The sequence below is a fragment of the Chlorocebus sabaeus genome, chromosome 14 (genome assembly GCF_047675955.1).
Source record: "Chlorocebus sabaeus isolate Y175 chromosome 14, mChlSab1.0.hap1, whole genome shotgun sequence".
Taxonomy (NCBI): Eukaryota; Metazoa; Chordata; class Mammalia; order Primates; family Cercopithecidae; genus Chlorocebus; species Chlorocebus sabaeus.
This window is the reverse complement of record NC_132917.1, coordinates 54,208,615-54,280,703: the sequence shown is the minus strand read 5'-3', so window position 1 is coordinate 54,280,703 and position 72,089 is coordinate 54,208,615. Positions and strand designations below refer to the sequence as shown.

Genomic DNA, 72,089 nt, shown 5'->3' with positions numbered 1-72,089 from the left:
AGGTGTGGGAACTAGGTGTGGAGGACACATAGCCCTGGCTTATGTGGCGCTACAGTTAGAGGAAAGCATATAAGCACAAGGTCTCCCTGTAATGTCCACAGGTAGATAAGGAATTCCCAAGAGCTTTTTGAGTGTTTTAACTCTTGTGCCAAATGAACTGTGCAGTAGCATCTCAGATCACTTTGGGTCGATATAGAAAGTTATCAGCTGGAACCTGGAACCTTGAATACATGCAAATGAGAAGACACTCCAGGTGGGAGTGGGCAGTGTGATGTCATGGGAAGAACTGAGGCAGTGCAGGAGGGTTGGGGGTGGGCTTCTGCATGGGGAGGCGGTCAGATGCATTTGCTTTGGAATCTAGGCTTGTGCTAATTCACTGAAGAGCCTTTGGCAATTTGTCTGATCAATACAATAGTGTCTAAGACTCATTACTGAAAGTATAATAAAGTCTACATTTAGTGGTATTATAAACATCAAAGGAGTTATCATAAATACAAGTACTGAGTATATAGGAGGCATATAACACATTTATTTTCCTTCATTCTTTTTTTATTTATTTGGTTTTTTTGAGATGGGGTCTTGCTGTGCTGCCCAAGCTGGAGGGCAGTGGCGTGATCTTGGCTCCACTGCAGCCTCAACCTCCCAGGCTCAAGCGATCCTCCCACCTCAGCCTCCTGAGTAGCTGGTACTGGAGGTGCACACCACCACACCAAGTTAAATTTTTTTTTTTTTGAGAAGGAGTTTTGCTCTTGTCACCCAGGCTAGGGTGCAATGGCACAATCTCGGCTCACTGCAACTTCCGCCTCCTGGGTTGAAGCGCATCTCCTGCCTCAGCCTCCGGAGTAGCTGGGATTACAGGCACATGCCACCATGCTCAGCTTTTTAAAGTACAGATGGGGTTTCAGCATGTTGGTCAGGCTGGTTTCAGACTCTTGACCTCAGGTGACCCACCCACCTTAGCCTCCAAAGTGCTGGGATTATAGGCGTGAATCACCGCACCTGGCTAACTTAATTTTTTGAATTTTTGTAGAGACAGGGTCTCCCTATGTTGCCCAGGCTGGTCTCAAACTCCTGGGCTCAAGGAATCCTGCCTTGGCCTCCCAAAGTGCTGGGATTACAGGCATGAGCCACTACGCCCGGCCTTTCCTTGTCCTCCTAAATAAGGGATTCTCGAACCTTAGACTACATAAGAATTACCTAGGAGATGCAGATCTCACCTCATCCACAAGAATCTGATTCAAAAGTCTGCAAGTGTGGCCTAGGAATCTGCATATGAAATAGGGACACAGGTTATCTGATGAGGGGCTCTAATAACCACACATTATGAAACACTAGAAGAGTGAGGAACTGGAGAAAAAATAGAAGCCAAAGGATAAAACCTGAAATGCATCCCAAATGAGGAGGCATTGTTAGGGGCAGCCAGGTCACTTTCCAGAGATGTCAGTCACAGTCGATCAGGCCAATAAACTACATTTATAGTAAAAGCCTTGTTTTTAAGTTGAATCAATGTAATTTCCTTGTGTGAAGCCAGGCTAGGAAACTGGGAGCCTAGAAGCTATGTTTTGCTGATATCTATATCATTCATTTATTGCTTCGTTCATTTGTTTCTTCGTTGGTTTATTATTCATTCACAGGTTTGGGTGCCTGCTGCATGTGAAGCTTAAGTAGAGGCTTGCGTGCCTGTCTCATGAGGCTTACATAGGTACATGCTCTCTGCCCTCAAAAACCAAAGATGTGAAAATACGACATTTTAAATCTCTGCAAAGGACAGTAGCACAGTACTTTTATCACGAAAGCATAAACTTAGGAGTAGAGATAACAAGTTCTACGGCTATAAGAATTCAGGACATGTGGGTCCCAAAAAGCTTATTTGAGCTTTTGGGAACTGAGTTGGGACTTGAAAAGGGAGTTTGATTTAAACGGAGTAGAGGGGACAACGTTCCAGTTTTCTCCTTTGGTTGAATACTTCTTTTTCTATATTTTGTGAATTGTTATACATGCTTTAGTTATTTTTGTTAGAACCGGTACCTCTGCATTTTATTGTTAATGATAATATGTTCTGTTTCCTGAGAAAGCGGGGCATTTGTGTTTCTTCTTTTCTAGAAAATTTTTTGGTAGTTTCACACGCGTATTTTCCCAAATGCATTTCAAAACAAAATTTTGATGTTCTAAAAAAAAATCTATTGACATGTATAAAACATATAATTTGGTCAATTAATTGGGGAAGAATTTAAGTTGCTACAATAGATTTCCTGTTTAAAAATGTTGTTTTAAACTCCTGTTGGTTGAGCTTAGGTGCAGGCCTGCACCTGGATAAGCTCTGGAGCCGTAAAGCCGTGTGAGGCTGGGATTTTTCCCAAGAAAGACTAGCACTGGTTATCCTGCCTTGGTAACCCAGGGGAATATTATCACCACAAACCCAGGTCAGTTTTGTTCACCTTCTCCCCCACAGTGGCAACACTAATTAAGAAGGTTAAACTACTGACTGTTCCCAGGTAACAGTATGATAAAGTCAATGTTTTTCCCAGCTGGATTCCCAAATCTGGTAAAAAGGAAAGGAGAAGCAGGTTCAGCCTGCTGTGTCCTGATGCTCCCTGCTCTGCAGGGCTCTCCAAATAGCTCCCACCAATTGAGGGAGGAATCTATGGGCACATGTTAAAGAGAAGCACTAACATGTACTAAGCTCCTGTTCTGGGCTGGGTGTTTCACGTGTGTCAATCCTTATACTTCACACGTGCTCTACTTTTTAAGTGTATTCGCTACGTGCTTTATCTTTTTCTTTTTAGAACAATCCCACAGGTAATAAATATTAAGTGAAGGCTTAAAGGTTAATGAAATTACACGTTGACACAGAACAGTCACTGGTCTATTTGACTCCAACATCTGTGCCTTTTCTCATCTACCACACACTTTCCAGCCCCAACACCAAGTCCAAGGAGTTGTGAATACAGACACCTACTGTTGCCACACAAACATACCTATGGACTGCTGAAAACACAGGGAGAACTGGGTTTTCATTAAGGAAATAATGACTGATTTTCCCGGGAAAAATAGTATCTGTAGTATCTTGCAGTGTAGCAATCTCAGAGGCGTGCTGGAGCTAGTTTGTATTGGCTTGCAAGAGCCAATTGTTAGGTTTCACAACCAGCTGAGAATTCCTGAAAATCTATTATTAGAAGTTAAATTATATAAATTTATGTAAATTATATAAACTCTACAAATTATATAAATAAAATTATGTTAAAAATAAATGTCATAAATATTCACAAGTTATCATTTCCTAATCATTTTACTGTCCTTGATTATTGCCTCTGCTCTTGAGGTAGAAATACTATATATATAATGGTGCTATATACTGTATATATCTCTTCCCAATTGATAATCAGTAAAGTTTTGTTGGTAGCTTGAAATCAGCCATGGGAGTTAGAGCTACACGATGGAAATTGGTCCATATTATGAATCAGGCTGTTGTTTCCCAGGGAGCCAGTTGTTAAACATTTACCAGCAAACCATGGACAGTATGCAGACAGGTGTTGTCATAAATTCCCTTTGTAAGGAAATAAACAGTCCACAAGGGCTGATGAATAGCTTCTGTAAGCCCAAGAGTGCTATCCTCTCCTTTGAGGCTTGGCCGAGAGAACCGAAGTCAGGAAAATGGACTGCTAAGGTGAGAAGTAAAGATTCTGTTCTTCAGAAGGACACTAGCTCATTCACAAAATCCTGGCACGCAAACTCTTGTGTGAACTTGACAGTGATCCTGGAAGGTAGTGCCTCTGCCCTCGAGGAAAACCAAGACTAATTTCTTGTGCTAACAGTGCCCAGCTGGGTGAAGCCCTGGTGTGTAGCTAATACTTTTTCCAAATCCTTCAGCTTCCTGGGCCTCAGTGCAAATGGCCAAGCAGTGGTGGCCCTGGCTGCTGAGGCGTGTGCACACCATTCATAGCGGTTGGTGGCGTGTGGTGTCTGGCAGGCTTTCTTTAACTCACTCCATGTTACTCCCAATCCTGGGCACGGCCAGCCCATTGCCTCAGTGAGTGTATAGTGCATTATCCTCGGTGACTGTCATCAAAGGTCAGATTTATGTCCATGGGAATAACTGCCTGGAAATGAGTAAGATGGAGTAATTGGGATGAGGGTCAGAAATGAAATTAATGGCCTCAAATGTAAAATCATGTCTATTCCAGTGAAGGAATTTCTATCCCAAGAGAGCAGCCATAAAGCGAACTTGAGATTTTTAAGGTAACTATGATATTTTAGGGATCCTTAAGACTTAGTGAGTTGGTACTTACGACAGGAATATAGTTAAGCGTGTCTTTGGATTTTATTTTTCTTCAACTGTTTTCATGAAAAAATTGAAAAACAGGCTGAGCACTGTGGCTCATGCCTATAATCTCAGCACTTTGGGAGGGTGAGGCAGGAGGATCACTTGAGCCCAGGAGTTGCAGACCAGCTCGGGCAACATGGTGAGAGCCTATCTCTACCAAAAAAAAAAAAAAAAAAAAAAAGGTAGAAATCATCCAGGTGTGGTGGCATGCACATGTGGTCCCAGCTACTCAGGAGGCTGAGGCAGGAGGATTGCTTGAGTCAGGGAGGTTGAGGTTATAGTAAGCTGTGTTCATGCTAATGCATTCCAGCCTTGGCAACAGAGTGAGACGCTGTCTCAAGAACAAAACAAAAAAATTTAAACAATTTTTGTCACTATAAAAATTTTAAACAATATTGAAGAGTATAAAGCTAAAAAAGGGAGTTGCTTCTTTATCTCTACTTTCCAGGGATAGTCACATTATGGTGAGTAACCTTCCATAACGTCACACACACACACACACACCCTATATGATTTGAAAATTTTAAAACAAAAAATTGGAACATAACTATATCAATAGCTTTGTGACTTGCTGTTAGTTCACATATATCTTGGAGAATATCTAGCCCATGCTTCAAATGTACAATAGAGAATTCCATTGTGCAGATGTATCATAATGTATTTTAAAATTTCCCTGGTGAACACTGAAGTTTTCTTCAATTGTTTGCACTAAATATAGCAAATAAATGTCCTTGTAAATATGTTGTTGTTTTCTTGTATAGTTATTTCTGTAGCATAGACACCAAGGAGTAAAATCGTAAAGTAAAAAACGTATACACGTGTACAATTTTGATAACTTTTGTCAAATTGCCCTTATGAAAGGTTATACCTATTTATACTCTAACATTAAAGTGCTTGCTTCCCCCCTCACCCTTACCAATATCGTATATAAACAATTTTTTTAACTTTTGCCCAACTAAAGGGGAAAACTTGTATTTTGTTCCTCCTTTGCAATAATTTGACAGTATTTACTCTGAATTCTGTGAATTGCCTGTTTAGCCCCTTTGCTATTTTCCTTATTAATTTGATGACTTTGTTACTGATTTTTATGAGCTCTTTATATAAAACTTTTAATATCTTTATTAGGAATATTAATACTTTGTTATCTTACAAATATTTTCTCCCATTCTTCCCTTTATCTTTTAACTTTATTAAAGTTATATTTTTTGCCATGTCAACACTGTACATTCTTTTGTAGATAAGTCTGCTGTTCTGTTCCTTCACAGCTTCCGGGTTTGGGGTCTTGTTTGGGATATTTTTAAATGCTGGTAAGGTAGCTGGAAACCCTCGAGAAAAAGAAGCCTTAAAAGTTTGAAGAATTAATGTCATAAAAAGGTACCCAGCATATATTAATACTTTACTAGATATTCTATTATGTGTGAAGCAAAACAAAAAAATATTTCTCCAATAAGATTAATAAGTGCTTTTTGCAGATCAGGGAAGAAAATGTAGTGGGGAAGGCTGCGCGGAGCCTTCTGTGCACTGCAAACATGTAGGGGAGTGGGGCGAGGGGCCAGCGGGAAACTGAAAGGGGATCTTAACATGTGCATTTCATAATTTGCTCTAAAGGCAAAATTTAGCAATGGCTGATTCTGCCTTTATTTTTCCAAGAAAAAACACGCGAAAGAGAATTAGAAATCTGTTAAGTCCTCTGTATTGGAAACGTGACCACTACATCCAAGTTCAGGCTTATCCCAGCCTTTTCTTTCCAACACCCGTTCTGGATAATGTGCATAACATTCCTCTGAAGGGAACAAAATGTGAACAACTGGTTGATATTTAAGTTCTTTAAATGGAGTCAAACTGTCCTGTTAATTTGGAAAGACTCATTTTTGATTCTCTAAGCATTATTTTACCTTTACTTAAAATTTTTAAATCCTAATTCTCCTTTGCCCTGAGACAGTTTTTACTTTATACTTTAAAATGCCATCCATGACTAAAGGAAAGTCCAAACAAGTTTTATCATCTCATCTCTCAATTAGACCACTCAAATTTAATTACTCAAAATACCTTGTTTTGAAAAGGACTTCCAGCACTTTTCCAGTACTTAAAATGCCTCATAAAAGAACAAAAGGAAAAAAGACTTCCATTTTCAGCATGTTAGGATTCCATCTGTAAGAATTACAGAGTAGGGCAAGAAATGCTCAGATAAAATGGGAAAATCAGTTACTGTAGACAGTATGGAGTAGAAGAGAGAAAGGAACATTGCAGGCAGGCATGCTGCACAGCACGGTACAGGCTGAGGAGGTAAGAAACAGCACTGCTGACCTCAGGGTTCTGGGTGCCATTGGCTAGGCAGTACGTAATAACGACAGTGAACTTGACATTTTAATAGCCAGGAATAAATATGACCTCATGGGCATTCACGGGATAGTATGTTCTATTCTGCATTCAATGGCAGAATAGAAGAATGGAAGAATAGACTCTGTCTAGTAGAAACAGACTATTAGGAAGGTAAATATGTGAGCAGAAATTCATAAACCAAGGATGGTGCCATACTGGAGAATAAACACGTGCAGAGAAGAGGAGGGAGGGCTCGAAGCAGCACAGAAGCAGGGAAGGCACTAACTCACCTGACTTTTTGGGAGACTTCCACTGTTTGACCATTACTGAAGGCTCCTGCAGCCCAAGGACATAGGTGGAGGTCACTGATGCCATGCCAAGGAGTTGCGTCTTTTTTGAATCGGCAGTCATCCACAGTTTTTGAGGAGGAGACAAAGTGTTGGGTCTAAGAAGACTAATGATACTAGGGTGAAGATTACTCTCTGAGGGCAGCAGCAGAGGAACTCCTAGAAACATTTATAGAGCACATATTATATCCCAGGAAGGCTACATGGCAAGCCCTGGACATACCAAGTGTAGAGACAAGAAGTGCTGCAAAAGCGACACACAAACTAGGGAAGGATAGGATGGCCGTGAAGGAGCATTTATTTGTGCTGTGGAGTTGGTGGAGGGGGAGCTTCTGAGAGGGTGATATCGGCATTAGACCTTGGAGAAAGAATAAAAAGTTATAGCCATGGGAGGTGTGAAGGCCTGGGCAGCCCAGGCAGCAGCATGGAGGAAGGACAGAAGCACAAGCATGCACGGCAGGTTCCGGGAAGACTGAGTAGCCAGCGCTGGGCTGGGAGTGTGGCTGGCTGGAGGGGGGCCGCCCCACTGTGAAAGTTGTGTCACTCCTTCAGGCAGCCATGGGGAGCCCTTAAGACAATTTTAAGGAAGGCTGAGATGGATATGACTCAGGTGCATCTGGAAAGACCAGTTCCAGCTGCAGTACAGAGAAGGGACAGGGTGTGAGAAGGTGAAGTCAGGTCAGTAGGGGACCACTACCTGTGGATGAGGGGAGTGGTAAGGTCCTGAACTATGGAAGGCAGGGGCAGTGGGAATGGAAAAGAGGACTCAGAGGGACCCATTGGTAACCTAAGACACCATTAACTGGAAAGCAGAACTATAGGAGGGGAAACATAGGAGGCAGAGATGACCCTGGTTATCACAGTACAATAAAGGACCCCAAACAGAGCAGCAAACAACATCACTTTGTTATGCAGTAGGTATGACTTGTCCCTCCTCCTCAATCTCGGGCCTTAGCTAAAAAGACTGGGCTCAAGTGACTGGGGCTGAAGAGCTGGAGCTGCAGGAGCCACTTCCAAGATGACTTTTCCACTTGTGTGCCTGGCACCCTGGGGAAGAGTGCAGGCTGAGCTCTGCCAGGACTGCTGGTTGGCATGACCACAGCACAGCAGCCCCAGAGTAGTCAACCTTCTTACATGGTGGCCTTGTGTACCAGCCAACAGTGGCCTTTTATGACGTCTCCTTAGAAGTGTCCTGTCATCACTCCTGCCTTGCTCTGTTGGTCTAAGCAGTCACAAGCTTGCCCAGATTCGCAGAGAGGGGACACAGACTCCACCTCTCAATAGGAGCCTCAAAAAGCCTGAGGCCATGTTTTACAACCACCACGATGAGTGACATAATAAAAACAAGTGTACGAATACAGCTACAGGTACACTCTGCAGATGCCAACAACCGACTGAAGATGAGGCTAAGGAGGAAGGAAGCCTTATGATAAATGTGAACACTGACATTTCCCGCATCATAACATCATTGTTAGTGATGAAGAGAGTGGCCGTGGAATCTGACCACCCGGTTTGAAGATAGGCTCCACTGCATAGTCACAGTTTGACCACAGGCAACTTTCTTACTCTTTCTGTTCCCCCCCTCTCCACATTCTTTATCTGCTAGCCCATTTTAATGGGTATAATAATAGTGACCTACTTTAAAAGGTTGCTGAGAATGCTAGCTAAAACATACACAGTTCATAGAACAGTTCCACGAACGTTAGTAGGTATTGTTGACAGAGCACCACCACATGCACTATTTCATGTATTCTTTCCTAGGATGTCTGATGTAGCTGTTCGCATTATCATTTAACAGATAAAGGAACCGGACCCTGAGAGGTTAGGTAGCATTCTCGAGGTCACACAGCCGGCAAGTGACACAGCCATGACTTCAGAAACCTGCTTTCCTGCTTCCATAGACTCAGTTCTTCCCACGGCTGCGCAGCTGCTCCCCAAACAGGAGCATGCCTGGGACCACTCCTATGCCCACCCACATTGTGGGATTAGCTTCCTGGCCAACCCGCTGTGTTTCTGGCACTGAAGCTGTCTTCCCAGGAGACGCCGCCTGGGCTGCCCCTGCCCTCGCCCACCACTGGCATGTCTGAAATTTACTAGAAGCAAGACGTGGACAACTGTGATAGCAGGTGTGATGCCTGCAGGCACCCAGCCTCCCTGCTGGAAATCTCCAGACGGCTGCCTTTGGTGTGGAGTGGGGGTGGGGTATAGCCCTTTCCACAGGGCCACTCGGAACCGACGACCAAGCTCATCAATGCATTCCCTTGGGACCACACCAGAATAGAAGCCAGGCCCAGATGTGCCTGCTCAAGATGACTCTGGGCAAATGTGGAATAAGGACAGGCCTGCCTTCCCCGTAAAGACCCAATAGGAGCCAGCACCCTGGTGAAGAGTGTCAGCCCTGGTAGTGGCACCTGCAGGGTACACCGTCTTGCTTCCTGGGCTCTCCTCTGTGGCTGAGCTCGGCACCTCACCTCCCTCTCTCAATCCTCCCCATCTTCAGAAATCAAACAAGGAAATAGTGAGAGCAGTGACATGTTTCTTCTTTCTTCTGAAAGAGCCTAAAAACATGGACACATCTGTGAGAAAATGAACCTGTCAACCCATCGGGCCCTGCAGTGCCTGGAAAGGAGTAACAGTGTCTGCTGCTCTCTGTTAAAGGTCACCCTCTAGGCCCTGAGGAATTTTCCTGAATTACAAAGAAGGAACAGAGCAAATGCCTGTCATAACACACTTCAGAAAACAAGGAGCAACCAGAAGTTCCCATTCATCTAAGGAATCTTTGAAAATCCTGCCCTGGGTGGAGTGACATTTGCTAACAATAAAAGCAGTTCACTTGGCAGGCGACCCTGGGTACGTCAAAGTTGACCGGGGCAGACTACCCCTCCAGGGACTGTCTCACCTCTCAAGACTTCCAGGAAGTTCAGGAGAACGTCAGGAACTCTGCTATCCTGGCCTTGGTGGGTCACAGCCCACCCCTCCATTCAGGCTTCCTCTCCACGCATGTCACAAGGGAAGCAGGCCCCCGCAACAGAACTTTCTCCTAAAGACCAATGGACTGCTTCACCTTTTCCCACAGTTCAAACTGACCAGGGCCAGCTTAGGAGTCACTAGGCAGAACTACTCAGATTTGCGTGTTTCAAGTTATTTCTGTTCTTGCCCAATTCAGATTCTGAGAGAACTCTGGATGGCAAACCAAAAAACATGTCAACTGTACAGCAACAGTTCTGTATTTCTAAGTTTACTAGTTGTCTTTACATGTTTTTTTTAGTACTAAAATAATTATGATACACCTTTGAATGGATTTGCGAGGTACTTTTTATGAGTAACATTTTATAATTTCCACAACACTCTCGTAAAGGTGGCAGGGAGCTTTAACTTCCTCCCTGCTTCCTTCTCTGAAAATGTGATTTTGACTTTCTTTCTCTTTTCTCTTTTTTGAGACAGAGTCTTACTCTGTTGCCCAGGCTGGAGTGCAGTGGCACAATCTTGACTCACTGCAACCTCCACCTCCTGAGTTCAAGTGATTCTCCTGCCATAGCCTCCTGAGTAGCTGAGATTACAAGCACAAGCCACCACAACTGGCTAATTTTATATTTTTAGTAGAGAATGGGGTTTCACCATGTTGGTCAGGCTGGTCTTGAACTCCTGACCTCAGGTGATCCACCTGCCTCACTCTCCCAAAGTGCTGGAATTACAGGTGTGAGCCACCACACCTGGCTGACTTCTTTTTCTTAATAGTTGGCCAGACCAAAATATAGGACTAAAGTAGTATAGAATTACTCCATATTTTTGTACAGTGTGAATTCACCAGCAATAACGTTAGAAGCAAGGTGAAGGAAGGAACATCTCACTTGGCTATTCTGCAGTGGGGATGCCTTTCATTCCCCTCACTGAATTATTTTAATAACTCCAGCAACTTTGGTGTGATTCGCGTGGTGAGAAATGTCAGCATAGCATTGATTGACAAACTACCTTGTGACCTGTGAAATTGTATATTATAAAACAAATGCACTTAGTAGTATTCTTTTTCCTCCTTTCAAAACAGTGCTTTGCTGTAACCAAGGAATTGTCCTGGTTATTTAAGCAACCATTTCAATTTGCCAGTGAAAATTTTCATAGGCTTGTGAAGAGATAATGAAACTGTACATCTGTCTGGTTGCTTTACAAATTCTAAAGCACTTTCAAATCAATTTTCTTTCTTAATTTGATCCTTAAGATGACCCACAACCTAAGTAGAGTTGCTCTAATTGTTCTTGCTTCATGGACTAGAAAATGTTCATGTAGATGAGAAAAACTGCTCCAAGACCTGCCTTAGGGTTAGAAACCAGATTTTTCAGCATTTGGTCTAAGCTGTCTTCCCCAGTGATTTAAAGGACTTTTTTTTAGCCTCCTAAGATTATTGTTAGATGGTATGAGTCAAAATGTCTGTAAGTCCAGGTTCATTTCACATTAGACGGACACACCAAACACACACACACCCCACACACAAATTCCTGACACATTTTGCTTATCCCAGTGTTTTGGTAACTGAGGATTTAAGTACTTGTCATGAGAGGAAAATTGTTCTGTGACCCAGTGTGATGGTTGCAGGCTCCTGTGGCCTGGTACGCTTCGTGTATATGATGTATGCAGTACCAATTCAAGGATGAGGTCCCCAAGACCACCCTCATGTTAGATAATTTGCTAGAATGACCCCAGAACTCACTCACTCACACCAGAGTTCTTGTATACATTATTATGGTTTATCACAGTAAAAGAATCAGATTAAAATCAGCGAATAAAAGAGGCATATAGGGCAGGGTCCGAGAGAATCCCAAGCATGAGCTTCCAGTTGTACTCTCCCAGTGGAGTTGTGGAGTCAGCAACAATGTGTGATGATACTTGGCATGGAGTAATGCCAGTGAGGGAAATTACCTGAGCCTTGGTGTCCAGAGTTTTTTTTGGACTTTGTCATATAAGACATGGTTGACAGCTGTGTGGCTGACCTCAGTCTCCAGTCCCTCCAGAGGTCAAGCTGATGCCATGTGCCTCAAGACCCCTCACCATAAATGACATTGTTATTATAGACTATCTGACATGACTCAATGCCCCCAAGTAAACATTAGACACTCCTACACAGGACATTCCAAGGTCTTAGAAGTTACCTCACAGGATCCAAGGGCAAAGGCCAGAACTCTCTTTGGGACAGATTAATCCTTTATTGCATAGGCATGCGCTAGGGTTATTGAAATCTCATATCGAAACTCAATGGAGGAGACTACAAGCAGACAGACATCTGACAGGGCTTTTCCTTTTGTCCTTCTAGCTCAGTGTTATTTTCTAGTGCATATAAGAATTACTGTACACAAAGCCATGTATACCAGACATTAGAAACTATGTAAGGGCTTTCAAGGAAATTTCAACTTTATTGCCTGATGTTTAAAAGTACCTTCCCACTATCCCCAGCTCCCACCACAACAAAATACACATAAGCTGCTGATGGAACTACTGTAAAGAAACAAAAACAAAAGCAAGCAAACAAATGAAATTGTTTTTACAGAAGAACCAAATGTGGAAATTCAATATGTGTGAGTGCTACAATTACTATTCTAGCCATGACAATTGTGTTAGGTCATAAGTTTCTTCAACTCTTTTTGCTTATGATTGTGAAACAGAGCTAGAACTCTGGGGACCATTTTTGGAGATGTCTCCTAGTGTAAAGTTGACTAGATAATGAGGAAATTATGTGACCTAGAAGGTTACTTAAGAATAAAACTAATACTTTCTCAATCTACAGTCTTTAAAAAGAGTTTACAGAGTAATTTGAAGAACTTTTTATAATAAAGAAAATATTGCAAGTAAGTAAAACGTAACATGTTTTCTCTATCTCTTGAAATCCATCTTTGGCTTTTATGGCCACAGATAGCACTGGACTCTGCCTTCTTGGCTGAAATATTATAGAGCATCTTGATATATTTTACTGACCAAAAGCATTTTCTCCATAAATCTTATTAAGTTGGCAATGAATTTCTGTGGTGGAAAGGGTTTTTCTTCTCCTTTTTTACATTTGATTTATAGCATACCCTTTCCTAGGGCCATGTTCCTTAGAGAACAGCAATTCTAACTAATGGTGTCATGCAGTCTGCCCTCCCTACATCATGAGTACAAATACCCAATTACCAATAAATATGTATATATATTTTTGTATGATACAGTAATAAACCTTGCAAATTTGCTTTTTCAAAAAAATCCTGTTTCACAATAGATCAAACCAATAATTTCCAGATTTTGGAATTTCACAGACTGGGAAAATTACCAATTTTTTTGGGGGGTGGGGGAAACTGACATAGGGTTGTCAAATATATATGTTTTGCCAAATGAAGAAACTATAAGGGAAAATGTCCCTTAGAATCTATTATCAGAATGATTTCATGAAAGAACATCCTTATAGTTAATATATAGGTTAATCAGTATGATTTACTGATTTATTTGCCTTGCTTTTCTGCTTACATCCTAACTTTTTCTGTCTAGATTTAATATAAATCTTTTAAATGACATCTTTTAATGTTTCAGTGAAGATCTGTGAGCAGCTAACTCTCTTAGTCATGGAGATGGTGAAGCACAGTGATTAATCAAACCATGGAGTCTAGATTAGAATGCCTGGGCTTAAATCCCGATTTGGCTATTTACTAGCTGTGTGACCTTGGGCAAGTTACCTTAACCTCCCTGTATCTTAGTTTTATCATCTCTAAGATGGTTATATTAACAGTATCTACCTCAGAGGGTTGTGGAGATTACTGAGTTAAAATATTTATATAGCACTAAGAGTAGTACCTTGTACAGTTATATAAGTATTATATAAGTGCTTGCAATAATTATTCTGTGTATGTCAGACAATGTCCATATTTTACCCTCATTCTTGACTTAGTTTATTTTATCATGGAGTTTTGTGTTGACCATTATTGCTTTCAGTATTTTTGTGATATTACTCCATTGCTGCCTTGCATCCATTGCTGTGAATGAAAAGTCTGCTGACATTGTGGTTGTCTTTCCTTTATGGGTAAGAGCTCTTTTATCTCTGATTTGTTTTTAAGGTTTTTCTATTTACATTTGATATTCTGTGATTTCACTATTATGTATCTATGTGTGGATTTCATTTTTCTAGTTCAAAATTTATTTTTCTTCTTCAGATTGAAAACTCACATCTTTCTTTAATCCTAGAAAATGCTCAGTCATTGTATAAGTTAGGAGTAGAATTTGCTACAAGTGATTAAAGAAAACAACAATCCTAAATCCGAGTAGTTTATACAAGATAGAAGTTTATTTCTTTCTCAGACAGATTAGGCCATCCAGGAGTGTTTGATGATGTCAGGGGCTGAAGGATCCTTGTATTTTATTGCTCCTCCATTTTCAGCAAGATGGCTAAAACCTTAAACTATCACAGCTGCATTCCAGCTACTAGGAAGAAAATAGTGCCTACATCCTCCCTTCAAGGACATTTTTAGAAGTTGCACATGCTGCTCAGGTTATATCCCAGAACATAGTCATATAGTCAACCCAGCTACAAGGGAAGCTGAGAAATACTGTCTTTTTTCTGGTCAGCCAAATTTCCAGCTAAAAATGGGTGATTTTATTAGTAAAAAAGAGGGGATGACTGGCTATTGGGAAACAAGTAGTAGTCTCTATCATAGCCATTTTCGTTTCTCATTTTTTCTCATGTTCCTTGTATTATATCCTTCTGGAATGCTTAATAAAATTCTATTCTCTGTCTTCCTTTTAATATTTTAAACATCTTTTTGTATTGTATTTTGTGAGATTTCTTAAGTCCTATCTTCGAATTTACTGATTTTCTCTTAAGCTATGTTTAATCTACTGAATTAAGTTTTTTAAAAATTAGACATTTTAAACTATATAATCTCTATAGCTTCACTTTCAAATGTGCCTATTTTTATGGTGTTCTGATCTTCCTGTATACTTTTTATTTACTTTAAAAAGAAATGAGGTTTAATTGGCTCATGGTTCTGCAGGCTGTTCAGGAAGTATAGCACTGGCATCTGCTTGGCTTTGGTGAGGCCTCAGGAAGTTTACAATTATGGCAGAAGGCAAAGGCAGAGCCAGTGTATCACATGGTAAGAGCAGAAGCAAGAGGTTTCTGTATACTTTTTATTCTCTTATGTCCTGAGTCATTTTAAGTATACTTACTTTATATAGTCTGTTTGTTCTATTGGCTGTAATTCTTGGCATATGAATTCTGCTAACTCCTTTCCTGGGAAGTTTTTGTTCTTGTCTCTTGTGTTTTTGTTTTTAACCATCTCATCTTGGGATTTTCCACATTGTCTCATGTGTGGAAGCTTATTAATTGTCACTATGGGGCAATTTCTTATTTGTTTTTAACAGGGTTCTTCGAGTTCCCCTGGTTCAAACCAGTATTTCTGTTGCTTTTCTTGGTTTGGATTTCCTCTTCATGAATGCACATTGGACCCCACTCCTATGCATAGCTTGGTTTGGTAGGTGTGTCATCTAGGTGGTAATGAATCTACTACTTCCCCTAATTCCCAGGCTAATGGGAGGAGATAGCCCAGAATTATTTTCACAGCAGCAAAGCTCTTCTAGGATCCTGGCTCTTTGCACAGCTCCCAACTCCACTGCACCTGGGGCTTCCACTCCCATTCCAGCTCAGGCATTGAAATCTCAGCCCCCAAGCTCATCCTCTGATTCCAATTCTGCAGTTGCTTATTTAGTGTCACCTCTAGCTCATTGCTTTTTTGTGTTCTCTCCATTTCTGGCACCTGAGGATTTTAATTTCTTGTTTTAGTGCTTAGTTGTATATTTCAAACGTTTCTGTTATATTTTATCCAACATTTATCTGTGTTCGGAATGATCGGTGCTTCCAACATCAACGTAGTCCATTACAGTGGTAAGGAATCTAACAAAGAGTATTTTAAATCCCAAAAAGCAGTAAAGTTGCAGTCTCTTCAATAAAATAATTGAAGTTATTTGTCTTGGTGCTTCCTTATACTATCCTTGTTTTTTCATTTGTTATGGGCCAGCATTGCCCTGATGGTTAACATCTGGGAATTAATGGACCAGTTACTGAGAAACTTTGGATCTGGTCCTAGTTGCTTGCTAACTGCAGATTTGGGGAAATCATTTACATTCTCTGTAAGTAGCTGTGAAATGCAATTATTATTTGCCCTGCTTCATAGGATTATTATAAGAGTCACATAAGATAATAGATTTTAAAATGCTCCAATACTTAACATATATAAATTTATGCTATTAATAGTGATGTTAGAAACCATTAGCACCTTCATTAAAGTATTTTTGACTTTAATAATAAATGATGGTTTTTGTTTTTGTTTGGTTTTATTTTTTCTTTTCTTTTTTATTTTTTATAATTTGAAAAATGATTTTGTATCCTGGTAAAGGCTATCATTATTTGGAAGTACTTAATGAGGGAACTAGTTGGAAACATTCAAATATTCTTGTGAAATTTAAGAGCACTATTTGTACTGACAGGCAGTTATGACTTTAATAGACTATGGAATTCATTTTGGAGAGAGACACCCTTTGCAGTTAAAAAAGCATAGAGAATTAAACCTGGAAATCATCATTGCATTTTATTATACATTTCCCACACAATGGATACTGAAAGTTCAATGACTTTCAGTCATTGTGAGGAACCATAAACTTTTTACTTTAATGAAGAAAAGACGCCTTTATATTTGAAAAGATTGAGAACCAACCTAGCCTGTGGTAGGAACCACTAACTGGGCTGTATGACCCCAGACCATTCTCCTCTAACTAAATTATGTGGGGGACACAAGGACTGTGTCAGTCTTCAGTGACATTTGTCAGTCAACTATGAAGTCTGTTGCAGAGAATGTGTTACTTCCTAATGGTTAAAGTACTGAGTTTGCAAATGATTTAGAAAGAAAATTAGAGATTGACTCAAGCTGGTGGACTGATCATACACAGCTGCTCCCTGTTGCCCTCTAAAGTCCATAAAATGAATGTAGATCAATATAGATAATGAAATCCATTTTAATAGAATTAGAAAACAGGGAAACTTATCAGAAAAAAACATATTTTTAAATAAATTTTGAAAGATATTACCAAAGAACTCATGTTTGGAAGAACAAAACTAAAGGAAACAAAAGCCTAACATGTAGAGATGACCTGATGGTAGGTCTGATAGAACTACAAGCCTAGAGTCAATGAATATGAAGAGGTAGAAGAGGCCCTGGGCCATTTATCAACTTGAAAAATTAGGGAACTGCATGTGGAGCAGCAAACCAGTTATCCCCTTTCTCTTCTCCTGCTGTGTTAAGCCAGGGTAACTGTGGCATGAATCAAATCATAGACTGGGGCTGGAGAAGGAGGGTAATGCCCAAGTAGTTACCGACTGCCAGGAAGACCAAAGAGCTCATCAGACAAATCATCTTCAGATCCTGTTTACATCCCAAACTTGTCCCAAAGTCAGGCTATAGTCAACAGAAACATTTTATACTGATAATAACCTGGAAACCTTACAATAAAAGGAGAGTAGACAATTAAGAGACCCAAAGCATTTGGGAAAAAGTACAATACCCAGAGTGTGAGGTTCACACTCAACAGACAAAAGTTAATAGAATTGAGAGAGCAAACAAAACATTTTAGGCATAACTACAATATCCTAAGAGAGATGATCATATCCATTATAGAGGAAGAGTCAGGTATTGAGGAAACATGTATAGACATTAAATATATACCAAGTTTAATAGATGGTCAAATACTAAGTTTCATCAAATGGTCTGGCATACCAATGGACAAGGCTGAAAAGCAAATTAGTAGAAAGTGGAAGGGAATTCTTGCATTACTTAGTGGTGAAGTACCATGAGAAAGATAATGACAGCCAGGCACGGTGGCTCATGCCTGTAATCCCAGCACTGTGGGAGGCTGAGGTAGGTGGATCAATTGAGCTCAGGAGTTTGAGAACAGCCTGGCCAACATGGCAAAACCCTGCCTATACTAAAAATACAAAAATCAGCCCAGTGTGGTGGTGTACACCTGTAATCCCAGCACTCTGGAGGCTGAGGCTGGAGGATTGCTCGAACCTGGGAGGTAGAGACTGCAGTGAGCCGAGATCAAGCCACTGCACTCCAGCTTGGCTCTGGAGAGACTGTCTCAAAACCAAACACCACACATACACACACAGACAGATAATGAGAGACATAGACGACAGATCCAAGTGTTCTAACATTTAGCTAACAGCTGTTCCAGAAAGAGGGAAGAGAAAGAATGGAAGGGATGGAAATAACAGAAAAAGCAACATAATAAAATTTTCTAAGGTAGAAAAAAACCAAGGATTTTCAAACTGAAAGTGTTTTAATGCTTTTATCTCCAGTTTTGAAATTATATGTTTTAAGTCTTTTATCTCCAGTTTTGAAATTACAGTTATTCTTTTGCACTGCAGACTCTTGCTCAGTTTGGTTTTCTTCTTGGTGTGATTTGTAATTTTTGTTTGTGGCTATCTTTAGCAGGGATTCCTTTTTTTGTGCTGATTGTGAAACTGTCTCTCCAGGGGGGTTTTGCATTTGCTTTTGTCAGGTACTTCAGTGGTATCACCAGCAGGATTTTTTTGGTTTTGTGTCCTAAAAGAAGTCTTACATGTAAATTTATATTCCTAACTGGAGTGTGCTACAAGCTTGGGGTTTTACTTTTTCACAAAGAGTTTATTCACTATCCATAGCTCCAGGCAGAGGCAAAATTTCTTGCTATCTTCCTGGTTATATGAGTAGAGTGGAGTCTGCCTTGTACTGACAGGCCAGTCATTCGAGAGTTCTAGCTTTATGCAGATTTCAATTCTATCTTTCTACTTTGGAAGACATAAGGTTCCATCCCTGTTCCAATGAGGATAAAAATTCAAGTCCCTAGGTTTTAAGATCTTTTTCCAAACATGCTAACAACCTCTCCCTTCCCTGCCCTCATGCCAAAACTTGCATTCTTATTTTTCTAATTTTATAGTAGTATACCTATGCTATTGAAGAGTATGGAGCTATTAAAATAACAAGGTAGCCTACATGTGTTGACAAGGAAAGATCTCCAAAATATATATTGGAGATATATATGTGGCAAGAACTAGAAGTCCCCAACACAAAAAAATACATAACAATGATATTCATTATTTTGCAATGTATTACAATTTCTTTAATGGAGAATAAAGGGATAAAGATATAGCTGTAGTCTTATCAATACTGCAGATAATAGTGAGCAGCTGATATTCCTCCATGGAAATTTGTAAACACTCTTTATAGCAGAGGAATACTACACCTGCTTCCACTTGTATGCGATATAACATATCTTATAATACATCGCGGCACACAAAACACACCAAATTGGAAGAAGAATTAATCCGTACCAAACTCATCCAAAAAGCAAGGTGGAATTAATCCTTACCAAACTCATCCAAAAAGCAAAGGCTGAGTTGGTGTTAGAAATGATCTGAGTAAAAAGAAAACAATTTAGAAAATACTTCAATATTCTAAGTACCCACACGTCTTTGAATTAAGTGTGTATGTGTCTGCGTGTGCATCTTGTACTGGCAGGAGTATTTTTAGATTTTCACACTCTTAATTATATATGGAGGAGTTCTAAGTTTTAGAATAAGGAGGAAAATTTAAATATATAAGAGAATATTATCCTTAAATTGAAAATTGAATTATAGTAGCAGTGATGATATGATTACATTGACCACTTATTGATCAATGTGCATAATCACATCCTCAATCATCTTATGAAGTTGCTATTTTGCTAATTTTACAGTTGAAAAAACTGAAGTCTAGAGAGGTTAAGTTACTTACGCAAGGTCACACAGCTCAAGGAATGAAGTAAAGCCAACATTACAACTCTGTTTGATTCCAAAGCTCTGTTTGATTCCAAGAGAGGCCCTGTTACACTTACATCTACCAGGGCCTCTCTTCTAAAAGTCTTATTATATTTGTTAATTATGTTCATTTGTTGTGCAAAACAAAGTTGTGTTTATAAAGAACGTGACGTAGAAATAATGTCTCACTCCACTTATTGGAGACCACACTTATTAATAACATTTGGTTGTATTTTAATTGTCTTTTTTCTCTTTTTCCATTTACATAAATTGTATGTTCTGAAGTTACTGATAGCAGAAAAGTAAATGTGAGGGCCAAGATGATGATTGTGAAATTTCCTCATATTCTAGGGATTATAGTTTTATCTGAAGAAGGTAATTTATTCTGATTTTTTAATGGGTGGATTTACAGGCTTGTGCCTAGTGAAAAAGAGCATCTCCTACAGTTGTTCGAGTGGCGCCTGCGATCTTTTCTCTGCTCTCAGGACTGCTGGGACATGCCTTGGCTGCCTGTCTGACGTCTCTTTCTGATAAGTGAGTTTTAGTCTCTAACAGCTCTTGGGAATTTTGTTGGCAGAGACCTGGTGAGATCATTCTGCTTTCCGCTGAGCTTCCTTTCTCTGTTTTTTCGGACTGTTCTGATGAACGTGACCCTGGAGCGTTCAGTACTACCTCTGTTCCTTTAGGAACTATTGGCCTACTCCCTGGTTTTATCTCTCTGTGTACAAAAGCTCCATGTCTCTGGAAAAGAAAACAAAGTAGACATTAACCAGGAGAACACAGATTGCTGGAAGATGCAGCTGTGAACTGAGTTTGTGGGTTAGCTCAAGTCCTAGTCAGTGACGCAGGCACTTCTCTGCCTCTTCACTGGTGTCACCTTAGTCCCAAACGAGACACCACCATATATGGGTGAACCTTTTAAATTATAAAATAGGGTACATCAGAAAATGAACAGGAAGGAAAAAAGCAGAAAATCAAAGAAGCAGCAGCTCATCTCCCATTCTCAACTTTTTTATCATTTGGACTGTATAAGACTATTTACATCAAATTTCATTTCTTGCTCTAAAGATTGCTATGGATACAACAAAAACTACAGTTCATAGACCTAAGAATTTATGATTGCATCCCAAATGCCTATTAATGCTAATGAACAGATAAGTAATAATGAAATATGAAAGCAAACATCTATAGTTGGAAAACAATCCAATAATTGACAATGACATTTCTATTTGGCTTTATAAACTTTATATGCATCTCCCTGCCACACACATGTATTAAGCATATCAAAACATTTGTCAAACTGCTTTAATATTATTATTATTATTATTAGAAATGGGCCTTGCTCTGTTGCCCAGGCTGGCCTCAAACTCAAGTGATCCTCCTACCTCAGCTTCCAGAGTAGCTGGGACTACAGGCATCAAGTTACTGTACCCAGCATGCCTTGATTTTTTTTTAATGCAAATTATTTCAATAATTTAAGTAGACCAAATTCCAAAGACTGATTCAAATGTTTAGATTGATTGATTGAGATGAGGTTTCATTGTGTCACCCAGGCTGGAATGCCGTGGTACAATTATGGCTCAGTGCAGCCTTGAACTCCTGGACTCAAGCAATCCTCCCACCTCACCCACCTGAGTAGCTGGGACTACAGGTGGCACCACCATACCAGGATAGTATTATTCCTCACATTTTACTATGGCATGTGGCTAAGATTCTAGCCTATTAATAACTACAGTAGTTTGTTTAAATAGACATTTAGAAAGATAATTATGACTTGAAAAGGCTTAAAGTTCTATAAATCTACTCTGTCTTAAAGTATTAAATAATTCTAAATACTGTCTCACCTTTCCCCGGAGAGGCTCGTTCGGAGTTTTTCTGGCGTCATATTGATGTATAAAAGAGATATATTCTATAAAATTGTTTTGAAGTTCTGCTGATGCACCAGGAAAGGCAAGTGGAACTGAAAAAAAGATTTTGTGAAGTCAGGACAAAAAATTAGATTTGTTTATGGAAATATAATCAGTGTTAATAATATTCATACTTTATAAAATATGGTAACAAAACTAAATTCTTTAAGTATGCAAGATTATTTATACACATCTAAATAATAAATAGAATGGATTCACCATTCTTTCTTCATGAAAGGAACCAAATCAAAATAATCAAATTAGCCCCACATGTGGAATTATTAGTAATTTTTAAAACTAAAATTAATATTAATATAATAATATGGTCAGGCATGGTGGCTCATTCCTGTAATCCCAGTATGCCTTGGGAGGCCAAGACAGGAGGATTGCTTGAGCCAAGGAGTTTGAGGACTAGCCTGGGGAACATGGTGAAACTTCATCTCTACAAAAAATTATCCAGGCATGGTGGCATGTGCCTATAATCCCAGCTATTTGGAAGGCCAAGGTGGGAGGATCACTTGAGCCCAAAAGTTCAAGGCTGCAGTGAGCTATGACTGCACCACTGTTCTTCAGCCTGGGTGAAAGAGAGATCTCGTCTCATTAAGAAAAAAAGACTTTTAGATATGCTTTTTACACAGATACCAATACGTTTTAGGGAAAGCACAACTATATTTTGTTAACTTTTCACTACTAGAAAGAGTATGAAAAATTCTCTGTTGAATCTATAGTTTGGCCAGTGGCTATGGCCATGGACTAGAAATTGTATGCTGAAGCTAGCACTAATGGAATCCATTGGAAGACTCTAGGGCTGCTGCAGTTGTAGTTGAACACATAATTCTTTTCGTTTCACCCAATAACAGGGGTTCTGAAAAATTTGCAAGAGTATGAAATCCTTTAAAAATCACTTTTAAATAATCTTTCAATCTGGTTGATGAGTATATTAGTTCATTATATTGGTCTCTGTTCCATGTATGTTTAACATGTTAAATAATTTTTAAAACTCAGTTTTACTTTCAGCAGAGAAGGTTATTTAAAGAATCGGAGCAACTTTCAGTACTGTTGCTGGCAATAAAAAGAGTTTAGTGAAGTAAAATTCTATCAAGGACAAAAATTTCTCCCTTAAAAAACATGTATGTGGCCGGGTACAGTGGCCCACGCCTGTAATCCCAGCACTTTGGCAGGCCGAGGTGGGCAGATCACAAGGTCAAGAGATTGAGACCATCCTGGCCAACATGGTGAAAACCCGTCTCTACTAAAAATACAAAAAAAAAAAAAAAAAATTAGCCAGGCGTGGTAGCGAACACCTGTAGTCCCAGCTACTCAGGAGGCTAAGGCTGGAGAATCGCTTGAACCTGTGAGGTGGAGGGTGCAGTGAGCCAAGATCGTGCCACCACACTCCAGCCTGGGTGACAGAGCAAGACTCTGTCTCAAAAAAAAAAAAAAAAAAAAGTATGTAAGAGTTTATGTACACCTAATGTATCTATGAAATGCTATGTAACAAACTGGTAACAGTGGTGACTGTAGGGAAAGAGAACTGGGTGACTGGAGGACACAGGTGGGGAGAAGTGGATTCAGTTTTCACTGTATATCTTTTTGTACCATTTGAATTTTGTGCTATATGCATATATTAACTATTAAAAAAATTTAATTTTTAAAAATCACACCTTTAAAATTAGAGGAATACATAAGAAAAATGTTAGTAAACTTACATTTATTAAGCATTCATGAATTCACTTTGATATTCAGACATTGTTATGAGCTAACTTTATTAGCAAGAATGATGAGTATTCGAATACTTATACATTACATGATACAAAATGGCAATCTTTTCCCAGTTAGCAGTATAAAAAAAAGTTAACTGTTAACATTTTCTTGATTTCTAATTGCAATCGACTGCTCAAAACTCATTTGCTACTAAATCATTACCTTTCTTTTAAGACTTGCTAGAACACAGAAAAAGGCATTGCAAAGATTTAATAAGCATGACACAGAGAAAATTCTATGCATAACTTACTTTCTACCAAGTGGGAAAAGATGACCTTTTTTTTTTTTTTTTATGAATATCATGGTCCAACTTACAGAACATTAGTATGTTCGGACACAGTTTCATAACTTCGTGGATAGACAGAATGAAGCAGCTCTAAATTTAGGCATTAATTAGGTGGTGGTAATGAAATATCCAAAGCATGCATTTGGGAATAAGATAGTCATGTTTTCGAATTCTGGCTTTACCACATTTCTTAGTTGTGACTTTGAAAAAAATCACTGAACTTCATTGAAATTTTCTATTTCCTCCTCTCTAAAATGAAGAAAATAATAATTTGCTTTTGGCATTGTGAAAATTAAGGGCAGCGTTTGTGAAGTCTCTAGGATGCCATGGTCAAATTATGGAGTCTTCAAAGTTAGCAAAGGGCCAGCTCTTTTGTATCCTGACAAAAGGGGAAACCATGGAAGAGAGAAGGAAGCAGGAACCGGAGCTATCAAAAAAACTGTGAGAAACCCAAACGCTTTAGTGAGCTGGTATGAAGGGTTAGTTGCAGTTTGGGCTGGAGGGTAGGAAGGTCAGATGTAGCCAAGAGAGAATAGGTTGGGGGAGAGCTTTTAAAATCTGCTCTTGACTTTCCCTCACATTGCCTTGGGAAGATCATGCTTGCCCAGGGCCACAGAAACTGGCAGCAACTGCCTAGTCATTTGTTGTCAACACAGTCATATCAGAAGAGCACAGAAGTCCCTCCAGGATAAGGAGCTGATGAAAATGGGTACATGCTGCCCCCTTGGGCATTTCTCCCTCCAACATTCCCCCAGCAACCATCAATGCTGGTGAATTAAAAACATCAAGATACTGCCTTCTCTCAGTGACGCTTTTTTTAAAAAACAGTTTAAGGCTGGTAGGGTGGATTCCTGACTAGAGGACCAGCCTAGTAGAGTGACAGTAATTAACAATGGTCAAAATAGGGTTTCTGGTACCAGAAGCTCTCCAGCCTGAGCCTCATTTTCTTTCCTTAAATTTAGTGGCAGGCACACATACCAGACCCTGGTCTTCAGCCTTTGCCTGCAGAGGGCTACTGATTCCCCTAGGGGGGAACATGATCTACCATAAATTTGACTATAAAAGACAGAAAATTTTAAAACATATACTGTGTGAAGCAGAATTATCAGAACCAACATACCAAGAATTTAAAATAAGCATAACAAATATCCTCAAAGATACAGAAGAAGGTATTGTTAATATGAACAAGAACAGGTCATAAAAAGGAATAACATAAAATGTTAGAAATAAAAAATATAACAGTTGAAACAAGAAAATAGATGGTCTAAACAACAAGAATCACGAACTAGAAAAAATAAGACTGAGAAGCTGTCCCAGAAGGCAGCAGGAAAGGATAAAGAAATACATTAAAGAAAAGTTCAAAGGCATGGAAGGTGGAAGTATCAACACCAGAACTAAGAAGAAATAGAGGGAAGGGAAGGAAATATTTGAGAAAATGATGATGATATATATCGAAGAATTAAAGAAAGATCAAACACCTCAGATTGAAAGAGCTCACAAAATATCAAACAGGTAGCAGGGGCTGGAGAAAGATGAGGCAATGAGGCACAAAGGATGCAAAACTTTAAGGAGGCGCTTGCATGACCCTGGGAGCGAGTGCCTCCTTAAATTTTATACCCTAGCTGGGCTTCTCACTCTCCTCTCAATCCTGCAGTGTACAGATAAAGGAAAAACTCGCATCTAAGACATTTAATAGAGAAATTTAAGATCATCTGGGACAAAGAAAAATTATAAATGCTTTCAAAGGGTAAATTATGAAGGAGTAACAACAGGTTAATATCAAATTTCTCAATAGCAACATTGGACACAAGATAATTAATTTTTTTATATTAAAAGGAAAAGCACTTTAAGCCTAGAGTTTTTATATCCAACCGAATTTTCATTTAACTGCGAAGCCAAAATTTAAAAAATACAGGGAGGAAAGGAAGGCCTCAGATGATTTCCCCAAAAAACAGACCTACTTTGAAAAACTAGAGGAAGAGAACTCAAGTAAGACTAGAAATAAATCAAAGAGGATGTCTGAGATATAAGGAAGAAAATAACAAAAATTTTTGTTTCCTGAAAAAGATAAGGATTAAAGAACATAAAATTAAAAGTATTATACCCAGAAAAACTCAGAACTAAAATTCTATTGTTTAACATATTAATGGAGACCCCGGTGAATACTATAAAAATGAAAAAAGTAGTATAATGATTACAAAGGGGGGAAAAAAAGTAATTGTAGGTGATATAATTACCTGAATAGAAAAACCACAAGAGTCCATCAATTATGAGAATAAGAGTATGGCAAAGTAAACAGACATTGGAAAAATGTATAAAAATAAAAAATCAAGAGCATTTCTCTACAATAGTGTAACTATTGTATATAGTAATAGAAGATATAATAAAAAATAACATATATTCTTAGTAGAAACAAACTATATAGTATGAAGTTTCTAGAAATTAAAAAAGCATTCACAAGATCTCTGTAGAGAAAAATTTTTAATTCTGTTAAAGACCTAAAAGTAGAACTGAATAGACATTTTATGCTCTTGAATAGGATGATAGTATTTTATTATAGTGGTGACTTTTTCCTAAATTAATATATAATGTCACCACAACCCAATCAAAATTCTAGCTGGATATTTTGAGGAATGTCATACATTTCAATGTTTAAATAGAAAAATAAATCCCATAAATAGATCAGCTCTGAAAGGGTAAATAATTGAGACTTTCCATATCAGATATTAATACCAGATAAAAATCCATATAATTAAAATATTTTGGTACTGATCCAAGAACTGAAAATTAACCTAAGTAACATAAGAGAGAGCTTGCACACAAACTCATTTATGTATGGAAACTTAACATAAAATTAAGGAGGTCCTATAAGTAAATGGGAAAAGTGCAGATTATTTTATAAATGGTATTCAGAAAAGTGGTTGACTCCATGCTGGAAAATGGAATTGATTCCCTATTTAATAGTGCACACATGGTGGACTCTAAGATTAAAGACCTAATTATGGGAGGTAAAAGTATAAAATCAAGGGAAGAAAATGTAGGAGAAAACGTTTGTTACCCAAGGGTAGGAAAACCCTTCTTAAAATAGCCAGTACACAACCCATAAGGTAAAAACTTGATTATATTAAAAAACATAGGATAACTTCTCGACGAAAGACACCATGGGCAAAGCTAATAGAGATGGCAGATTGGAAGGAGACATTTGTAACATGGAAACTAATGAGACAGAACATCAATGCTAATTTCAGAGTAAGGACCTTCGAAAAAGCTGCTCCTCCACAAAAGCAATGAATACACTGGCAAAAGTCATCAAAATCAACTTTTTTAGAACTCTGGAAATTAACCAAAGGCATGCAATAATCTAAGGAGCATTTATTCATGAAAAATGGCTTAATCTTTATAACAAAAGCAAGTTTGATGATATTCTAACTCATGCAGTTTCCATCCCCCTATCTCCCCTCTGCAGAAGCCTTGAAAACCAAGACCCCTGCAATTATGATGAAAACCAGAAGTCTATCAGTTACTGGAAGAAGCAGGTTGGGTTTGGAGTGTCTCACAAATACCAACTCAGAGAACTGTCATTATTTAACCTGGCTGGCAGGGTTCATCTTTATAGACATGACTCAGAGCCCTCAAAGTGAATTATGCACCCCCACCACCCTGCCCGTGCCTCACCCCATGACCAGGTGTTCATCCAAAACAATCAGGGACAATTGTTTAACATTACAGCTGCCTAAGGTGACAGTGACAATTGGGGCAAATAAGCTGCCCCAAACTGGAGATGTATATGCTATGCTTTCTACTGGGTTAAAATCATATGACAGCAATTTCCACACCTGAAAAATCTTCAGACAACAGTTTACATCTACCTACTGCAAGGAGATCTACGTATGATGAATTTAAGTTATACTGATGTTTTAGTAAGTGAACTGCATAAAGCAAAATCTGTCATCAATAAAAGCCCTCTGGAGGGAGCAGGACTGGGGAGATTTTTTTGGTCAAAGGATTCAAAATTTCGGTTAGAGAAGAACAATAAGTTTAAAAGATATGATGTACAGGTGGTACTCTCTATCCATAGGTTCTGTATCCACATACTCAACCAACTATGGATTGAAACTTTTCAGGAAAAATAACAAAAATAATACAAATAAAAAAACGCAATAACAAATATTTATATGGCATTTACATTGTATTAAGTATTCTAAGTAATCTAGAGATGATTCAAAGTATATGGGAAGATGTGCATAGGTTATATGCAAATACTACACTACTTTATATAAGGAACTTGAGCATCTGTGGATTTTGGTATCCATAGGGGTCCTGAAACCAATCCCCTGGATACTGAGGGATGACTGTACAACATGTTAACTATAGTTAATGTAGTGTACTCTTGAAAACTGCTAAAATAATAGATTTTAAGTGTTCTCACCATAAAAATAATGTATGTAAGGAAATAAACATCTTAATTAGCCATTTCACAATGTATACATATTTCAAAACATCATGTTGTAATGATGTTTTGTATAGATACATACAATTTTTGTTTGTCAGTTAACACTGTCCATAATAATCACAGTAATACCTAGCCATGGATCAGATTAAATACAAATAGCATATCAGACATTTTTTCTTATAGGGTAACAAGTAAAGACTGGTTATAGAGTAGTTTCTTTTCAAAACACATATAAAACAAATTTAATGCTTTATGAATACTCAAAACCAATATTCTGGGATTTACACACTACTAAGGTAAATGGTTGGTAAACCTTTTTAATTCTGGGAAGGTTTGGGATCAAATATACAGAAGAGAAAGCAAAGAAAATTAAATCTATAATTTGTTATTTAGTACACTATGTCAAAAAAATTTTGATCAAATACTAGTGTTGTGCTGACAATTTCAGGGAAATCTGATTAAGTTGATAAACAGTATTAAAATATTTAATATATCTGAATTTATTAGATTTACAAGGTTTTGCTAGATTAGGGTTTTTTTTTTTCTTCTCCTTGTGAAACAGGGCTACCCCATAGGTAGTAAGCCCACAGTAGCCACAAAGTTTATTAGGTTTTATAAGATTTATTCGATTTTATTGAATTTATAGAAATTATTTAAGTATTTGGAAATGTTTTGATTGTCATAGCTTTGTTTTCCTTGTGAAGATGTTTAAAGTATTTGAGAAGAAAACAGAATATAATAACTATTATTTTTTAATGTTTTAAGTTCAGGGGTACATGTGCAAGTTTGTTATATATAGGTAAGCTTGTTTCATGGGGTTTGTTGTACAGATTATTCTATCACCCAGGTGTTAAACCTAGTACCCATTAGTTATTTTTTCTGATTCTCTCCTTCCTCCCACCCTCCACCATCCAATAGGCCCTAGTGTCTGTTGTTCCATTCTATGTGTCCATGTGTTTTCATCATTTAGCTCCCACCTATAAGAGCAAGTGGTATTTGGTTTTTTTGTTCCTGCATTAGTTTGCTAAGGATAATGGCCTTCAGCTCCATCCACGTTCCTGCAAAGGACTAGATCTCATTCCTTTATATGGCTGCATAGTATTCCATGGTGTATATGTGCCACATTTTATTTATGCAGTCTACAGTTGATGGGCATTTAGGTTGATTCCATGTCTTTGCTATTCTGAGCAGTGCTGCAATGAACACATATGCATGCATGTGTCTTTATATTCCTTTGGGTATATACTCAATAATGGGATTGCTGGTTGAATGGTACTTCTGGAAAACAACATAATTAAATCAACAAACTTGCAATTTAAAATGCTAACAGAAATTAATTGACTATGTTTTGTAAATGAGTCATTGTTAAAGATATATTTCATTTGTTCAACTTGAGTTAAATGTCAAACAGGTGAAAGATGCTACTCTTATTTTATACAATACTTAAAAATTAAAGACTTAAGGAAACATTTTTAAAATTTATAATGTTCAAACTGGAATATTTAAGTCGTAAGTAACTATGAATACCTTTTTATATAGAAAGGCTCTCTTTAAAATTAAAAATCTTACACTGAAACAGATAACCCTCAAAGAATTTGAACTGCCTGCAGACTTGACATAACAATAAAATCCAGGAGACAATGGAATAATATCTTCAAAGTGTAAAGGGTAATTAATTGTGAACCCAGAATTCTACATTTAGCTATGCTTTCATTCATTAAAGACTGTGGGTAACTTAAAGACATTTTCAGACAATGAAAGGTGAAGAGTTGGCTACTCCTAAACTCTCATTTAAATAACTGTTTAAGGGTATTGTGGTAGTCTGTTAAGTTGCTGGCCCCAATGAATCAGGCCTCCCAGTATTTAAATCCTTGTATAGTCCCCTCCCCATAAATGTGGACTGGTCTTATGATTAACTTTAACGAACAGGATATGACAGAGGTAACACTATGCCAATACTAGCCATAAACTTTAAGAAAGCCTTACAGCTTCTGCTTTTGCATTCTTGGGAGTAAGAAGTCCAGCTACCCTGCTGGAGAAACCACGTGGAGTGACCACATGGAGAAGGAGAGGCCCAGTCATTCCTGCATCCCAGCTGAGTCCAGTCCTCAGTCCATCTGCCAAGTGAATGCAGCCACACAAGTGACCATTACCAAGACCAGACCAAGAACTACCCAGCTGAACTCAGCCAAGATTGCAGAACATTAAGCTAATAACATGATTGTTGTTTTAAGCAATTAAATTTGAGGTAGCTTGTTATGCAAATAACTAAAACCAATATTTCAGAAGGAAGTCAGTTAAATCAATTAAAATGAATCTTTTAAATAGTAATCTAAAACCTCTCACAATCTCATAAATAATAACTTTAAAAGTAATTCTTTGGCTGAGCACAGTGGCTCACGCCTGTAATCCCAGCACTTTGGGAGGCTGAGATAGGTGGATCACCTGAGGTCAGGAGTTCAAGAGCACCCTGGCCAACTTGGTGAAACCCCGTCTCTACTAAAAAATATTTTTAAAAAATAAGCTGGGCATGGTGGTGGGTGCCTGCAATCCCAGCTGCTTGGGGGGCTGAGGCAGGAGAATCACTTGAACCTGGGAGGCAGAGGTTGCAGTGAGCCGACATCACGCCACTTGCACTCCAGCCTGGGTTACAGAGAGAGACTCCGTCTCAAAAAAATTTTTTTCTTCATGGAAATAAATGGGGGAGAAAGTAATCCGAGTTATCATAGAGGGAAATTCCTTATTCAGACATTACACCTATTAAAATTAGACATAAAGACTATGTTCATTTATACAAGCACGTGAGACTTTTACAGAAGCCCACAATAGTGAGGAATATCTAAACATGAAAACATCAGAGAAGATATTCAGATGCTTAGTGGTTACTCTACTTAAGAATTCAAATTTTAGCCACTTGAAAGAAGCCTTGTTAGATGAGAACTGCAAAAAATAAGGCAAAGTCCATGAAGAATGTTTGAAATCCACTCTCTGTTTCTTGGAAACTTGATCTAATTAAAATTAGAATTTTCTAAACAAGTTGCTATCTAACCATTTATATTTTATCAACAAAGCCAGGATTTATTCAAACATACAATTTGCTTCTTATATTGGTGAGAACTTAGCAGTTTTACTTTGAGAAATGTTCTTTTCTTAACTCTTTGTGTCTGCTTAAAGATCATTCATCAGTAATATTTTCCTCTTAAATCCCACTCTTCTCAGTATTCTGATCTTATATAAAAAGACTATTAATATAAAAATAATAGTATAGATTTTCAAAATACAGTAAAAAGAAAAAAGCATAACTGTAGCAAAAAAATCGTTATGTTACATTTTGGTGCAAAAGAAGCAACACAAAACTAAAATCTATTTTAGAAAATGAATTTTACCACTATATCTGAATTTGCAATTCAAAAGAACATTGAAATATCAAGTTGTTGATAATTAGCAAGGTTTTATTTAGGTACGAAATACCCCATTCACAAATTAGATTAGGCTTTCCAATTTATAAAGTTTTATTATATAAAACCAAATGTGAACACTTACTCTTACAGGCACTCAAATATGATGGAGCATAGCCATTTGTTAACTGACTGTGGATGGCAGCCAGGAAATTGTGTGTGGTAGAAGACATAAAGGGCGCTTTGAATTATCGGCACAAGATAACATTGCTGAAATGCCAAAGTCCAGGCGTAATTAAGTGGGCTGATGGAACAGAATGACTATGAGATGACTTTTAATTGGTATTAGTGCATGTTTATATGCACATTTTTCTATGTTCATATGCTTATAGTTAAAAATCTGGCACATATAGATTAGTTTATATACATATTTTTAAATGTCACATTAAAACATTTTCTTTTTTAAAAATCATTTTCATCTAATATCCGAATACCTAAAATATGAATAAATTGCAGGCCTGTATTATGTAGTATATGTTACTTTACATTATGACTTTATTGAAGAATGTATAATTATCATTTAGCTAATATTTATTGAATCTGGGCATTGTTCTAGATCCTAGGATACAATAATTAACTTGGCAATGAGAAATGCCAACAAAAGAACAGAGAGAGAAAAAGAAATACCAATAAAAGAACAGAGAGAGAACCATGCCAGATTCTCAAGCTAAATTTCAACTCAACGCACAACGTAGTACAATGCAATTATTGATAATAGAAGCAGTTACCATTTATTGTCCACTATGTAGCAAACACTGTGTTAGGCACTTTACATGTTTCTCACAACAATCCTGCGAAGTAGGAATTATTCTCACTTCATAAACTGAGCAAAACAGGATGATTAAATTTAATGGGTTCAGGTTCACACAGTACTAAGTTTAATACTGAACCAATATTATAAAAGGAGTGTTGACAGTGACAAAGTTGCCGTGATTTCCAGTTAAACATGGCAAATTCAACATGCATTTCCCCCATTCCTTCCCCAAGCCCCAGTACAATCACACTACAGAAATTTAAGAGGGCTTACATCCTTAAGGAAAAAACTAAATGGGAGTGAAGATGTTAACAAATTTGGAAGCTGGAAAACAGATGGATAAGTAGCAATAGACTCAAGTAAACTACAAAAAACTGGAAATTAAGTGCTATGGGGAAGAGGGTGGGGTAAAAATTAAGCCAATTCATGCCACAGCATTCTAGGAGTGCCCCGGAATCTGGAGGCCTCAGATGCCTCTGAGGCAGGGAGTGTGGGACAGGGGGACAAGGTGATGTTGCAGAGGACTGCTTTTAAGGGACTCCTGGATTTTCTGTCCTCCATCCTAGGCAGAGATTTGGAGGATTTCTCTCTGGGCAAATTAAGTAGATCTACAGACCCTGATTTTGGGGGATCCCTTATGAAATGACTGAGCCCTGCCTTATGAACCCAGAACAAAGCCCATTTCTCCAGTATCATCTTTCGCCACTCTTCTACATCCCTTCAACTTGAGTAGGAAAGTACCATAACTGCTCCTTATATGCAAAGGACTGGTTGGCTACCAAAGAAAGTTAAAGCAAAAAATAATATGCCATATGTAGATACATATTTTAACCAGTTCATCAAATTTTTATTGGCATGCCAAGCCATTTTCTTTGAGGAGGTGTCTACTGATTGGAATTCCACTTTGTGTTTCTTGTGCAAACCATGCTTCTAATGCATCACTTCCAGTTTCTATTTCTTTGACATAGAATGAAACGTAAAGACACATTTCAAGCAAAATGAGTGCAGAATCCTTCAAGATTTTAAAAATTCAGTCCAACTCCTCTTTGTTATTTTGCCTATACCTAATTAGCATTTTTTAAAGTTAGCAATTGACCTTTTATCAAGTCTGCAGATTCAACTTTGAATGTTTTACAGAAACAACTGTTTTCTTACTCAGATTTTAATTCACAAGAATACGTAATTAAAATATGGAAATACAGTAACAAGTACATAGACATAAATCTGGTTTGGAAACAAGCTTGACTTTCAGAGAGTGTCTCTACCTCCTTGGTCTGAGTTATATTCTGTGTCTCTAAATCCTCACATGAGCAATAGAAGATAATGCAGGTAAATTTGACAGATCAAAAAGGGCCGTGTAGGCCATACCGAGGAATTTGAAATTTATTCTGTGAACAGAAGTAACTGGAGAATCTAAAGGAGGAGAATATCATTTGTTTTATTTTAGAAGATCCTTTGACAATGCTGCAGAAAACACATAAAGAGGAGGAAGAAAGCAAGCAGGGTAATAGTGGCTATACTGCATTGCTTACAGTGAAGATGGAAAGGAGTAGATTTGGGGTCTTTTGGAGATAGAGGTGTCACGATTTGCTGATGGATTGAATGTAGGGGCAGGGAGCAAAAGGAGAGAGTTTTAGAATGCCTTCTAGCTTATCAAAACGTGAGCACCTGGTGGGAGAGTGGAGGTGGCATTCACTGAGATGGAGAAGACTCGTGGGGGTAAGTTTGGATGGGAGAAATGAAGCATTCTATTCCAGCCATATCAAGTTTGAGAAGGTGACTAGCTATCCAAGAGGAGATGTTAAGTAGGTGTTTGGATATGTGAACTTGAAGCTCAGTAAAAAAGCCAGGGTTAGAGAAATTTGTTTTTTAGACTGGTTCCTTTGACCTTTCACCTTAAACATCTATTCCTTGTTTCACCCCCACTGGATAGTATCTCTTGATTACCTATATCGCAAATAATGATGTTAGCACCCTTCTTCTCTTCTACTTCTCATCTTCTATCGTTGTGCACTTACTTTTCTTATTAAAGATACATTCTGTTCTGTAACCATATTTAAACTTGTGTCTATAGATTGAGCCTAAAAGTTGAAAACTACTAAACAGCATGCATAGTATTACATAATTACATGCATCTTGTTCATTTAAGGGTCAAATGTTGTGCCAGGACTTCATTTCCTTCTCAGTGGGTGTAATGCCCAGTGCCACTTGAAAAAAAATGGTTTAGTATCCATGCCAAATAAATTCCCTATTCTAGGTCAAAAAGTATTTCCCCAGAGAACTTTGAAGATATTAACTCCATTGTACTCTTGCATCAGTGCTGCCTGATTCCATGTTGATACTTACTTCTTAGATGGTGGCTTATTTTTCTGTCCCTTTATGGAAACTTTTAGAATCTTCTGTTGATGATTGTTTTGCAATTTTGTAATGATATGCATCTTTTACCCCTTCATACTTAGAAGCACTCAGTAGACCCTTTTAATGCATTTTATGTAGGGAAACTTTCTTACTATTTTAGAGGTTGTGTAGAGTACTGTACAGTACTGGTTAAGAGTATATGTACTGGAGTCAGGTTAGCTGGGTGCAAGTGCCAATTACTCACTGTGTAGCCTTGGGCACATTATTTCAACTCCATGCTTGCTTCCAAAGGAGTTCAGAACATGCCACTCTAAAATGCCACTCTGGCATATTGACTGTATTGAGTTAAAGGCACTTGAAAAACAGCAGATGCAAGAAAAACAGTCTGACCTTCCTTCTCTTTCTCAAAAGCAGGAGATGAAATTCCTGCGTAAAAGGTATCCTCCTACACCAGAAGGAAAGCATCATTCTCATCATCAAGCACAGGAATTTGAGGTGAGGGGAAATCTAGACAAATAAACCTGTTCAACTCACCCTTACCTTCCTAGTCACTTCTCTACCCAATTACCCTAGCCCAAAGTCCTTTGCCTTGTCCCATTTTTATAATTTTCTACTCTTTGTCCAATTTAGTATATGTGTTGTTTCTGTGTCTTTGGGTCTTCATTTCCTTATGAAGGCTCCCCTGCGATGTAAAACTTGTATTAAATAAATTTGTATGCTTTTCTCCCGTTGATCTTTGTGTCAATTTAATTCTCAAGCCCAGCCAAAAACACTAAGAGGGTAGAGGTAAAATTTTGCCTCCCTACACTTTCTTATCTGAAAAATAATATTAATAGTATTACTACACTATTATGTTGCATAGAGTTTATGTGGGAATTAAATGAGTTACTATTCAGAAAGCTCCATAAACTGCCTGGCAAATAGTATGTGCTCAAGAAATGTTATGTTTTGCTAATTATCTACCTTCATCTTTATCTTCTCTTTTCTGGAGCTCCAGAAAAGTTGGATTTCCCAACCAGATCCTCTATTTTGCTTTCCTTCTCATTTTCGAAGCCTCTGTTTTCTTGTTTTATGCTCTGTGATATTTCCCTGCCTTTATCCTCCAAATCTTTTTTTTTTAATTGGCATAATTCTAATCTTTGGTTGTCCATTCATAAGAAGGGGATGGGGGATCAGCTTGATTTACTGAAATAACTGGTGTGGTAGTTGACATCTGGCTAAGACACTGCGCTCTAGTAGTCTTAATGTTGGGATAGGATGGAGTGGAGTGCTCATGACTGGAGCCTTTATTTAAGGGACATGCTTTGAAGTAACTCTCTGTCTCCTACTTGCTTTTCATTTTTGCTTTCCACTATGCCTGCTGGCTCGGCATGTAGCTCAGTCAGGGCTTTGGCCAGGCAGATTGTCTCTTCTTTGCGCATTTCCTTCTTTTTTTTTTTTTTTTTTTTTTTGAGACGGAGTCTCGCTCTGTCTCCCGGGCTGGAGTGGCCGGATCTCAGCTCACTGCAAGCTCCGCCTCCCGGGTAGCTGGGACTACAGGCGCCCGCCAACTCACCCGGCTAGTTTTTTGTATTTTTCAGTAGAGACGCGGTTTCACCGTGTTAGCCAGGATGGTCTCCATCTCCTGACCTCGTGATCCACCCGGATTACAGGCTTGAGCCACCGCGCCCGGCCTCTTTGCGCATGTCCTTATAGCTATTGCTTCTTTATTCTCTTTTATCTGTCAGTAGGCTTCTGGTCTTTTCTACATTCCAGAAAGTTCTTCCTTTTATTATCTTCACCCTTCGGAGTTTATTGCTTTGCTACTATTTATAGTAATAGGGTCTTGGAAGGCAGGAAACTTAGGTATGTGTGCTCAGTCTACTATCCTGAACCAGAAGTGGAAACTTTATTATCTTTCTAAATGACAGGTCACTGTTACAGATTATCTAATAGCCCCCTTCATCAACTACCTTCTTTGAAGTGACAATAGTTATAACTATTAAAATGTGGTGGCAACAACCAGCAGAATGCTACTAAGTTTCTGACTTTGAGGCTGGTGTTATTAATGATCAGTACAATTTTCCTTATGTCACATTAACTGTTTGGAGACAAACTGTCCACTAGAAAGAAATAACAAACTTCCCAAGGGCTGCACTTGCTGTGTGTATATTTTCAACTTCTGTAAAGAACTTTTTCAGGAGGTGTCAGGACATCTAATACATCTTAGTTTTGACAGCAATAATTTGAGATAACAAAAACGGTTTTTGCCACTACAAAACCTTACCTATTCCACAAGAAGGCTTTTGCATCTTGCTGTGTTTGACTGGCAAAACCAGTGGACATGTTGGTTTTTGGAAATCACTCCTCTGGGTACTCTTAGAGTCATAAGGTGGTAGGAAGACAGGTTCCAGTGCTTTACCATGTGACCACCAGTCACCCTTCATAGAAAATAATTGGAAACACAATATTGGATACTGTAGGGCATTTTCATTTATTGCTTGATGTCTATGGATATTCAGTAATTCACTTTAACAAGTTAGTGGATATCCCAGTACTAATGTGGAATTCTGAAATCTAGAAATATTTTTTCACAAAAAAATGTATTTCTTTGAAGGCACGGAAAAATGAGTTGTTACGTATTTTCAGCTAAAATACAGCTGCTAAATTCTTTTTTTTTTTTTTTTTTTTTTGAGATGGAGTCTCGCTCTGTCGCCCAGGCTGGAGTGCAGTGGCCGGATCTCAGCTCACTGCAAGCTCTGCCTCCCGGGTTCCCGCCATTCTCCTGCCTCAGCCTTCCGAGTAGCTGGGACTACAGGCGCCCGCCACCTCGCCCGGCTAATTTTTTTGTATTTTTTAGTAGAGACGGGGTTTCACCGTGTTAGCCAGGATGGTCTCGATCTGCTGACCTCGTGATCCGCCCGTCTCGGCCTCCCAAAGTGCTGGGATTACAGGTTTGAGCCACCGCGCCCGGCCTACAGCTGCTAAATTCTTAAGCTACTTTCCATCAACAAATAAAATGGTAAAAATCAACAAAATAGCTGTATTTGTTTTGTACTACAATTTTATTATATATGTACACATGTATGTATATATTTAAATATTTAATCTAAAAAATTATGTTCTAAACTTTTCATTATGACAATACAAATAATGTATTATCATCTAAAAATGGTGGTTTTTAGAGTTTTTAGTCCCTAACCTGTACCATGAAATACATTTTATGTCATACAAGAGCGCACAATGCTACATATACATAAAACTGAAACAAAAGTTTCACAAAATACTTATTCTTACTATATGCAGTGTGCTCAGCTATTTTTCTCTTCTATTTTATTGCTTTCCTATTTCATTTCACATTGCTGACTGCAACTCAATGATTTATGGTTCACTAATGACTCAGTTTGATAAACTTTGTTTTAAGGGGAAATCTCTCCAATGTTACTGAATTTTGGTACTAAAACCTAAGTATACAAGAAAGGGAAAACTGAAAGATTCTTCATTAGCCTGTATGACAATTTGATTTCTTGGAAGTTCAGAGAGTACAGAGGGGAACTGTTAGTCAACTTAATTCTAACCAAATATTTTAAAACTGGTTGTTAGGTGGTAGTAAGAAAACCCTTGAGAAACCCATGACACTTGGGAGTTCCCGGAATACAATTAGGGTATGAAAGTAACTTTCGGTATAATCAAACACCTACCGTGGGCTATAAGGAAGCAAGTCTGCCTTTTAAAAAATCAACTATGATTCCACAGCCAAAGACTTCTAAACTATGATTCAAGGGGGATGAATATGCAAATCTAATAGGTAAAATTCTGACAATACAATTGGGGCTACATTGATGCAAAAAGGGAGATGTTTCTTTTAAACAAACAAACAAACAAACAAAAGCCTGTGTGGCTGCATAGGAAGTCAGCTCTCAAATGAGCTTAGTTTCTAAAAAGACAGGCACGTATAAAAGACATATACAACATTTGATTTAAAAAATCATTAATGGAGTCAGCTTGTCAGAAGATTGTCAAGAAACTTGGAAGAAATTTATAAATTTATAAAATTGTCAAAGGCAGCAAAAATAAGGTTTTCTAGAAAAATTGTTCATAGCTGAGTGAAATCCTACGGCCCCAAAAAAGGTTATCTTTTGTGTTCCGGCTAACCATTTGGAGAGAAGAATCTTGTTCAGGAAAGTCAGAACTACTCAACTTGAGGTTGTTAAGGAAAATTATGGTTAACTTGAAAAAGATGAGATGAACATGTACCAAAGAACTAAGCCCTGAAGAGCTGATGAGAGAGTTGGACTTCACTTTGTCAGTTTATAAGAGTGCCAGTTTTTAGGCCAACGACAAATTGTAAGCAGGAGTAATGGAATAACTGGTAATTGTAACTAGGGGGAATTTCTGCAGAGATCACAGAAATTTAGGAACTAGTGCATTTTGGAGAATAGATTGGCTAATGCTTCATTTTTCAGAATGGGCTAAAAGGTGAATTTTAAAAATTAAGACTACTTGATGTAGATCCTAGGAAAATTCTAGAACAGATTACTAAACAGATGGTGTCTTCTCACTATCTGGCTGAAAATAGTCACATCCTACTGTTGTCAGAGCGCCTGCTTCTGGCAGCTCTTCTCCACTCCACTTCACAGTTATAATAGTGCTTATTATGCCCCAAGGTCTAGGATTTATAGGTCTTATATTATGCTTATCACAATTCTATGAGGCAGGCACACCCACTTTACAGATGAGAAAACTGCCAGGAGATTAAGTAACTTCCCCAAGGTATATCACTAGCAGACTGCTGCACTGCCACAATTCAAACCCCCAACTCTTTGTGCACACCTCTAATTTCTGTGCTGCACTGCTGTATCAAACCGGCTGTGGAATGCAAAACCAGGTAAGCACAAACCACATTAAATTATTGAAGAAGTGAAAATAGAGGCTCAAAGTGCATGTCTTAGTCTGTTTTGTGCTGCTATAACAGAATACCTTAGTCTGGGTAATTTACAAGGATCAGAAATTTACTGGCTCACAGTTCTAGAGGCTGGGAAGTCTAACATCAAGCCACTGGCAGGTTTGGTAATTATGATTCTAGGATGGCACCTTGAACACTGCATCCCCACATGGTGGAAGGCAGAAGGGCAAAAAGAGGGCAAGAGGGGACCAAACTTGCCCTTTTATCATGGCATTCATTTCACTTGTGAGGGTGGAGCTTTCATGACCTAATCACCTCTTAAAGAGTCCCACCTCTTAATACAGTTACAATGGAAATTACATTTCAACATGAGTTTGGAGGGGACAAACATTCAAACCATAGCAGCAAGTATCCTGAGAAAGTTCTTCTATGATAAGATTGTAAAGCATGCACAAACACTTTATATCATCTACTTTTGTTGATCAAAAACTTATTTTGCTAATATTCAAGTTACTGGAAAAATGACTCTGGGATGAGCAAACCACTAGGAAATGGCTGATGGGCTTTAATTATTATTATTTGTTGTTATTATTTTTTTGAGACAGGGTCTCCCTCCGTCACCCAAGCTGGAGTGTTGTGGTGCGATTACAACTCACTGCAGCCTCAAACTCCTGGACTCCAGTGATCCTCCCACCTTAGCCTCCTGAGTAGCAGGGACTATAGACATAAGCCACCATGCCTGGCTATAATTTTTTCTTAAAAGTGTAATGCAAAGTTACCCTTAAATCAGAGAGATAATTTCATCTTTTGAGAAAACTTCTTTTAAACTGAGAATTTTGCCAAAATGGTCTTTGTTTCACATATATAAAGGAAATAGAGAACAGTTTTTCCTAAAATATGATTGGTGACTTCAAGACTGCAGTTTGTGAAAGTGTTCTGATGAGTGTTATAAATTGGATGCATCTTCACTTTAGCTGAGTGAAATCTTACAGTCCAAAAAAAAAGGTTAGCTTTCATGTTTCTGGATAGTCTTCGTTATGCCTAAAAAGTTTGGTTTTTTCCTGGAAGAGTGAGAGTGCATATGCGCCCATGTAACATGTGCGTGCCTTTTTGGTCCAAGCAGTTACTCATAAAAGATTATGAGATTAAGGAAAGAGATAGATGGAGGCTCGTTTTTATCTTTATCTCATACTGAAAGGAAAGACTAACACAAAATTTACTGCTCTGTGTACCATCACTTATATTGGATTGTGGGGGGTTAACACAGTTACTTATGACAAAATAAGCTGGGAAGTTACCTAGCGTGATGGCTCTGTCTAGGTGCTGGGCAACAGACCATATCTTGCAGATTGTTGAGGGGGTTTTGCCTAACTCAAACTTTGGACCCAGAGAGGAGTTATCCCTCCCAGTCTAAGGCCTGTCTTCCTTCCTGCCCCAGGATGATAGTCACTGGGCTCCATGGTCAGGAGGTGCCTGGAGATTCCTGATGATGGACGGGGCTTCTTCTAACCCGCAGCTCTGGAAAGGCCAGTAGCTGTTGCACTGTGGGTCCCTTAGTCACATTTGGAAGCCAGTGCAAGGCAGTCTCTATGTTATACTCCTAGTACCCCCAAGCTTTCAGAGATGTTCTAGTAAAGATTACCTATTTTCCATTCTTTGGGAAATTAAGGGAGAATCCTCAGAGGAGAAGTAGTAAAAGCAAGTAAAGTATCCTAGAGAAACCAGTTAAGCGAATGTAAGAGGTCATAAGCCAAGCTCCACAGCCACAGTGGCCTAGCCAAGATGGCTGGTGGTGGTGATCTGTGGAACATAAAATCATACTTTGTGGATTCCCAAGGAAATGTGGGCTTTTGACAAAACCTATACATAAACAATCACATTTTGTTGGTAGAGCTCAGTGGCTTTAAAAAATTGAAGTACTATCACAGACACTAGGGCAGCTAAGGTCACATTGGTTACACTGTACCTAAATTCACCTCTATTTTGCTATAGATGTTATGAGTGCTTTAAAAAATCTGTTTTTAAGCAGTTTATGATATGCCCCCCCATAAAAAAAAATTCAAAAATTGTGTTCTGTGGAACACTAGTTCTCCAGCATATTAATAGGTGTTATACAAAAGAGGTGTCCACAGTTAAATAACTTTGGGAAATAGTGAGAAAAACAAAGTTAAATAAGTTTATCACAAGATTTCTCAGAACCTTTACACACCAATGTGAATTGTGAAGCTCTGAGAAAGGTTTATAAGAATACAGCTTTTCCAAAACGTATTTGACTTTGCAAATTTATTTTGTCAAGCATGTAGACAAGGGTCAGTGCTCTGAAAAATAAACTTTTGAAAATACCAACCTTGTATATACTATCTCTTTTAAAGTACCAATATTTAAAAATATTTTTATTTTATTTTATTTTATTCTTGAGACGGAGTCTCATTCTGTTGCCCAGGCTGGAGTCCAGTGGCATGATCTTGGCTCACTGCAACCTCTGCCTGCCAGGTTCAAGCAATTCTCCTGCCTCAGCCTCACAAATAGCTGGGATTACAGGCATGCACCACCATGCCCGGCTGATTTTTTGTTTTTTTAGCAGAGATGGGGTTTCACCATGCCAGCCAGGCTGCTCTCGAACTCCTGACCTCGTGATCTGCCCACCTCAGCCTCCCAAAGTGCTGGGATAGCAGGCGTGAGCCACCGCACCCAGCCAAAAATACAAGACAATCAAACCAGTTTTCTTTGGAAATGACTGAGCTAAAACAACTTCTTACTTTTTCTAGCATCCCCAATTTTATGTTCCTAGGTAGAAATGGATGAAATCTTAAAAATCTTGTAAATAAATAAAACCAACCAATCTCGTGTTGCATCCTAAAGATACTATCTTAGCAAAACACATAAAACAACAGGTGTCATTTAAAATATTTAGGCAAGTTTATATTCTTTACTCTTATAAAGACAGCATTACTGTCAACCAGTTTTTTTCTTAACCAAGCTAACCTTTAAAAAGAAACCTGTCATCTTAAAGGAACAGTTTACAAATATGTGAAATACATGTTCTTTATTAATCCTTGGATACTTAGAAATGAGTAGATTTAAGGTTCATTGTTGTTTTTGTTTATTATTTTAAAATTTGTTTTTAGAGATAGGGTCTTGCTTTGTTGCTCAGGCTGGAGTGCAGTGGCACGATCATTGCTCACTGCAGCCTTGAACTCCTGAGCTCAAGCCATCCTCCTGCCTCAGCCTCCTAAGTAGTGGGGACTACGGAGGCTTGCTACCACACCTGGCTATTTATTTATTTATTTTTGTAGAGATGGGTCTCACTATGTTGCCCAGGCAGATTTCAAACCCCTGGGCACAAGTTATCCTCCTGCTTTGGCCTTCCAAAATGTTGGGATCACAGGTGTGAGCCACTGTGCCCAGCCTATTTTCTTTCTTTTTGAGACAGGGTCTCACTCTGTCACTCAGGCTGGAGTGCAATGGCGTGAACACAGCTCACTGCGGCCTTGACCTCCCAGGTGGAAGCAATCTTCCTGCCTCAGCCTCTCAAGTAGCTGGGACCACAGGCATACACCATTACACCCAGCTATTTTTTTAAATTTTTTTTTGTATAAATGCAGTCTCACCATGTTGCCCAGGCTATGTTTTTAAAATATAAACTTTCCCTTCCTGCCACACCCAAATCAGACATGCTTGTAACTCAGTGATATCTTCAGTCTTTCTCTGTAACTCTCCTCATTAGTATTCACTGACAGCTTCCCTTATTTGAGCTCTTCATCTCAAACTCACTTTCACCATCTCTTAAAGGTCCAGCGCTAATAATGATTCTACTACTGCTCTGTCACCTAGTCTTGCGGATAGTAGCTCTTAACATCTTTGTTCATTTTTTTTCCAACATACCGATAGAGTAAGAAGTAAGAGAAAATTAGGTGGGATAAAGTTTTTAAACTTTTATGTTTCATATTTCTATTCTCAAACCAGCTTCTTTTTCTTAGTACTGCCAATGTAAGGATGAGTTCAGTGAATAGTTTTAAATTCAACCCTGAACTAGAGCTCAGAGTCATTCATGAGCCTTTACAAGAAATGTAAGAACTTCACTAATCTGGATTTTGGTACCAAATTAATTTCCCCGGTGTAGGTCTGGTCTAACAATAACAATTGATTTCTTTAAAATCTGAAATAATTGGTATGCGAGCATAAGCAAGTGTACAAAATGAAGTACTCTCAATATGGCCCTTAAAAGGGCTTAGTTCATGAATTAAAGTACATTTAACCACAGGAATTCCTGCCCCAAGAAGATCTCACATTCACACCATGGTGTGCTGTCTATGACAAGAACAGATGTTATCAGTATGAAGAGAGCTCACAAAAAGCAATCTCCATCTAAATGTTAAATCACTATACCTAACACACAGAGAGATGAAGAAAGAAGTGGAGTAGGAGGAGGTGGACATTGGCACAGTGATCTGAGACCATTTAGATGGTACACATTTCCTTTTCCAAATATGCTGGAAAAAACCTACATGAGAAATTATTACCTTTGCTGTGACGTATTTTGAATCCCATCTGTTGAACACTTGCCTGGCCCAGCACTGTACTAGGTCTTCTCTCATAGAATCCTGCTCTCAGCTGCAAATGAGTCCCCATCACTGCAAAGAGCAGTAGACTAGGATTCTGCTGCTACTAAGAGCTAATGTCTAGTGAGTGCTTCCTTTGTGCATTATGAATGCTCTTCTGCCAGGTTCCTACATGCTTACTCCCTCACTCTCCCTCAGGTCTTCACTCAAATGTCGCTCAGTGAAGCCTTCTCTGACCACCAATTTAAAATTGCAGCTCTGCCTGCAGCCTTCCTTATCCTGCCTTGCATGCCGCCCTTACTACCATATAACATTCGAATACAGCTTACTTGTTTTATCTATTCCCTCACTAAAATGTAAGTTATGTAAGGACAGGAGTTTTTCCCCATTTACTTTGTTCACTGCTGTATCTCTAGTGTCTAGAACAATAACTGACAAAAATATTTTAATTCTCACAAAAACCCCATGATGGACAACTACTATCCTTATTATATAAATTAGGAAATTGAAGCTTAGCATGACTTGCCCAAAGTCACATGGCAAGTGTGTTGCAGCAACCAAATGGAATGAACTAGTGACATGCTGCAGCAACATGGACAAATCCCAAATGCTTTATTCTGAAAGACTGGTTCAATAAGCTACATACTGTATAATTCCATTAACGTGACTTTCTGGAAAGGGCAAAACTATGGAAAACAGATCAGTGGCTGTTTGAGTAGAGGAAGGGGATGACCACAAAAGGGCACAGGGGATCCTTTGAGGGTGATGGAAATGATTCATGGCTTGACTGTGATGGAGTAACATGACTACACTTTTACCAAAATTCAGAGAATTATACACTACAAGGGTAACTAATTTACTGTGTAAGGGTAGGCATAATAATGTTCCCTCCCTCTGTCCCTAAAGATTGTTCATGTTTTAATCTCCAAATGTGTGAATGCTACCTTGCATGGCAAAGGGACTTTGCAGATGTGATTAAGGATCTTGAGATGGGGAGATTATCCTGAATTATCTGGGTGGGTGCAATCTAATCACAAGGGTCCTTATAAGAGAGAGTCAGGAGAGTGGGTCAGAGAAAGAGTTGAAGATGCTGTGTTGCTGACTTCGAACAAAAAGGTGCCATAAACTAAGGAACGTGGGCAGCCACTAGAAGCTGGGAAAGGCAAGGAAACTGATACACCCTTAGAGCCTACAGAAGGAACTAGGCCTGGCAACAGCCAGGGAGATGGATTTTGGAGTTCTAAGCTAGAGAATAAATATGTGCTGCTTTCAACCATCTTTTAAGTTTGTGAAAATTTGTAAGATGAGCAATAGGAAACTAATACAATAAATTGTACTGCAACAAACCTGACTTTATAAAAAAGATAAGGGAATATTTTTAGCATGGTACAGTCAATGAAGTGTGGTTTGGCTAAACCAATAGCCCTGGGTCAGAAATATGACTGTGACATTTGCTTCTTAATCTCAGATATGTTAATTAACCTCATCGGAATATGTGTTATCTGTAAACTATTTCCAATAAGACTTCGTAAAAATTGTAGAGATTAAAAAATATAATTTATATAAAACACTTAGCTCATTCTTAGAACTTCATATGCTTTCAATAAATGATTATTATTTTACAGAAGGTATGTGAATTACTGAGTATCATGGGACATTTTTATATTAGAATATATATTGTAAATACAATATATACATGAAATTTCTTTAGTAACCCCAAAGCACTATTTTGTGGCAATAATTGGACCCAATCTAGGGAAACAATTACTTAGATTCCCTCCCTGTATCTGTATTGTTTATATGTAAAAGTCATGTGCCAAAATAGTTCCAGGTTACTGCTTTTAACTATTGGATTATGATAAGTACTACTCTGAGATGTATCTCATCCTTTATAGTCTGTGACCAAATTATTCTGCAAAACAGCGTCTGAATCTAAATCTCTATTTGTATACAATGAACATCTGTCCAACCTGTATTTCTGGCCCTTTTTTGGGATCTATGTAGGGAACTGGTTCATTGTATGTTCTTGCATTTGTGTTAATGAATTTAGCATAATATATACGTCCTCTTCCGACATGTGGTTTTGAATGTTGTATGCTTTTTCCAAGTTTTTTTTCATGTTTAATTTCTTCATTTTCAGTTACATATGCTATAGCAGCATCCTCTATTTTATGCTGTCTGAAAAACACAAATAGCAAATCATTTACCCAAGTAACCATTAAAATATTGAGTCAAAATTACATAAAATAAGATTTAAATATATTACAAACATCAGTCAAGATAATTTAGGCTGTATTAATAGTTAAAAGGGTTTGTGCTATTAAAATGTAGGAGGCCATTTTCTAATTCTAAATCATATAAGCGATAAAGGGATTTGTGTTAATAATGATCACTCATTATAATATACCAGTGCAGTGCACCACCTCTCATTTGCTTGGAGTAAAGAAAGAGTGGTGATTGGATTATGCTTCCAAATCATGTTTGCAGTACTTATGTGTGTGGACAAGTTACATCCTATACTTAACTCATCTTCTTTAAAAGTTTTATTACCAAGAGAATGGCTTTATTCCCCCGTTTACCTAGTAAACAGCTATCTGGACAAGGATAAACCAGTTAATTTTCAAAAGCTTGTCTGGCAAACTTAAAGCCACCAAAGGAGCACCATTATTATATTTTCAAGAAAGGAACACTATATGGCAGTCAAAATAAATCTCTTCATTTTTTGCCACTAATAAGGACACTGTTACAAATATGAAAATTACTAAAATATTTTTAAAATGTATAAGAAGAAACAGCTTATCAGATTTTTCTCCTTTCAAATAAGGAGAAATTGAAATTATAAAAGGCAGTATTTTTAAAATTCACCTACTTGAAAAATAAAGAATGAAATATATGAATTTGAATACTTTTTACATAGAAGCTTTTAAAATCAAAGCCGTGATCCCACAGCAGGTGAGTCAATGAAACCCCAAATTCACAGAGAAAGCAGGTAGCACTGTTTAACCTTACACACAGCCGTTAAAGTATAACACCTGCCTTCCTTCAAATGAATGCCAGGTCCATCTCTTCTATCGCATCATTTTCCTTTTTTTCCCTTTTTGAGGCGGAGTCTTACTCTGTCCCAGGCAGGAGTGGCACTATCTCCGCTCACTGCAACTTCTGCCTCCCAGGTTCAAGTGATTCTCTTGCCTCAGCCTCCCAAGTAGCTGGGGCTACAGGTGCGTACCACCTCGCCCGACTAACTTTTGTATTTTTTTTTTTAGTAGAGACAGGGTTTCCCCACGTTGGCCAGGGTGGTCTTGAACTCCTGACCTAAGGTGATCTGCCAGCCTCGGCCTCCCTAAGTGGTGGGATTACAGGCATGAGCCACCGTGCCTGGCCCATGTCACTTTTCAATTAAAACCCTCAAGTAGTTTCCCATTCATTTGCAATAAAATACTGCCTCCTAATTGTACTTCTAAGGTCCTGTGTGAGTTGCCCCAGTGAATCTCTTCAACCTCACTCAAGACCCTCCAACCAGACTGCCTTCTGTCAGTTCCAGGGACACATCAATCTCTTTCCCTCACGGCACCTGCACATGCTCTTCCCTCTGCCTGGACAGCTCTTTCCCAGCTCCCAGCACAGCTGGCTCAGGATATTTAGGTCTCAGCTTAAAACCATCTCCTCAGCAGCTTTTCCTAGATTTCCTTTCCCTGCCACATGTGTTCTCTATTTTAGTACTTTGTTCATTTTATTAACACCACAATGTTTTATGTACCTAGTTTTTTGTTTACTTGTTTTTAGTAAGCACTACAAATATCCTTTACTAGTCAATAAGTTCCATGAAGGTGTAGATTGTTGAATTCATCACGTGCCTAACATCAGGGAAAGCGTCCTGTTCATCCAAGGTAAATGGACCGCCATTATAATATTTACATATTTCTGGTGAATCTGCTGGAGTTGTTTACTCTGGCTTTGTTTGAATACCCTCAACCACCCCTCCAGTACACATAAAAACAATATTCAGAATCCTTGGATTCTAGTTCCTTCTTCCCAAAAATTACTTTCTGCAAAGGATTTGGAAAAACTGATTACTGGTAAAATGTAAAAAACTTCTAAACCTTTTTCTATTACCTTTCCAGAGATATAATTATTTATTTAAAGGTAGAATCTTTGGGGTCAATTTATTGTAGGCATCTGGCATCAGTTTTTTCCACCTGTTTCTCATAGTTATCACCCAACAATATACACTTGTAGTGATCAAGTCCTTGAAGAAAAGGACTGGGGCTATTTGCTTATATAGTTAAATTCATTTGATTAAGCACTTGTGGTATGAATGCCTATGGGTTGATAAGTAAGCGTGAAATATATGATTCTAGCAATCTCTTGCCAGAAGAAAAGCACAGATAAAAACACTGATGGGCTCTGAAGTGAGTCAGACAGGGACTGGAAGCCCAGTTCTGCCATATCTGAGCCTTTGTCTCATTTGCATGATAGGAACAATACCTATAGTAAGAGATAGGAGAATAACATTGAATAATTCATTGTTTCAACAGATATTTATTGAGTTGCATGCCAGGTGCTGTTGGAGGCACTGATGATAAAGCAGTGACAAAACAAAAAATTCCTGCCCTCATAGAGCTTACATTCTAATGGGGGAAAGGCAGATGAAAAAGTAAATTACATAGTCTGTTAAGTGCTAAGGACAATAATAAAATAGGGAGTGGGAAAAGGGAGTGTATGTATGTGGGAGGTAGGTTTGCATTTTTAGGTAGGGTGGAGGCTGCACTGTGAAGGTGGCAATTGAAAAAAGAGGGGAGGAGAGAGCTAAGTGGGTATCTGTGGGAAAAGCATTCCAGCAGAGTGAACTGTAACTGCCAAAGCTTCCCAGCAGAAGTGTAACCATCCTTAGTGCACTGCTTCTAAAAGTATGGGCACTGGAGTAGCAGCACTGGCATCAATTGTGACCTTGTTAGAAATACAAATTTATGGGCCCCATTTCTTTTATGTACCTAGTTTTTTGTTTACTTGTTTTTAGTGAGTACTACAAACTCAGAATCTCTGGGGCTGGTTCCCAGGAACGTGTTTTAACCAGCTGTTTAGCTGATTCTTATGCACGTTCGAGTGTGAGAACCATTGTTCTAGGGTCAAAAATACAGGCTTTGGAAGAAGTTATCACTGGCTCCACATCATTCCTGACTAGCTGCATGTACTACCTTGATTAATAGTCTCAATTTAAGGTACATCAGAATCACCTGGATGCCTTGGTGGAAGCCAGATTATTGAGCCCTAGCCATAGAGTTTCTGATTCAGTGTGTCTCGGGGGTGGGAAGTCCCCAAAATTTGCATTCCTAACAACCACGTGCTGCTGATGTTGGTCTTTATCACTGCAGATGATAGCAGAAAGGCCTGTTTGCTGTAGCAGAGTCCTGTCAGAGGGAGGCAAGAAACGGGAAATGGGGCGTTGTGTAGACTCCATAGGCCATTGGAGGAGCCTTGGCTTTTACTCTACGATGTCGGATGGAGAACAGCGATCTAACCTGGGCTGTAAAAGGACCGCTCTGACTGCTGTGTTGAGGAGGCTGCAGAGGAGTAAGGGAAAAACAAAGCCACCAACTGGAGGGCTGTTGCAGCATCCAGGCAAGAGAAGCTGGTACTTGGGCCTGGGTGGGGACAGTACTGAAAGTGATGAACAGTGGTAGATTCTGGATAATTTTAAAGGTAAAGCCTACAAAATCTGCTAATAATTGTGAGAACTGTGGATGAGTTCAAGAATTTTAGACCTAGTAATGCAAGTCAAGTCCCTGACACACAGTATGTGCTCAGTAAAACGGTGTGTTTTAAAAATTATTGTTGTAAGCGCTCAGACAAGTGGAAATTAGAGAAGCAAGAGGACTGTCTGAGCTTGGCCTGGACTGTCCATGCTGGACCCCGGCCTCCCCCTGAAGGAGGAAAATAGTTTTTGGAAGGGGAAATAAGACACGAAACCCCAGCACTTACTGATGCTTATCTTCCTTTCCCTCCATGGGCCTCTACGGGACCAGGCAGCGAGGAGCCTCCCGGGAAGAACAGGGACGCAGCCCTGCCAGGAAAAGCGCACGCGAAGCGCCGCGACTATGACTCGCGCGTTGCTAAGCGACAGGCGCTAGGCCTCGGAAAGGGGCGTGGGGGAGGGGGGGCAACCCCTGGAGTGCGCAGGCGCAGTAAGCGGGGTTGGTGGGGACTGTTGCTCACCATGCGCGACTGCGCAGCGAAGAGGGCGGGGGATGCCTGGCCGGGTCTCTAGGCGTGTGGGCTTGACGCCCTGCGTTTGAACTTGCCCTTCCCACTGTAGGGCCAGGAGGGGTGTTTATCAGGACGGATTTGGTCCTTGAGGATAGGGGAAGGGGTGTTTCCGGAGCCGCGGGGCACCGCTGCTCGCGTCTCCGCCGCGCCCGGAAGGTCGTCGCCCAGGCGCTACCGCGGCTGCCCAAGCTGGCTGCAAAAGTGCGGGCCTGCGGGAAGGATACTTGTTTTCCCTTGAATTATTAAATACTGTGCGATTCGTGATTCGTTGCTCCTGAGTTGCCTAGCCTTTACTCCAGAAAGCTTGGTTGTCACTGTTTTCCACCATTTCTGACAAAACCTTCCCCGGCTGGGCTGCCAGGATTAAAATAGAGCAAGGGAACACTCATCTCCTGCAAATGAGGCTTCCTGCAGTGTGTGCATCTGTTGCAGCCTGAGCGGGGTTCGGAATAGGGTGGCTTATGCAGCGGGTTGGGGCTTGTACGTGTAGCACTTACCCCAAAAGAGCAAGCTCCTGGGAAAAGCCGTTGCTGACTTGCATCCACCTTCTGGCCCTGGAATTTCTTACTTCATCTCACCATTGCCTCCCAGTTTCCACTACCAGAGCCAAAAGTCTTTGGCATCTGTCATGGTAACTCATGCATTTCCCTGGATAACGGAAAACGAAAAGTGCGGAGTTGAATTCTGCCTTATACTAGGCTATGCATATGCATATGTTTGGAATTCAGAGTCAGTGTTCGTGTGTGTATTTACATTCACCTTGGAGAGTGATGGGGAGGGCGGAGGTTGGTCCTAGGACTCATTTTATGTATGTGACCTGAAATCCTATCAGGAAGAAGAACATATGTATAGATTTGACACCTAGTGACCTAGATACCTGAGTGTGGACTTTGTTGTTAAAGACTGGACTGTGTGTGAATGTGTCATTGTGTGTGTGTGTTTGGTGAGTAAGGAGAGGATGAGTAAATAAATATGGGGTGAGAGGCTTGAAAACCAGAAAGCAGAGGGAACTAATATCAGTTGAGCTTCCACTAGGGGACCATGCATTTGTTAGGCATTGTATTAACCACCACCTGCTTACCTGGTCTTATCCTAACCATCACACTGTGATAGGAGCTTAGGGCCTGGGAGCAGTCAGTGTTTGAAACCTGGCTCTACCATTTACTAGCTAGTTCACTTGGGCAAACCACCTAACCTCTCTGAGCCTTAATTTTTTTCATCCACAAAATGGGGAAAATACCTAGGGTTGTTGTGAGGTGATGATTTAATACAGGCAGAGTACTGAGAGCAGGGCCCGATGCTTAGTAAGTGCTTTGTCATTATTTTTATTGATCAATTTGATCTGCTATGCTGCCACATGTCCTTGAGGGTTAGACAACTCCCTTATCATTCCTTCTAATTTCTGTTTCAACCTTCACCAATCGCTTCAAATCCTAAAACCACCTACCCAGGAACAGTCTCAGGCTTGATAAGAAATGAGGGCATTTTCTCAACTTGCTCCTTTCAGACTGACAAGTTCACCTGCATCCATACAGGATTAGAGTCATTTGCCTCTCTGAATGAGCATTATGGTGTTAGTTTTAAATACATTGATGTCAGTCTCTGTTAAGTAGTTTGCATATGTCTAGGACTTATTAAAAGGTATGAGAAACATTTAGAAAACAAATTGTGGGCTGGGCACCATAGCTCACGCCTGTAATCCCAGCACTTTGGGAGGCTGAGGCAGGCAGATCACAAGGTCAGGAGATCAAGACCATCCTGGCTAACACGGTGAAACCCCGTCACTACTAAAACTACAAAAATTATCCAGGCTTGGTGGCACGTGCCTGTAGTCCTAGCTACTCGGGAGGTTGAGGCAGGAGAATCACTGAACCCAAGAGGCAGAGGTTGCAGTGAGCCAAGATTGCACCATTGCACTATAGCCTGGGTGACAGAGCAAGACTCAATCTCAAAAAAAAAAAAAAAAAAAAAAGGAAATTGTGCCAACCACAGGGAAGTCACAATCTAGTTAAGGATATAAGACATACAGTAAAAAAAAACTGTGACCAAAACATCAATGATATATGAACACATTATACAACCGATAAAGTATTACATTGCAGTACTGATAGTATAATAATGTGCCAATTATTTATTCCTGGTGCATCCTCTGCAGGGTGCTGCATAAAAATAGGAATTTTATAATAACTTTTAATGTTTTTATACAGAAAAAGCACGGGGCTGCCATTAGTGGTTTTTACTACTAACTAAGCATTGACCTAGGGGAGACACTTAAACCTCTCTGTGCTATAGATTTTCACTTGTACAAAGATAACTTCATATTAAATTGTCTTCATGATCTCTTCCAAATGTAAAATACAGTGATTCTACTGGAAAATTTGTTTGAAAGATCAATGAAAACACTAGCCTAAATAATACATGTAATTTTCTAATTTGTGATAGATATTTGGATACTTGTCAATGAAGAATAATTCAAAGTAGTTACTAATATTGTGCAAGTTAAAAATACTGATGATCTTTGAGCTAGAACACCATATGTGAGGGAACACAATAAGATGAAAATTGCACATCCAAAATGTTATAGATGTAGAAAATTTTCAACATTTTTTTGCAACCATAGGAAAATTCCAGAAATAAAGAATGACACAGTTGTATAACCTGATAGGAAAGCTGAGGCTCAGGGAGATCCAGCTTCCTCGCAGTTCTTTTTTCAGTGATGTGCGTGTGATACAGGTGAGAATCTCAAAAATACGACATAAACAAAAGCTAGTCCTAGTTCTATTTTTAAAAGACAACTTATTTGCCTCGTATACATGTATTGTAAGGATTAAATGAGAAAATATGTTCAGAGAACTTGTCCTGGCACATAGCACTCATTAAGAGTTAGCTGTTAGTCTTCCTGTTTTTATAACTAGTAGGGTAGAAGATTCATTAAGTGCATGCATTATGTTGTCTTTGTTTCATTATCTTATACTATAAAAATTTTATCAAACCAAAATAGACATGAATTTGAGGATAATGGGAATGAAAAATGGTAGTGTTAGGTCTGCCCATCTTTGAAGATGGATGGGTTCAAATAAATCACAGAAATGAAAGGGACCCTGTATTTTCCTCTGGTCTAGGTTCAAAGCTAATTGATTTGTAGCATGCTTTTAAGAGAGACATATTACGAAATAAATAAGTATAAGTTGTTACATTTCCTAAAGGGTAAAAATCTCTAGTAGAAATCATATAGATCACTTCTGATATATATAATCCTGAATATGCTGGGCACGGTGGTTCACACCTATAATCCCTTTTGGAGGCTGAAGCAGGCAGATCACCTGAGGTCGGGAGTTTGAGACCAGCCTGACCAACATGGCGAAAGCCCGTCTCTACTAAAAATACAAACTATTAGCTGGGCCTGGTGGCAGGTCCCTGTAATCCCATGTACTCTGGAGACTGAGACAGGAGAATTTCTTGAACCCAGGAGGCAGAGGTTGCGGTGAGCCAATATTGCGCCACTGCACTCCAGCCTGGGCAACAAGAGCGAAACTCCATCTCAAACAAAAAACAAAACAAATCCTGGATATATGCATGGGTATGTTTACATTCATATAGATGTATAAATTAAAATCTTAATTCCATGAGATCTCTTGAAAGAATTAAAACAGCCTGAGTTACTACAAAATTATCAGAACTCACTAGTTTGCAAGTTTACCTGATTGAATGAAGAAATTTGTATTTTATGAATTTGGAGGGCTTATATTTTGTTAATCCAGGCCCCTCTATGATTTCATGACTTAAGGTTTATTTTTAAATAATCCCAAATATGGTTGCCTGTATAGATCTTGCATGACCAAAGAAAGGATGAATGAAAAACCTGTCTTAGTTGGAGAAAATAGTGAAAGGCCATTTCCATACTGCAGTGATATTTTAAATAGAGTGGTCATGGGGTGAAGATGAGTTGAATGAATGGCTATGGATATTTAGCTTCTTGAAGAAGGAACACTGGAAAATGAAACATGGCTGGGGTGATACCATTCCCAAAAGGTTAGGAATCACTACTTGTGTTAGTCCATTTTCATACTGCTGTAAAGAATTACTTCAGACTGGATAATTTATAAAGAGATTTAATTGACTCACAGTCCCACACGGCTGAGGAGGTCTCAAAAAAGTTAAAATCATGGTGGAAGGTGAAGGAGAAGCAAGGCATGTCTGACATGGTGGCGAGAGAGAGAGTAAGGGGGGATGTCCCATACTTTTAAACCACAAGATCTCATGAGAACTCACTATCAAGAGAACATCATGAAGGAAACTGCCCCCATGATCCAGTCACCTCCCATTAGGTCCCTTCTCTGATAACGTGGGGATTACAATTCGAGATGAGATTTGGGTGGGGACACAGAGCCAAACCATATCATTCCACCCCTGGCCTCTCCCAAATATCATGTCCTTCTTACATTTCAAAAACAATTATGCCTTCTCAACAGTTCCTCAAAGTTGTACTCCAGCATTAACTCAAAAGTCCTAGTTCAAAGTCTCATCTGAGACAAGGCCCTTCTGCCTATGAGCCTGTAAAATCAAAAGCAAGTTATGTATTTCCTAGATACATTGGGGGTATGGGCATTGGGTAAATGCTCCCATTGCAAAAGGGAAAAATTGACCAGAACAAAGGGGCTGCAGGCCCCATGCACATCCCAAACCCAACAGGGCATTCATTAAATCTTAATGGTCCAAAATAATCTCCTTTGACACCATGTCTGACGTCCAGGACAAGTTGCTATAAGAGCTGTGCTCCCAAGGCCTTGGGCAGCTCTGTCCCTGTGGCTCTGCAGGGTCCAACCCCTGCGGCTGCTTTTTTGGGCTGGTGTTGAGTGCCTGTGGTTTTTGAAAGTGCACGGTACAGGCTGTCAGTGGAGCTACCATTCTGGGTCTGGAGGATGGTGGCCCTCTTCTCACAGCTCCACTAGACAGTGCCCCAGTGGGGTACTTTTATAGGGGCTCCAACCCCACATTTCTACTCTGCATTGCCCTAGGAGAGGTTCTCCATGAGTTCTCCACCCCTGCAGCAGACTTTTGTCTGGACATTCAGGCATTTCCATACATACTCTGAAATCTAGGCAGAGACTCTCAAAGCTCAACTCTTGTCTTGTGTGTACCTACAGGCCCAACACCACATAGAAGGTGCCAAGGCTTGGGGCTTGTGCCCTCCAAAGCAATGACCTGAGCTGTACCTTGGCCCCTTTTAGCCACGGCTGTAGCTGGAGCAGCTGGGATGCAGGGTGCTGTGTCCCAAGGCTGTACAGAGCAGCTGGGCCCTGGGCCTGGCCTGTAAAACCATTTTTCCCTCCTAAGCCTCTGGGCCTGTGATGGGAGGAGCTGCCATGAAGATCTCTGAAATGTTCTGGAGACGTTTTCCCCATTGTCTTAACATTTGGCTCTTCATTACTTATGCAAATGTCTGCAGCTGCTTGGGTTTGAATTTCTCCCCAGAAAATGGGTTTTTGTTTTCTACCACATGGTCAGGCTGCAAATTTTCCAAACTTTTATGCCCTGCTTCCTTTTTAAACGTAAGTTCCAATTTCAGACTATCTCTTTGTGAGCTCATATGACTGTACACTTCAGAAAAAGCCAGGTCACATCTTGAATGCCTTGCTACTTAGAAATCTCTTTCCAGATACCATAAATAATGTCATGTTCAAAGTTCCACAGATCTCTAGGGCAGGGGCAAAATGCAGCCAGTCTCTTTGCTAAAGCACAGCAAGAGTGACCTTTGCTCCAGTTCCCAATAAATTCCTCCCTTGTCTCCATCCGAGACCACCTCAGCCTGGACATTGTTGTACATTTTACTGTCAGCATTTTGATTAAAACCATTCAACAAGTCTCTAGGAAGTTCCAAACTTTCCCACATTTTCCTGTGTTCTTCTGAGCCCTCCAAAATGTTCCAACCTATGACCTTTACCCAGTTCCAAAGTTGCTTCCACGTTTTCAGGTATCTTTATAACAGTGCCCCACTTCTCTTGGTACCAATTTTCTGTATTAGTTTGTGTTTACACTGCTATAAAGAACTACCTGAGACTGGGTAATTTATAAAGAAGGAATTTAATATGACTCACAGTTCTGCATGGCTGGGGGGCCTCAGGAAACTTGCAATCATGGTGGAAAGCGAAGGGGAAGCAAGGCATGTCTTACATGGCATCAGGAGAAGGCAGACGGGAAGTGCCACACTTTAAAGCCATCGGATCTCATGAGAACTCACTATCATGAGAACATCATTTGGGAAACCGCCCCCATGATCCAGTCACCTCCCACCAGGACCCTCCCCTGACACATGGAGATTTCAATTCAAGATGTGATTTTGGTGGGGACACAGAGCCAAACCATATCATCAGCCTAAGTTCTTTAGTTTTGAAGGTTTTCTATGTCTCCTAGCTTCTCTTAAAAGCAATTTTCCTCGTTCTATTTGAAGAAGTCCAGAGATGTGATCATCTTCCTTGTAGGTCATCACTGTATCTTATTAGCTAACATATAGCCAAGCCAGTATATACCTTCTGTATTGGAGTACCTTCTGTATTCTGGCCTATTCTCATTGGAACATGAAATTTTAGTTTGTTCTTTGAAATTTCTGGCACCTTAAAAATTATCTTACAAATGGGCCAAGTATGGTGGCTCACACCTGTAATCCCAGCACTTTGGGAGGCTGAGGCGGGGGTGAATCATGAGGTCAGGAGTTCAAGACCAGCCTGGCCAACATGGTGAAACCCCGTCTCTACTAAAAATGCAAAAAATTAGCTGGGCATAGTGCCAGGTACCTGTAATCCCAGCTGCTTGGGAGGCTGAGGCAGGAGAATTGCTTGAACCTGGGAGGTGGAGGTTGCAGTGAACTGAGATTACACCACTGCACTCCAGCCTGGGTGACATAGTGAGAGTCTATCTCAAAAAAAGAAAAAAAAACTTCCAAATAGGTCCTGTGAATAAGACACAGAAAATCCTTTATATCCCACAAAATATGTACTACTTTTAATTTCTAAGTGTTCTTTTGTGGAAATGGATAGTAACTGTTCAGTATACTTAGAGAATCTCATTTTTAAAATGGCAATTAGAACTTCCTTTTAAGCTAAAAGAAAACGTAAGTTCTTAAACTTCTGCCCAAAAACTCTATTTTTGATCCCTTTGATTAATACAAATTGCCATTCTCTGTACTTTTCCTGGGGGGAGGATAACTAATATTTATTGAACTTAGGGGTGAAATTTGAGTTTAAAGCCTAGCTCTGTGACTGTAGGCAAGTTACTTAAATTATTTGAGCTTTAGATATTCAATATTTCTCTTGTTAATCTTTGAAACATAAAAAAAGAAGACCCTAACAGAGTAGGGATAAAAGAAGTTATCTTGTAGGGTTATTATATCAAATAAGATAATATACAAAAGGCCCATGGTACAAAATAGGTACCCAGTAATTATTATTTCTCCCCACCCTTTCCCCTTGTCTAAGGGCAGCTAGAAAGCAATACAGCCAGATTTGTTTTTAGACCAGTCTCTCTATATATTTATACCTCATTGCCTCTATATCTAGTTTTTCTACCTCTTGCTGTAAAGCATAACAGTAAAAATTTGCTGGGCGTGGTGACTCACGCAGCTAATCCCAGCACTTTGGGAGGCTGAGGCAGGTGGATCACAAGATCAGGAGTCTGAGACCAGCCTGGCCAATATGGTGAAACCCCATCTCTACTAAAAATACAAAAATTAGCTTGATGTGGTGGCAGGTGCCTGTAGTCTTGGCCACTCAGGAGGCTGAGGTAGGAGAATTGCTTGAACCCAGGAGATGGAGGTTGCAGTTAGCTGAGATTGTGCCACTGCACTCCAGCCTGGGTGACAGAGCGAGACTCTGTCTCAAAAAAAAAAAAAAAAAAAAAAAAAAAAAAATTAACTTAAAATCCTAAATAGAGTCTTTTTACTGTAGACTAGAAAAGGTTAGGAACACTATGGTATGAAATTGGGTAAAAATAAGTAGATAAAGTGAAGTCAGAAATGTTATAGGAGTCCATGGATGATAGGTGGAAGGCTTTGAGATAGGAAGGCTATAATAGGGGAGGAGAATATGATAGTCATTCAATGATGGGGTTGTTGGGAGGAGTGAGTGTGCTCCATCTGCTTGTAAAATGTCATACACAGTGCATTCTGACACACATGCAGCAGCTTAGGTTGCATGGTTTGTAAAACAGACAATAACAAGCCAAGAATAAGCACATAATCACAAATCACCATGAATCTGACTCATGACTTTTTTGGTGCCACAATTTTGAGACTATGCCACTGAACTGGTAAACAATGGTAGTGATATTGATATGGATGGGTGGACTTTATGATAAATTTAAAAATTCTTTCCTTCTGTAGAAAAAGTGAAGTAAGGAGGTAACATTTCATTTAAAGGACAATGAGGGCTTTGACCTAAAAGAATATGCCTAAAAAGAAATCACAGTTGAGGTTTTAAGTAGAAAAGTGCATACTATATATTATATGTATTGAGACATCACTATGTACCCCATGAATATTTGTCAATTATAACTTTTAAAAAGAAAAGTATAACGCTAATAAGTGTTATTTTAGTTTACCTCAAGTATCTCCTAGACCTATGCCATTCTTTTCAAAATGGTGTGGCAAATAAAGGTTTTGCAAGTCATTTCTTTTAAACTATTATTCTAGCCTACACTTTTCCTCTTATTTAATTATGATGGCATTTAATTATAATGGCATTAAGTTATAGGTAATTACTGCAGCATTTATAAGCTTTTCAAGAGTTTAGAAACTTAGCCATATTTTTTATCCTCTTACAGTAAGCCTGGGAGCAAACTGTTTAGCTGATATGAGCTTCTCTTTTTCTTGCTTTCTCTGCCAACCTCTAAGACTTCAATAATGAGTTGTAAGATTCAGGAAAAGAAATCTTAGAAAACCTTTTCTATTTATAAAAGAAATGACCATTAGAAAGAAATGCAGCATCTCTACAATTTTTTGTCATGTAGAGAATAGATACGGAAAGCATCACAGACCTTGCTTCACCTAGGTCATGGCTAGTCAACCTTATGGGGACTACAGGAAAGCCTGGGGGGCTATTGTTGCCTCAGGTCTAAGCCTTGCAAGCCATTGTTGTCTAAGCCACCACAGTGAACAAGGGCAGGAGATTCTCCTGTTGGAAATCCAGATTTGGGGCTGGCTTTTTGTTTATCATTCCTGAGACAGTCGGCAAGTCTGAACTCTCTGAGCCTCTGTCTTTATCTGTACACTGGGATGCTACCATTTACCCTACCTACATAGCAAGCTTGAAGGAACAGTTACATACGAAAGAACTTCGTTAAACTGCCCTTGCTTAACAAGTGGGAGACGTCATCATTATGAAATCCAGTAGTTGGCTATGCTAATGTCCTAACCTCACCCACTTGGGATTAGTTTCCCAGGAGGAGACAACTTCCGGTGTGTAAACTATGTTTCCATCAGCATGCACTTTGGTAACAGCCTCCCCTGCAAAACTGTTGCTTGCCCTTGCTCTTTTGTTTATATTTTAGATTCTGTTTGTTTGCTGAGCCTGCTATTAATCCTTACTTTAAACCAGATTTCATTTCTGTAAGAATATCAGGCTGAGGAGCCCACTCATGAGTTCAGCTATTCCAAACTCATATCTGTCTCTCTAAACATGAGCCTGAATAATGTAGAATATAGGACCAAAGAACTAATTTTAGACTTTTGCTTTAACTTGATTGTGGTTTGGTTAATTTGGATGAGAGCGGAAAACCTCACAAGAGTAAAATATAATGATTGTAAGTATGTTATTTTCCTAATGAATGCTTGAAGTTATGTAAGTAGTGGAAACTTAAGTTATTTAATTTTATCTTGGGTGTATTTCATAGGGTCATATTCCAAACTTATTATCGTCTATCACTTTCTATTCATATATAGTAACATGAGGCTTATGTTACTTCTTATGGCTACTACTCTTGAAACTTTTTATTTTTACCTTCTCTATGAACATATTTAAACCTAGATTCTTAGTCTTTTTTTCTGAACTGAATATAGATAGAACTGAATTTTACTTCCTATTTTTAATATTCTCTTTGCTTCTCATTCAGTATTTGAAGGACTATAGCATAATAGTTACAAGCTGGGCTCTGGAGTTGGAGCCACTTCTTGGCTGCATGACCTTGAGCAAGTTGTATGTTTCTGATACTTCCTTATCTATAAAATGATAATAATTATAGCCCCTGCCTTCCTCATAGAGTTTTCGTGAGGATAAAAGTAAGGTGGTCCGTAGTATACTGCCTGGCACAAAGCAAGTGCTCATTGACTTGTTATCCATCAGTATTTTCACAGAATGTAAGTGTTTTAAAAGTTGAGATTGTCTTTACTCCTCTCTGTTGTGCCTAGCACCATGCAGAGTACCTGGTACCTGGCATATTCTCAGTAGATTTTTCCTGAATGAATGGCAAAAGCATCTCGTTAAGTTTTATACAGACCCCTCTCTTCCTCTCCAGCCCGCTGGTATCCCCCTGCTTCTGGAATTGTTCACCTGAAGTTGTGAGTGCCAGAGACTAGACTTACCAAGGGTATCCTGAGACATTGGTGATAGGCAAAAAAGATTTCATCTTTATGATGAGACTTCATGTTTTTTCCTTGGGTGGTTTTTTAGCTCTTTTCTGGCTTTGGATTTCACACAGTCAAAAAGATACGAATATCTTAACACTGGTTCCACTGGTTCCACACCTCCACAATTTGGATTCCTTGCTCCAAACTATACTTTGGTTTTCCACAAACAATCCTCATTTCTGCTTTACTCTGTTTGTTGATCTAATTAACTTTTCTGGGGTATGTTCTATCCTATTTGTGGGGAATGGACTTATTTTTGCCTTAGTTCAATGGATTAGAAGGAAACTGTCACTTCATTTCTGGCATCCCTCTCTTTACCCACTTTCATTCCACTGGAGAACGAACTTGCTAATCAGATATTAAGAAGCAGATTTTGACTGGGACCATTTTCATTGTATTAAAGGTCTGTGCTCAGGGATGGTACACAATCTTGCCCTTTCTCACTTCCTGTGTCCAGTGATTGGATGAAGCAGGCAGGGCCTGTCTTAGCTGGCCGCCTCATCTCAACTCTCTCTGTCCTACCTGCACCTTGGGGGAGCTGATGGACCAGTCATCCATAATCACACAACTATTTGGAGAGAGGGTATAGACTTCAAGGCAGAGAGTATAAGAAATAAGAGAGTTTGTCTTGGCCTCCTACCCTAAATCAATTTCTGTAGTTAGTTTTTACTCAAGTTTTTATTATTGCAATGGGTCTTTGTCTAGTTAATGAAATCAGTGTTTTGTTGACTATTTTGTCATCATTTCTTGCCTGTATGCTCCTTCAGCAGAGAATCCCAGAGGTAAGATCCTAATATTAATCTCCATCCAGATCAACCTCTTTCACAAAACCTTTTCAGACAGCCATTATAAGGGTCTTTTTCTAAAACTACACCTCTTACAGAATTATGAGGTATATCCTGTTTTAATCACCTCCTATTCACCCTGCTGATGAGGGAGCGATTCCTGCCCTAGTGTTAGGGGAAATGGTTAAACTCACGACACCTGACACTGAGCAGATGTGATTGGCAGCAGTTTATCAGTCACACATACTAATAGCCAAGGGGAAGAGGATGCCATGCAGGGCCACATGGGGATTGCATTTGAAAACCGAATGAGGAACCAGAAGCTGTGGGAAGCAGGCTGTGTGGTATCAAGAAAATGGGATGACCTGCAGTTTCCGCCCAAGGATGTGATTGGCTTCTTTAAATAATTCTGCAGGCTGGTAAGGAACTGAATTTAGTGATAAGCAGGGAGGGTTGTTTGGGTAGGGAACCTTTTTCATGGGAACAGAGTTGGGGGCAAGGGAACTTCAGGAAAACCATTTGAGGCCCTCCCAATTACACCAGATGTCAAGGCAACACACAATATTGACCCTCAATTTTAGGATTTACACCATACAAATTATAGTATCATAGCATCATTTGTTTATTACCTCAGAATTTTACTCTAGATGTGTGTTTGTGACTATCTTGTGTCCAAGTCAAATTGTGGGCTACTTAAGGACAGCTAGCATTTAAGTCTTCCACTTAAAAAGCAATGCATATTATGGTTTGGAAAAACATGATTATCATGAAAATGATCTGTTTTGTAATATCTCAAAGTGATACTTTCAAATGTGATCGAATGAAGAGAGCCTTTAACATACCCAAGTTTTTTCCTTGCATATGGTTAATTTTTTAAATGTAGTGAAACTTGTAGTACTAAAGGATATGCAAAGTAGAAATTAAACTTGCATTAGTAGTCTGAACTCATGGCTGGCAGTGATACTTGCTTATACACGTACTGCTGAATTAAACCTCTGTGATGTGCCGTGGATTGACAGCTCTAAACATTTACAGTTACCCGGGTTTGCTGACATTTGAAAATAGCTCATTTTTTTTCACCACTCTGTTTTCAAACAATGGGTGAAACAATGAATGGAATATTGGCATTCTTTTTAAAATCAGAGTTAAGCTACAGCCTAAATACCAGAATGCTGATGTCTCAAATGTATTATGCAGACTGCATATTGTAGGCACTAATGGGATCCATTAAGATAATTCTTACTCTTGCTAAATTCAAGCAAATTGGTATGGGAGAGGGATGGTAAGGAGGTCATAGGCAAATTGGAAGAATTTAGAGTGTGTCCTCCCAATTTCCTAAAAATCTAATATTAAATCCTTTCTTCATCTCAACTGTTAAACTAATTTTATTTTTGACTTTATTAAAATATTTGTTAGAGTGTATGCAACCACAAACCCAAAGATCTTTCTTTTTTAAAATTATGATATACAATTAGATGAATGAGTGAAAGTTTCATCATTTTAACTTATTTTTATATTTTCAGAGTATAAATCCATTATGTCTCTGAGATAGAATATCTTTTCTTGCATTTTTCACAAATAATCCTATCTAGATCCATCATAGTGCAAAAGAAATATTGTTGTAAAGAAACTACTGATTTTATTGTAATGTGAAAACTCAAAGCTGATTTACTTAAATTAAAATGAGGTTTCTGGCTGGGTGTGGTGGTTCATGCCTTGGGAGGCTGAGGCAGGAGGATGGCTTGGAGGCAGGAGGATGGCTTGAAGCCAGGAGTTTGAGATTAGCCTGGACAACATGTCTCTTTTCTACCAAAAAAAGAAAAAAATTTAAAAAAATGAAATTTCCATTGCAAGACTCCTTGTTGGCATGAAAATATCCAGAGATAAACACTATAAGGATTAAGTGCTAATTCAGTTTCTACCCTATTAAAGTTTAATTCTAAAATTTTCTGGTAAAATCACTACTTATTTCAAATTAGGTATTAGAAATGTAATGCATAATTTTAAATAAGTTTTTTCATATTATAAAAGGAATGCATAAATACAGATATAAAGCAAAATTCTACGAGTTGGAAACAATCACTGTCCAATTTCAGTGGATTTGCTTCCATTTCCCAACATCAGTCTATAGCTGTGCTTTCTTGTATTGTAGTCACTAGGCACATGTAACTATTTATGTTTAAATTAATTAAAATTAAATAAAACTAAAAATTTAGGTCACATTTCAAGGGCTCAATAGCCACATGTGGCTAGTGGCAATGGTATTAGCCCAAATATAAAACATTTTTTTATTATTACAGAAAGTTCTATTGGTGGAGCTATTTAGAGGTATACTTATACCTAGACTATATATACATATGAAACATAATTCTATGTACATATATGGAATTCTTTCTATATATTCTGTATCTTATGTAATAAACATTTTATGCATATATGTAACACTACAAGTACACACAAAACTATATGCAAAAAGCTGCAGAGAGTAAAGCTATAGTTTCCATGAAGACTCTCATACACACAATGTGGTTTGCCAAAAACATCTTCATTCTTTTTTTCTCTCTCATTTTAAAAAGATAGTTTTGGTTGATAGTTACTCTATAGTAAGATCTTGAAGATATTATTCCACTTTTTTTCTGGCTTCTATTGTTGCTGTTGAACAATCAGCTATAAAACCAATTGCTGTTTGGTAATCTATCTTTTCTCTCTGGCTGCTTTTAAATATTTTGCCTTTGTTATTTAAGCTCTACAATTTTATTATAACATGTTTATGAATTTTAAAAGTGTTATCTTGGGATATGTTGTGCTTTCTGTGTAGATTCTAGTTTCTTTGGGTCAGTTTTGCAGAATTATCTGTCATCACCATGATTACTTATCCTGTTTCTTCTCTTTCATTCTTAGAATTTGATAAGACATTTTTAAGACTTTTTCTTCTATCTTTTGTGTCTCTATTTCAATTTTTCAGTGTTTCTCTATATAGTATTTTGGTAATTTTCATAAATTTGTTTTCAGCTCACTAATATTCTCTTTGGCTGTATCTAATCTGTTTAACATGATGTCTAATTTTATAACTTTAGCATTTATGTTTTTTGAAACATTTAAAAAATTTTATTTGGTTTTCAAATCTGCCTGACCACTTCAAAAAAAAATCAAACATTATTGAGGTAGAATTCACATACAACAAAATGTACCTAGTTTATGATTATAAGTTAATGAATTTTGACAAATATTTATGTGTGTGTCCACACAAACTCACACACCTACCTGTGTAAACTTCACCTCAATCCAGATATAGAACATATAGCTGTACCTTTTTATAAAGTCATTGCTCTAAGGCTTACAATGTAGAAATTTAACTTGTAGTCTTACCTTCAAATTATACTACTTTATGTACAGTGCAAGACCCTTACCACAGAATACTTACATTTCTCCCTCCTATCATTTACACTATTATTGTCATACATACTGCTTTTGTAGGTATTATAAGCCCCAATAAATGGCTGTTATTTTTATTGTGAGTAGTCTACTGTCTTAAATTTTCTTTAATGAGAAGAAAATGTCTTCTTAATTTATTCCCATATGTACCCTTTCTAGTACTCTTTATTTCTTTATGTAAATCTGAGTTTCCATCTGGTGTCATTTTCCATCTACTGAAAGAACTTCATATAACATTTCTTGTAGTGCAGGTCTGACAATTTTTTCCAAATTTGGTTTATCTGCTCAAGTTTAAATTTTGTCTTCCTTTTCATATCTCAGTGGATATAGAATCCTACATTGCCAGTTTTCAGTTTTTTCATTCAAAAATTTAACGCTAGATACTTTCAATATTCTTTAGAATCCAGATTTTAAAAAAATCTTTCTGTAAGGAATGTTGTGCTTTGTTTTGGCCAGCAGTTACTGGTTAATCAGTTTGATCCCTTAAAGTGCTATTTTTCATCTTCCCTAGGGTGGATCTAGAATGGTCACGGAGAACTATCTACTTCTGGCTTGAACTTCTCTTAGCTCCCTGTTAGCTGTGAGATTTTCTTCTTTTTACAGTTCTCCAGGCATTCTTTGCACAACTTTGTGGAATCTCAGTCTCTTTTAGCACCATTCTCTATCTGTTCAGCAACATCTCCAGGCACTGTTTTGATTCTTCTTTCTTGCTCCTGCAGTTTGGAGGCACTGTTTTAATTCTCCTTTCCTGCTCCTGCCATGTGGAAACTGCCTCTATCCAGAAAACTAGGGCAATTGTACGGCTCTTTATTTTGTTTCCCTTTTCTCAGGGACCACAATCTTGCGCTAGCTGTTGCCCTGTGTCCGAAAACAATTGTTCCATGTATTTTGTTCAACATTTTAGTTATTTACCATAGAAGATTCAGTCCAGGGTTTGTCACTATATTATAAATGATCGTCATTTTTGTCACTTTTAAGTCTGTCTCTTGTAATCAGCATATGCTTGGATTATGTGAGGAATTATTATAGTATAACTAACCATTTTTAATTTATCATGAATATGGGTTCTGACTTCTGTCAGCTTAAGCTCTTGGAGGAGTATTTCTTTTATTTAATTCAACAGATACTAGTGATCATTCCCTATGCTCATGCACTGTTCTCAGTGTTACAGATGTAGCAAGGTACACTCTTATAAAAATTCCTGCCCCAGTGTAGCTTACGTTGCAATGAAAGACAAATAAGTAAAACATATTCATTAGATGGTGATATGCACCATGGGGAAAGTAAAGGAGAAAAGTAGATAGGGAGTTTGGGGAGTAAATGTTTGACAATTTAAATAGGGTGATCAGGGCAGGACTTGCTGATAAAGTGACATTCACCCAAAGACGAGAAGGAAGTGGGAGAGTGATATCTGTGGATATCTAGGAGAACAGCATTTCAGTGAGAGAAAATAATACGTGGAAAGGCCTGAGAGCAGAGTTTGCCTGGTGTGGTCAAGGAAGCGCAAGGAGTTCCATGTGGCTGGAGCAGAGTGAGCAAGAGAGAGAGAGTAGAAGGAGATGGGGCCAAAGACATAAGGGGAGGCCAGATTGTGCATGGCCTGGTAGGCGATTGTAATGATTTTGGCTTTTACTGAGAGTAAAATAGATTGCAATGAGGTTTTGAGCTGGGGTGTGGCATGATCTGGTTTCTGTTTTAACAGCATCACATATGTGCTGTGTTCAATAGACGGAAGAAGGGCAGAGGCAAGGGGTTTAATTCTAATGAAGGCTATGACAGTAATGATGGTGATGAGGTCAGTGCTGCCGCCTTAGAGGTAATCAGAAATGGTTAGAGTCAGCATAACTTTGTATTATAAAAAATATTAACATAAAAGAATAGGGAATAGTCTAATGAATCCCCATGTACCCACTTTAGAACATGAGTTGTCAACTCATGTTCAATCTTGTTTCATCTATACCTCCGTCTATTTTCTGTCCCGTTCTCCTCCTACCTCTTCCCTCTACCCCACTGGATTACTTTTAAGTAAATTATGGACATTTGAAGATAGAGACAACAGGGGCGTGAAAACAAGAGAAAGGTAAAGATACCGTCAAAATTTTTGCCTTGAACATCTCAAAAGTTGGGGTGTTTACAATAAACTGAAGTGGAGAAGTCTGTGGGAGGGGCCATCAGCTGAGGGTGGAAGATTGTGGAAGGGGCAGTCAGCTGATGTGGGAGGTCTGCAGGAGGGGCTGTTAGCTGAGGTGGGAAGATTGTGGGTGGGGCCATCAGCTGAGGTATGAGGTCTGTGGGAGGGGCCACTAGCTAAGGAGGGAAGTGTGGCACAATTTAGAACATTGAAATTTGAGATGCCTATTAGATGTTCAATTGGAAATGTTGAGTAGGCTGTTGGTTATCTGAATCTGGTGTTGAGAGAATAAGCTTAAGTGGTAGATGTAAAGTTTAGGGTTGTCAACATGCACGTAGTATTTAAAGTTAGGAGGTGGATAATATTGCCAAAGGCATGAGTATAGGTGAAGGAGAGAGGGTGTCCAGAGCCTGAGCTCTGTGGCCTTCCAACATTACGAAGTTAGAGAGATGAGGAGAAATCACCAGAAAAGACTGAAAAAATGCGAATACTGAGGAAAGCAGAACCTCAAGAAAGTGTGATGTCCAAGAAGCCAAATGAAAAATGTGCTGATAAGTTTAAGAGGAAGACAAGACAATTGGTCGGTGGAGTTAGCAGCCTTGAAATGAAATCATGATGGAAGAGGAGGCTGGTAGACTGGTGGGTGTGGGAGAGCAAAAGCATGATGGGAACAGGTTCAAGGAGAATGGAGGAGTTAGACCTCAGCAAGTGTAGACAGCTTTTTTGAGGATTTCATCTGTAAAAGGAAGAAATATGTGGCCATAGCCAGATGGGCCAAGACAGGGAGAAATAATAGCATGTTTGAGGGGAGAGAGGCATTCAGTAGGAAACAAAAACTGATGATGGAGGAGCGATGGGGAGACTGCTGGAGCAGAATCTTTGAGGATATGGGATCAAGGCATTGCCTTAATTAGGATCATAAATAATTCATCTATGGTAATAGGATGATAGAGCAAGAACTGAGGCACAGATGGAGGTAGGTGGGCAGATGCAATGCAAGGTGCTCATGGAAGTTCTTTCTGATGAAAGTAGGAAGTAAGGTCACGTCGAGTCAAGGAGAGGGTGTGGAGATTTGAGGAGTGAGGAGAAAGCATGAAATGGCAGTCTAAAAGGGCGGGGAGTGAATGGATTAGAGAAACAGCAGTTCCTGGGCAGAAGTTAGGTTCCTCTTGAGGTGGAATACCTAAAGCATTTTTGTTTATACTGTGTAATTTAATGCTGTACTGTTTACTTTATGGCTATATACTTTATTTTTCTTTTGTTTTTTGAGACGAAGTATCGTTCTGTTGCCCGAGTTGGAGTGCAGTGGCACAATCTCAGCTCACTGCAACCTCCGCCTCCCAGGTTCAAGCAGTTCTCCTGACTTGGCCTCCTGGGTAGCTGGGACTACTAAAGGTGCCCACCACCATGCCGAGCTAATTTTTATATTTTTAGTAGAGACGGGGTTTCACCATGTTGGCCAGGCTGGTCTTGAACTCCTGACCTCAGGTGATCCATGCATCTCAGTCTCCCAAAGTGTTGGGATTCAGGCATGAGCCACTGTGCCCAGCCTTGTCAAGGCCATATACTTTAACTCAAGGAAGTTTCTCTTCTATCACAGCTGGTTTCTCCTTCTGTTTCAATTATCCTGTCTTTTCCCCCAGGAACTTCTATCACTGATGTATTGGTGCTCTACATATGTACTCTCTCTTCCAAATTATTTCCTCTCACACTTTTATTTCTTGTTCCTTCTTCTACTCTCCTGATGAACTTTTAAAATTTTTTCTCTACACCATTGTTTTCTAAGCCTGCCTGATTGTCAGTCATTTGGGGGCCTTTTTTTTTTTTTTTTTTTTTTTTTTTTTTTTTGCATTCAGATTTAGAGACAAAAACAATGGAGGATCCTTATTCATTAGGTCTAGGGTGGGGTTTGGTAAGACGCATATTTAAAATGTTCCCCAGGTAATTCTGAAACCAACTGGGTTTGGCAGCCAGAGCTCTTTGTACACTAATGCAATTTATCAGCTGCTAATTCCAGAATGGGTTGTAATTCTATTCTCTTTAGTATTTCCTACAGTTTGTCTTTAAGTGTGTGTGTATGTGTGTGTTGCCTGTTCTTCAGACTATGCTCGTCACATCTCAACTAATATTCCTTCATCTATATATTTTAACCTGCACGTTTTCTTCCTAAAGTCTCCCTTCTCTTGTTTCACAGAGATCAACTTTTATTGTATGCATTTCAGGATATACAATGGACGTCAGCAGATGTTTCCTGAAATATTTTTTGTGTAGTAATTTTTAGAGGTATGTGCTTCCTCTGATTTTAAAGGAAAATGCATCCTTTACCTTGGGCTGTATAGTGCTTTTTGTGAATTACAAGACTGGTTTTTGTTTGCTGTTTCTTCATCTTTTAATGAGGAGACTGATAATATACTGACATTTGCCAATAGAGAGTATTCCTCAGGTCTAAAACCTTAGAATGGTCTATCTACTGTAATCCAGTGTTCAGAGGTTTTTTGCTATGAGATTTCTAGGAGCCTTAACATTTTTTTTTAAAACTATGCAATGTACATATGACAGGATGTATAAAATATTTTGTAGAGTTTAAATAATTATAAAGTGAACACCTATGGAGCTACCACTCAAGTGGAGAAACGTAAGACTACCAGCTAGTTGAGAAGCCTTCATGTACCTGTCCTGGAACACAACACCTTTCCTCTAACCCAGAATAACCATTATCCTCGTTTTGTGATAATCACCCCCTTGCTTTTGTTTATAGTTCTGTTGTTGATGTTAGCATCTCTCAATGCAGTTTCTAGCATGCTCTGCCACTGAGGCTCTTTTCTGTGCCTCCAGTTCCATGCTTTGAGAAAAGGCACTACCCACTATCCCACTACCTGTGACCTTCTCATTCCTATGTGCTGTGACTCACGAGTCATGTTAGCCCACTCAGTGGAGAAGTAGGGGTAGTTGGGATGTAGGAAGAGAGAGGATGGTTGATTCTTCTTTTGCTGCCTCAGAAAATCATCCCTGATGAGTAGAATGATTTCTGCTCCATTTTTTTTTTTCTGGTTGATGTAATATTACACAGTATCTGCTCATTTTGTCAATTTCCTGGTTAACCGTTGCAGGCATATTTTTAATGCAGATTAATCTGCACTGAATTTGGTAGAAATTCTGCCTTGATGTTTACAAATGATGAAATGACTATGATTCTTGCTCCTTATAATGGTTTTGAAATAAAACTAAATTTTCAGTACAATAAATCTCCTGCCTCTTCTCATTTTCTCTATAGGTCTTCTAATTTTTGTAAAAAATGGGAATGCGAGAAAAAGCTGTACTACAGGCTTGTATTCACTGCTACTTGCAAAGTCCATTTTGCCAACATGGAAAATAAAACTAATAAAAGAAAAATGTAGTTTGAGGATGAAAGAAGTACCTTGAACATCCAACCAAAAATGTATACTGATATTTCCAGCAGAGAATAAAGCATAAGTCAGGCTCTCTAAAAGGCAAATAAAAAACACGCTATTTCTATAGAAAAACCAGCTAAAGAGATCACACAGTGACAAGAATTTTTAATTCTAAAATTAAAAATTTTTTCAGATGTCAGTTTTATTCAAAACCATTTGAACTAGTTAAGAAAACGAAAAGTAGTTCTTATGTATGATTCTAAATGTTAGGTTAAGATCTCCAAGACATGCTTATAGAACACTTTTTGATTAACCCACAAATTATATATGTGTATTTCCTCTTGCATTTTTTTAATCACAGTAAGATAAGAATAGGAATGAAAGACAACAGAAAATTAATTTCAGAAATATTTTAGCTGACAGGGCATGGCAGCTCACACCTATAATCCTAGCACTTTGGGAAGCCAAGACAGGAGAATTGCTTGAGGCCAGGAGTTTGAGACCAGCTCTGGGGCAACATAGCAAGACACTGTCTCTACAAAAAAACTTTTAAAAAAGTAGGCTGGATTACTGGTGGCACCTGTAGTCTCAGCTACTCAGGAGGCTTAGGCAGGAGGGCTATTTGAGCCCAGGAAGGTTGAGGCTGCAGTGAGCCCTGACTATGTTACTGTACTCTAGCCTGGGTGACAGGGTGAGACTCTGTCTCAAAAAAAAATTTAAAAAAGACTTTAACCACCTTAGCCACTGTGGACCTTTATGGGAGTCATTATGAAGAAGAATTTTTTTTCCAGTAGTACTTTTCATGAATTATGCATGTTTTCAACAAAAATAGCTTAAGATTAAGTATACATACCACATGGGCTTGACAGAAGTAAGGAAGAGAATAGGAACTGCTTTCGAGTTTAGCATTTATAGACATTTAGAAAAGAAGACCCTAGATATTAAATTCAGTGTCTTTGTGGTTGTTTTGATTTCTTTGAGGCAGAATTCTTCTCAAAAGATGTCTTATGGACAATCCTAATGTATGGAAGAGATGGGGGTGGAGCAACTCTGATTGGAGCAGGGATCAAGGTCCTGAGCCAAGGTCAAATTGCCCATCTTTCTGACTGCCTTTCTGTAGCCCTCCTGGTACCGCCTGCTGGGAGTCCTGTGGCTCAGTGGAATCCTGTACAAAATCCTGATTTAGTTTAACTTCTTGAC

The 72,089-nt window shown here is 38.8% G+C and overlaps 1 protein-coding gene across 1 annotated transcript; it reads right to left on the bottom strand.

Moving 5' to 3' along the window:
* Nucleotides 1–19,124: 19,124 nt before the first annotated feature.
* Nucleotides 19,125–61,704, bottom strand: CIMIP6 (ciliary microtubule inner protein 6). Its single transcript, XM_073022713.1, is given in 6 exon segments — nucleotides 19,125–20,265; nucleotides 20,267–20,578; nucleotides 21,682–21,797; nucleotides 50,244–50,388; nucleotides 50,573–50,737; nucleotides 61,669–61,704. Coding segments are annotated over 6 exon segments (822 nt in total). The 3' UTR covers nucleotides 19,125–20,217.
* Between the last annotated feature and the right edge of the window lie 10,385 nt (nucleotides 61,705–72,089).